Raw genomic sequence first — 72,089 nt, 5'->3', positions numbered from 1 at the left:
AGTACAAACTGAAGAAAAGAGCATCAATGATGTTCCCATTGCAAAAGAATTTCCCGATGTATTTCCGAAAGAATTACCGGGATTACCCCCACATCGATCCGTTGAATTTCAAATAGATCTTGTACCAGGAGCTGCACCAATAGCTCGTGCTCCTTACAGACTCGCACCCAGCGAGATGAAAGAACTGCAAAGCCAATTACAAGAACTTTTAGAGCGTGGTTTCATTCGACCAAGCACATCACCGTGGGGAGCTCCTGTTTTGTTTGTCAAGAAGAAAGATGGTACATTCAGGTTGTGTATCGACTACCGAGAGTTGAACAAACTTACCATCAAGAACCGCTACCCACTACCGAGAATCGATGACTTATTTGATCAACTACAAGGCTCGTCTGTTTATTCAAAGATTGACTTACGTTCCGGGTATCATCAAATGCGGGTGAAAGAAGATGATATTCCAAAGACTGCTTTCAGAACACGTTACGGTCATTACGAGTTTATGGTCATGCCGTTTGGTTTAACTAATGCACCAGCTGTGTTCATGGACCTTATGAACCGAGTGTGTGGACCATACCTTGACAAGTTTGTCATTGTTTTCATTGATGACATACTTATTTACTCAAAGAATGACCAAGAACACGGTGAACATTTGAGAAAGGTGTTAGAAGTATTGAGGAAGGAAGAATTGTACGCTAAGTTTTCAAAGTGTGCATTTTGGTTGGAAGAAGTTCAATTCCTCGGTCACATAGTGAACAAAGAAGGTATTAAGGTGGATCCGGCAAAGATAGAAACTGTTGAAAAGTGGGAAACCCCGAAAACTCCGAAACACATACGCCAGTTTTTAGGACTAGCTGGTTACTACAGAAGGTTCATCCAAGACTTTTCCAGAATAGCAAAACCCTTGACTGCATTAACGCATAAAGGGAAGAAATTTGAATGGAATGATGAACAAGAGAAAGCGTTTCAGTTATTGAAGAAAAAGCTAACTACGGCACCTATATTGTCATTGCTTGAAGGGAATGATGATTTTGTGATTTATTGTGATGCATCAAAGCAAGGTCTCGGTTGTGTATTAATGCAACGAACGAAGGTGATTGCTTATGCGTCTAGAGAATTGAAGATTCACGAACAAAATTATACGACGCATGATTTGGAATTAGGCGCGGTTGTTTTTGCATTAAAGACTTGGAGGCACTACTTATATGGGGTCAAAAGTATTATATATACCGACCACAAAAGTCTTCAACACATATTTAATCAGAAACAACTTAATATGAGGCAGCGTAGGTGGATTGAATTATTGAATGATTACGACTTTGAGATTCGTTACCACCCGGGGAAGGCAAATGTGGTAGCCGATGCCTTGAGCAGGAAGGACAGAGAACCCATTCGAGTAAAATCTATGAATATAATGATTCATAATAACATTACTACTCAAATAAAGGAGGCGCAACAAGGAGTTTTAAAAGAGGGAAATTTAAAGGATGAAATACCCAAAGGATCGGAGAAGCATCTTAATATTTGGGAAGACGGAACCCGGTATAGGGCTGAAAGGATTTGGGTACCAAAATTTGGAGATATGAGAGAAATGGTACTTAGAGAAGCTCATAAAACCAGATACTCAATACATCCTGGAACGGGGAAGATGTACAAGGATCTCAAGAAACATTTTTGGTGGCCGGGTATGAAAGCCGATGTTGCTAAATACGTAGGAGAATGTTTGACGTGTTCTAAGATCAAAGCTGAGCATCAGAAACCATCAGGTCTACTTCAACAACCCGAAATCCCGGAATGGAAATGGGAAAACATTACCATGGATTTCATCACTAAATTGCCAAGGACTGCAAGTGGTTTTGATACTATTTGGGTAATAGTTGATCGTCTCACCAAATCAGCACACTTCTTGCCAATAAGAGAAGATGACAAGATGGAGAAGTTAGCACGACTGTATTTGAAGGAAGTCATCTCCAGACATGGAATACCAATCTCTATTATCTCTGATAGGGATGGCAGATTTATTTCAAGATTCTGGCAGACATTACAGCAAGCATTAGGAACTCGTCTAGACATGAGTACTGCCTATCATCCACAAACTGATGGGCAGAGCGAAAGGACGATATAAACGCTTGAAGACATGCTACGAGCATGTGTTATTGATTTCGGAAACAGTTGGGATCGACATCTACCGTTAGCAGAATTTTCCTACAACAACAGCTACCATTCAAGCATTGAGATGGCGCCGTTTGAAGCACTTTATGGTAGAAAGTGCAGGTCTCCGATTTGTTGGAGTGAAGTGGGGGATAGACAGATTACGGGTCCGGAGATTATACAAGAAACTACAGAGAAGATCATCCAAATTCAACAACGGTTGAAAACCGCCCAAAGTCGACAAAAGAGCTACGCTGACATTAAAAGAAAAGATATAGAATTTGAAATTGGAGAGATGGTCATGCTTAAAGTTTCACCTTGGAAAGGCGTTGTTCGATTTGGTAAACGAGGGAAATTATATCCAAGGTATATTGGACCATTCAAGATTATTGATCGTGTCGGACCAGTAGCTTACCGACTAGAGTTACCTCAACAACTCGCGGCTGTACATAACACTTTCCACGTCTCGAATTTAAAGAAATGTTTTGCCAAAGAAGATCTCACTATTCCGTTAGATGAAATCCAAATCAACGAAAAACTTCAATTCATCGAAGAACCCGTCGAAATAATGGATCGTGAGGTTAAAAGACTTAAGCAAAACAAGATACCAATTGTTAAGGTTCGATGGAATGCTCGTAGAGGACCCGAGTTCACCTGGGAGCGTGAAGATCAGATGAAGAAGAAATACCCGCATCTATTTCCAGAAGATTCGTCAACACCTTCAACAGCTTAAAATTTCGGGACGAAATTTATTTAACGGGTAGGTACTGTAGTGACCCGAACTTTTCCATGTTTATATATATTAATTGAGATTGTTATTTACATGATTAAATGTTTCCAACATGTTAAGCAATCAAACTTTTTAAGACTTGATTAATTGAAATAGGTTTCATATAGACAATTGACCACCCAAGTTGACAGGTGATTCACGAACGTTAAAACTTGTAAAAACTATATGATGACATATATATGGTTATATATATAGTTAACATGATATTATGATAAGTAAACATATCATTAAGTATATTAACAATGAACTACATATGTAAAAACAAGACTACTAACTTAATGATTTTGAAACGAGACATATATGTAACGATTATCGTTGTAACGACATTTAATGTATATATATCATATTAAGAGATATTCGTACATCATAATATCATGATAATATAATAATTTAAAATCTCTTTTGATATTATAAACATTGGGTTAACAACATTTAACAAGATCGTTAACCTAAAGGTTTCAAAACAACATTTACATGTAACGACTAACGATGACTTAACGACTCAGTTAAAATGTATATACATGTAGTGTTTTAATATGTATTCATACACTTTTGAAAGACTTCAAGACACTTATCAAAATACTTCTACTTAACAAAAATGCTTACAATTACATCCTCGTTCAGTTTCATCAACAATTCTACTCTTATGCACCCGTATTCGTACTCGTACAATACACAGCTTTTAGATGTATGTACTATTGGTATATACACTCCAATGATCAGCTCTTAGCAGCCCATGTGAGTCACCTAACACATGTGGGAACCATCATTTGGCAACTAGCATGAAATATCTCATAAAATTACAAAAATATGAGTAATCATTCATGACTTATTTACATGAAAACAAAATTACATATCCTTTATATCTAATCCATACACCAACGACCAAAAACACCTACAAACACTTTCATTCTTCAATTTTCTTCATCTAATTGATCTCTTTCAAGTTCTATCTTCAAGTTCTAAGTGTTCTTCATAAATTCCAAAAGTTCTAGTTTCATAAAATCAAGAATACTTTCAAGTTTGCTAGCTCACTTCCAATCTTGTAAGGTGATCATCCAACCTCAAGAAATCTTTGTTTCTTACAGTAGGTTATCATTCTAATACAAGGTAATAATCATATTCAAACTTTGGTTCAATTTCTATAACTATAACAATCTTATTTCAAGTGATGATCTTACTTGAACTTGTTTTCGTGTCATGATTCTGGTTCAAGAACTTCGAGCCATCCAAGGATCCGTTGAAGCTAGATCCATTTTTCTATTTTCCAGTAGGTTTATCCAAGGAACTTAAGGTAGTAATGATGTTCATAACATCATTCGATTCATACATATAAAGCTATCTTATTCGAAGGTTTAAACTTGTAATCACTAGAACATAGTTTAGTTAATTCTAAACTTGTTCGCAAACAAAAGTTAATCCTTCTAACTTGACTTTTAAAATCAACTAAACACATGTTCTATATCTATATGATATGCTAACTTAATGATTTAAAACCTGGAAACACGAAAAATACCGTAAAACCGGATTTACGCCGTCGTAGTAACACCGCGGGCTGTTTTGGGTTAGTTAATTAAAAACTTGATAAACTTTGATTTAAAAGTTGTTATTCTGAGAAAATGATTTTTATTATGAACATGAAACTATATCCAAAAATTATGGTTAAACTCAAAGTGGAAGTATGTTTTCTAAAATGGTCATCTAGACGTCGTTCTTTCGACTGAAATGACTACCTTTACAAAAACGACTTGTAACTTATTTTTCCGACTATAAACCTATAATTTTTCTGTTTAGATTCATAAAATAGAGTTCAATATGAAACCATAGCAATTTGATTCACTCAAAACGGATTTAAAATGAAGAAGTTATGGGTAAAACAAGATTGGATAATTTTTCTCATTTTAGCTACGTGAAAATTGGTAACAAATCTATTCCAACCATAACTTAATCAACTTGTATTGTATATTATGTAATCTTGAGATACCATAGACACGTATACAATGTTTCGACCTATCATGTCGACACATCTATATATATTTCGGAACAACCATAGACACTCTATATGTGAATGTTGGAGTTAGCTATACAGGGTTGAGGTTGATTCCAAAATATATATAGTTTGAGTTGTGATCAATACTGAGATACGTATACACTGGGTCGTGGATTGATTCAAGATAATATTTATCGATTTATTTCTGTACATCTAACTGTGGACAACTAGTTGTAGGTTACTAACGAGGACAGCTGACTTAATAAACTTAAAACATCAAAATATATTAAAAGTGTTGTAAATATATTTTGAACATACTTTGATATATATGTATATATTGTTATAGGTTCGTGAATCAACCAGTGGCCAAGTCTTACTTCCCGACGAAGTAAAAATCTGTGAAAGTGAGTTATAGTCCCACTTTTAAAATCTAATATTTTTGGGATGAGAATACATGCAGGTTTTATAAACGATTTACAAAATAGACACAAGTACGTGAAACTACATTCTATGGTTGAATTATCGAAATCGAATATGTCCCTTTTTATTAAGTCTGGTAATCTATGAATTAGGGAACAGACACCCTAATTGACGCGAATCCTAAAGATAGATCTATTGGGCCTAACAAACCCCATCCAAAGTACCGGATGCTTTAGTACTTCGAAATTTATATCATATCCGAAGGGTGTCCCGGAATGATGGGGATATTCTTATATATGCATCTTGTTAATGTCGGTTACCAGGTGTTCACCATATGAATGATTTTTATCTCTATGTATGGGATGTGTATTGAAATATGAAATCTTGTGGTCTATTGTTACGATTTGATATATATAGGTTAAACCTATAACTCACCAACATTTTTGTTGACGTTTAAAGCATGTTTATTCTCAGGTGAATATTAAGAGCTTCCGCTGTTGCATACTAAAATAAGGACAAGATTTGGAGTCCATGTTTGTATGATATTGTGTAAAAACTGCATTCAAGAAACTGATTTCGATGTAACATATTTGTATTGTAAACCATTATGTAATGGTCGTGTGTAAACAGGATATTTTAGATTATCATTATTTGATAATCTACGTAAAGCTTTTTAAACCTTTATTTATGAAATAAAGGTTATGGTTTGTTTTAAAAAATGAATGCAGTCTTTGAAAAACGTCTCATATAGAGGTCAAAACCTCGCAACGAAATCAATTAATATGGAACGTTTTTAATCAATAAGAACGGGACATTTCACAAAGCTTCTCTTTTTCTGAGCTTTGCCAATATACTATCCTTTATCATCCAACTTTTTACTGTGAAGGTCGTTTACAGTTTTTGCTGCTTCATCAGCATTTTTCAAAATTTTGAGAACTGGTTCGCAGTTTAGGGTGTTTTTCAGAAATTTCTCATTCAAAGAATGTAAGTCTTGGAGGTAGACGTTGTGTGTATATGTAATTGTTGATGTAGACATGCTGCGACGTTTCAAAATACTGATTGCTGATTCTCAATAATTGGTATGGCAATTCTTGTTATAAGGTACGAATGAGTATATGATAGGGTTTCGATAATTATAATGATTTTTGTTTTTTTTTGGAAAGTCAAAGATCAGTGAAGTTGTTGGTAAGTTTATTGCTAATGTGGTGAATATAAACGATTCCACGGTAACGTTGGCGAAAGGGCAACGTATCTATCGAGGTTATAATAAGACTGTTTTGATTGAGAAGTCGAAGTTGACCTGCTGAAGCTGTGACAAAACTGTCTATTTTGAAACGGAATTGAAAAGTTATTTTAGCTAGTAAATGCCAAAGGGTCTAACACGGATACGTGTCAAACTATGACTTGGGTTTTGAGAGTTTTTCAGGTATATAACTGTGGGTAACATGTGGTTGAATCATCATCTCGATTGTTCCTTAGTTGAAGTGTCTTCAGGAATTTCGAAGGGTTTGAGCACATATTGTAATCGTTAATACATATGATGTTCTAACACAGTTTTGAAGTCAAAGTATAGCTTTAAAAGATATAGGAATCTAAGAGTGATGATACTGGTTATATTTTGAATTGAATTATGTGATTTCAAAATCAGAATACGTAATTGAATTTGAATGAGTATGATTGTTTTGATTTATATGAAAGAATGGATATTGTTGTGAAAGTAGGGAGTATAGTTGATGATTGCAGAATCAGTTTCGAAAAATGTAATATATTAATTGTGAATTTATATATCTCTCGGGTATTACCTGCCCGTTAAAAAAAATTTCACAATTAATATTTTGTACAAAAGAATTTTATTACAGTCTTTATGAAAATATATGTGTATATTTTCTTTTGATGTAATATAGATTTAATGAGTTAATATTAAATTAAACTCATTTGTTTTATGGTTGGAACTAGAATTGAGTAATCCCTAAAACTTTATAAATTGCATAAGTGTTTCTTCAATAATATTGAAATTATGAATCATTACTTTGTTATTTGTTGGTTTTCGTGAAATTCTTGTGAATTTCGCAAGTTACGAATGATGTTATTTGAAAAGTTTCGAGTACATCGATGATTAAAGTGTAAAATCAAACATATATTCGAATAATACACTTGATTTATTATGAATTGGATTTTTATTGAATTGAGACAGAGATTGTAATTAACGATGGTTAAGTTGCGGACGAAGGACGTACATCATTGCATATTTGTAATATGAATTAACTGAGTAGTTAAGATTCACACATAATAGCTTAGTACGGGAAGATTTATTATGGTTTAAAAATTTATACATATAAAATATACATATAAATCTTTCGATTGGAAATGAGTTAATACTTCATAACTCGTTGATACAATATATTTGTTGTTGATTCGTAATGATGTCCACAATGATTCTTGAACTGACAAAGTTTGTGATGTTACAGGTGCTGTTGATTCTGACGATACTGACAGCACTGACTGTGTTGATGATGCTACGGTCCTGTTGATGCTGTTGGTAAAACAATTCTAGCTTGTAAATCGTACACTATTTTCGATCAAAGTTTCTACTCTACCATCTCCGTTCACTCATCCGATTTACGGTCAGAATTAAATAATCTCTAAGATTTTGGAGATTACATAACTGCCGCAGAGATATCTCTTCAATGAAGTTTATGAATTAATACTTCATCATTTGTTGTTGTTGATATTCCTGGATATTTACAGGGCGTATGACGTTGATGTTTGAGATACAGATTGTGATGTTGCGGTGTGGGATGTGGATGTTGTTGTTGGTGGTGGTGATGGTACTGTTGGTGTTGCTGATGGTACTGTTGGTGTTGCTGATGGTGGTACTGTTTATGCTGCTGGTGCTGCTGCTGGTGTTTGTAACCTTTGCACCATATTCTCCAAAGCCACTACCCGAGCGCGAAGCTCGTTGACTTCTTCTATTACACCAGGGTGATTGTCGGTTCGGATGAGCGGATAAATAAAATCGAGAATTTGGTGTAGTATGTAATTGTGACGAGATACTCTATAAATAAGAGAGAAAATGGTGTTTCGGATAGGTTCGCCGGTAAGTGCTTCAGGTTCTTCGCCAAGAGGGAAATGTGGTGGATGAAAGGGATCACCTTCTTCTTGTCTCCAATGATTAAGGAGGCTACGAACCCATCCCCAATTCATCCAGAATAGATGATGACTAATTGGTTAATCCATTCCGGTCACACTGCTTTTGGAACTTGAATGGGATTCCATTTCGGAATCCGAGGGACTTGAACTAATGACGAATTCCATTTCGTACGATTGAATAAAGAATTTTTCGATATGAAATGATTTTCCGGCTATCGGGTGGTATTCTAATTATATAGAGCAAAAGGTTTCGTAGATTACAGAGGAATTTACGGAATATGTCAGGCAAAGTTTACAGTAACAGATACGCTAAGATATGAATTAGCAGATACGCTAAGATATGAATTTTGTCTATACACTATTCATGCAATCAATACAATAAGATGTGTCTAGACTAAGAATGATAAGCAGGTAATTTCCGACAAAAATGATGAGCAAAACTTGACATGCAGATACGGTCAAAGTCCAGACTCACTAATGCATCCTAACGACTATCAGTTAGACACACTAATGCAGACCTGGTTCGCTAAGACCATCGCTCTGATACCAACTGAAAGGACCCGTTCATATACATTATAAACGATTCACAATAGTTGATTACATCGCGAGGTATTTGACCTCTATATGATACATTTTACAAACATTGCATTTGTTTTTAAAAGACAAACTTTCTTGACAACGAAAGTTGACGGCATGCACACCATTTCATAATACATCCAACTATAATTGGCTTAATAATTATCTTGATGAACTCAATGACTCGAATGCAACGTCTTTCAAAATATGTCATGAATGACTCCAAGTAATATCCTTAAAATGAGCTAATGCACAGCGGAAGATTTCTTTAATACCTGAGAATAAACATGCTTTAATGTGTCAACCAAAAGGTTGGTGAGTTCATAGGTTTATCATAACAATCATTTCAATATATTAATAGACCACAAGATTTCGCAAGTGTATAAAAGTATTCTATAAGTTGTAGGCACCCGGTAACAAGCCTTAACATTCGTATTTTACCCTCTGAAGTACACCAGATTAGGTGTGTTTAAAATAACCTCGAAGTACTAAAGCATCCCATAGTCAGGATGGGGTTTGTCAGGCCCAATAGATCTATCTTTAGGATTCGCGCCTATCGTACATAGACAAGTAGTTTAATGTTACCAAGCTAAGGGTATATTTCTGGTTTAAACCCACATAGAATTAGTTTTAGTACTTGTGCCTATTTCGTAAAACATTTATAAAACAGCGCATGTATTCTCAGCCCAAAAATATATATAAAAAGGGAGTAATGAAACTCACAATACTATATTTCGTAGTAAAAATACATATAACGTCATTTAACAAGTGCAAGGTTGGCCTCGGATTCACGAACGTATCAATATTGAGATTCAATATTGCAGGAAAGTACGTAGACGCAACGGAGATGATAAACACTAGATTGATCTCACGAACATACCCATGAACCATACCCATCACCTCCATAGCTATAACCCATAATTTCCTTAGCTTCGACTCATTCAAAAAAACTATTTTGAAATCACTCGGACAGCACTCCGTCTTAATATTTTATGTATACTAATAATATCTTGAAATAATACAGAGCAAATATATATATATATATATATATATATATATATATATATATATATATATATATATATATATATATATATATATATATATATATATATATATATATATATATAAATCGATTGAGAGAGTTTAGAGAAATATATTTTCAAGTTTCTATGAAATAATGAAACCTATTGAATTCTATTTATAATAGATTTTTGAATTATTAAAGTGAATTATTAAAGTATGAATTATTAAAGTGAATTATTAAAGTATGAATTATTAAAGTATGAATTATTAAAGTGAATTATTAAAGTATGAATTATTAAAGTGAATTATTAAAGTATGAATTATTAAATTGAATTATTAAAGTATGAATTATTAAAGTGAATTATTAAAGTATGAATTATTAAAGTGAATTATTAAAGTATGAATTTTTAAAGTGAATTATTAAAGTATGAATTATTAAAGTGAATTATTAAAGTATGAATTATTAAAGTGAATTATTAAAGTTAAAGTAAAGTAAAGGTAAAGTTAAAGTATAGTAAAAGTATAAAAACTATGTATGTATAATACGCGTATAAATATATATAATATTAATTTAAATCGTTATATATATTTAATGAAATAAAATATAAGTATCGTAATATTTATTATACTGGTTAAGTAATGAGTTATCAAAAGTGATTCTAAATATTTATAAAAGTTATATACGTTTTAATAATAAAGTTCTTTTTAAACTGAAAACGTCTTTGTACGTTTGAAAATAGATGAATAGAATATTATGGAAACCAATTCTCCACTAACTTTTTTTCTAACTTTCGTAAATGACACTTTTTGTTTTTATTTATAAATAGCTTTACAAATTATTCTGAATGTCGTTAAGAGGAATAGATTTTCTCAAATCATAGTGGACCTCTCAACAGAGACTTGTAATCATAATTCAATGTTTCTGATAATTCAATCATTTAATATTTTTTTTTAATTTCGTCAAAAATCATATTGAAACAAATACGTTCGTGTAAAGTATTATACGTTTAATACTTTATTAATATTCTCAAGTTATAATATATACATACATATACATATCTATTTATATATAACGGTTCGTGAATCGTCGGAATTTGGTCGAGGTTATAATGAATGTACGAACACAGTTTAAAATTCTTGAGATTTAACTTAAATGTGGAAAGGAACAAATGGTGTCGGAACGAGTAATGGCGGAGCAAGTAGTGTCGGAGCAAGTTATTTCAATGTAGTTTGTTATAAATGTGGAAAACCGGGCCACATTATTAGAAATTGCCCGAACCAGGAGAACACGAATGGACAAGGCCGCTGAAGAGTTTTCAATATTAATGCGGCAGAGGCACAGGAAGACCCGGAGCTTGTTACGGGTACGTTTCTTATTGACAATAAATCTGCTTACGTTTTATTTAATTCAGGTGTGGATAGAAGCTATATGAGTAGAGATTTTTGTGCTAAATTAAGTTGTCCATTGACGCCGTTGGATAGGAAATTTTTACTCGAATTAGCAAACGGTAAATTAATTTCAGCAGATAATATATGCCGGAATCGAGAAATTAAACTGGGTAGCGAAATATTTAAGATTGATTTGATACCAGTAGAGTTAGGGAGTTTTGATGTAATAGTTGGCATGGACTGGCTGAAGAAGGTGAAAGCAGAGATCGTATGTTATAAAAATGCAATTCGCATTGTACGAGAAGAAGGAGAACCCTTAATGGTGTACGGAGAAAAGGGCAACATAAAGCTACATCTTATTAGTAATTTGAAGGCACAAAAACTAATAAGAAAAGGTTGCTATGCTGTTCTAGCACACGTCGAGAAAGTACAAACTGAAGAAAAGAGCATCAATGATGTTCCCGTCGCAAAAGAATTTCCCGATGTATTTTCGAAAGAATTACCGGGACTACCTCCACATTGATCTATTGAATTTCAAATAGATCTTGTACCAGGAGCTGCACCAATAGCTCGTGCTCCTTATAGACTCGCACCCAGCGAGATGAAAGAACTGCAAAGCCAACTCCAAGAACTATTAGAACGTGGTTTCATTTGACCAAGCACATCACCATGGGGAGCTCTTGTTTTGTTTGTCAAGAAGAAGGATGGTACATTTAGGTTGTGTATTGACTACTGAGAGTTGAACAAACTTACCATCAAAAACCGTTATCCACTGCCGAGAATTGACGACTTATTTGATCAACTACAAGGCTCGTCGGTTTATTCGAAGATCGATTTACGTTCTGGATATCATCAAATGCGAGTAAAGGAGGATGATATTCCAAAAACTGATTTTAGGACGCGTTATGGTCATTATGAGTTTATGGTTATGCCGTTTAGATTGACTAACGCACCAGCTGTGTTCATGGACCTTATGAACCGAGTGTGTGGGCCATATCTTGACAAGTTTGTCATTGTTTTCATGGATGACACACTTATTTACTCAAAGAATGATCAAGAGCACGAAGAACATTTGAGAAAAGTGCTAGAAGTATTGAGGAAAGAAAAACTGTACGCTAAGTTTTCAAAGTGTGCATTTTGGTTGGAAAAAGTTCAATTCCTCGGTCACATAGTGAACAAAGAAGGTATCCAGGTGGACCCGGCAAAGATCAAAACCGTTGAAAAGTGGGAAACCCCAAAAACTCCGAAGCATATACGTCAATTTTTAGGATTGGCTGGTTACTACAGAAGATTCATCCAAGATTTCTCCAAAATAGCATAACCATTGACTGTATTAACGCAGAAAGGGAAGAAATTTGAATGGAAGGATGAACAAGAGAAGGCGTTTTAATTATTGAAGAAAAAGCTAACTACGACACCTATATTGTCATTGCCTGAAGGGAATGATGATTTTGTGATTTATTGTGACGCATCAAAGCAAGGTCTCGGTTGTGTATTAATGCAACGGACAAAGGTGATTGCTTATGCGTCTAGACAATTGAAGATTCACGAGCAAAATTATACGACGCATGATTTGGAATTAGGCGCGGTTGTTTTTGCATTAAAGACTTGGAGGCACTACTTATATGGGGTCAAAAGTATTATATATACCGACCACAAAAGTCTTCGACACATATTTAATCAAAAACAACTGAATATGAGGCAGCGTAGGTGGATTGAATTGTTGAATGATTACGACTTTGAGATTCGTTACCACCCGGGGAAGGCAAATGTGGTAGCCGACGCCTTGAGCAGGAAGGACAGAGAACCCATTCGAGTAAAATCTATGAATATAATGATTCACACTAACCTTACTACTCAAATAAAGGAGGCGCAACAAGGAGTTTTAAAAGAGGGAAGTTTAAAGGATGAAATACCCAAAGGATCGGAGAAGCATCTTAATATTCGGGAAGACGGAACCCGGTATAGGGCTGAAAGAATTTGGGTACCAAAATTTGGAGATATAAGAGAAATGGTACTTAGAGAAGCTCATAAAACCAGATACTCAATACATCCTGGAACGGGGAAGATGTACAAGGATCTTAAGAAACATTTTTGGTGGCCAGGTATGAAAGCCGATATTGCTAAATATGTAGGAGAATGTTTGACGTGTTCTAAGGTTAAAACTGAACATCAGAAACCATCAGGTCTACTACAACAACCTGAAATCCCGGAATGGAAATGGGAAAACATTACCATGGATTTCATTACTAAATTGCCAAGGACTGCAAGTGGTTATGATACTATTTGGGTAATAGTTGATCGTCTCACCAAGTCAGCACACTTCCTGCCAATAAGAGAAGATGACAAGATGGAAAAGTTAGCACGACTGTATTTGAAGGAAGTCGTCTCCAGACATGGAATACCAATCTCTATTATCTCTGATAGGGATGGCAGATTTATTTCAAGATTCTGGCAGACATTACAGCAAGCATTGGGAACTCGTCTAGACATGAGTACTGTCTATCATCCACAAACTGATGGGCAGAGCAAAAGGACGATACAAACGCTTGAAGACATGCTACGAGCTTGTGTTATTGATTTCGGAAATAGTTGGGATCGACATCTACCGTTAGCAGAATTTTCCTACAACAATAGCTACCATTCAAGCATTGAGATGGCGCCGTTTGAAGCACTTTATGGTAGAAAGTGCAGGTCTCCGATTTGTTAGAGTGAAGTGGAGGATAGACAGATTACGGGTCCGGAGATAATACAAGAAACTACCGAGAAAATCATCCAAATTCAACAAAGATTGAAAACTGCCCAGAGTCGACAAAAGAACTACGCGGACAGTAAAAGAAAAGATATAGAGTTTGAAATTGGAGAAATGGTCATGCTTAAGGTTTCACCTTGGAAAGGCGTTGTTCGATTTGGTAAACGGGGGAAACTAAATCCAAGGTACATTGGACCATTCAAGATTATAGATCGTGTCGGACCAGTAGCTTACCAACTGGAGCTACCTCAACAACTCGCGGCTGTACATAACACTTTCTACGTCTCAAATTTGAAGAAATGTTTTGCTAAAGAAGATCTCACTATTCCGTTGGACAAAATCCAAATCAATGAAAAACTTTAATTCATTGAAGAACCCGTCGAAATAATGGATCGTGAGATTAAGAGACTTAAACAAAACAAGATACCGATTGTTAAAGTTCGATGGAATGCTCGTAGAGGACCCGAGTTCGCCTGGGAGCGTGAAGATTAGATGAAGAATAAATACCCGCATTTATTTCCAGAACATTTATTTCCAGAAGATACGTCAACACCTCCAACTGCTTAAAATTTCAGGACGAAATTTATTTAACGGGTAGGTACTGTAGTGACCCGAACTTTTCCATGTTTATATATATATTAAATGAAATTGTTATTTACATGATTAAGTGTTTCCAACATGTTAAGCAATCAAACTTGTTAAGACTTGACTAATTGAAATAGGTTTCATATAGACAATTGACCACCAAAGTTGACCGGTGATTCACGAACGTTAAAACTTGTAAAAACAATACGATGACATATATATGGTTATATATATAGTTAAAATGATTTTATTATAAGTATGTATCTCATTAGGTATTTTAACAATGAGTTATATACATAAAAATGAGACTATTAATTTAAGAAACTCGAAAACGATATATATAACGATTATCGTTATAACAACGTCTTACTAGGTACATATGAATCATATTAAGATATTGATACACTTGGTTAATTATGTTAAATGATAAGTAAATATATTATTAAGTGTATTAACAATGAAATACATATGTAAAAATAAGACTACTAACTTAATGATTTCGAAACGAGACATATATATAACGATTATCGTTGTAACCACATTTAACTGTATATATATCATACTAAGATATATTATATATCATAATATCATGATAATATAACAATTTAACATCTCATTTTTTATAATAAACAATGGGTTAACAATATTCAACAAGATCGTTAACCTAAAGGTTTCAAAACAACATTTACATGTAACGACTAACGATGACTTAACGACTCAGTTAAAATGTATATACATGTAGTGTTTTAATATGTATTCATACACTTTTGAAAGACTTCAAGGCACTTATCAAAATAATTCTACTTAACAAAAATGCTTACAATTACATCCTCGTTCAGTTTCATCAACAATTCTACTCGTATGCACCCGTATTCGTACTTGTACAATACACAGCTTTTAGATGTATGTACTATTGGTATATACATTCCAATGATCAGATCTTAGTAGTCCATGTGAGTCACCTAACACATGTGGGAACCATCATTTGGAAACTAGCATGAAATATCTCATAAAATTACAAAAATATGAGTAATCATTCATGACTTATTTACATGAAAACAAAATTACATATCCTTTATATCTAATCCATACACCAACGACCAAAAACACCTACAAACACTTTCATTCTTCAATTTTCTTCATCTAATTGATCTCTCTCAAGTTCTATCTTCAAGTTCTAAGTGTTCTTCATAAATTCCAAAAGTTCTAGTTTCATAAAATCAAGAATACTTCCAAGATTGCAAGTTTACTCCCAAGTTTTCTAAATCCATTACAAGTAATCATTCAAGATCAAGAAACCTTTGTTACTTACAGTAGTTTATCTTTCTAATACAAGGTAATAATCATATTCAAACTTTAATTCAATTTCTATAACTATAACAATCTTATTTCGAGTGGAAATCTTACTTGAAATTGTTTCGTGTCATGATTCCGCTTCAAGAAGTTTCAAGCCATCCAAGGATCCTTTGAAGCTAGATCTATTTTTCTCATTTCCAGTAGGTTTATCCAGGGGACTTGAGGTAGTAATGATGTTCATAACATCATTCGATTCATACATATAAAGCTATCTTATTCGAAGGTTTAAACTTGTAATCACTAGAACATAGTTTAGTTAATTCTAAACTTGTTCGCAAATAAAAGTTAATCCTTCTAACTTGACTTTTAAAATCAACTAAACACATGTTTTATATCTATATGATATGCTAACTTAATGATTTAAAACCTGGAAACACGAAAAACACCGTAAAACCGGATTTACGCCGTCGTAGTAACACCGCGGGCTGTTTTGGGTTAGTTAATTAAAAACTATGATAAATTTTGATTTAAAAGTTTTTATTCTGGGAAAATTATTTTTATTATGAACATTAAACTATATCCAAAAATTATGGTTAAACTCAAAGTGGAAGTATGTTTTCTAAAATGGTCATCTAGACGTCGTTCTTTCGACTGAAATGACTACCTTTACAAAAATGACTTGTAACTTATTTTTTTGACTATAAACCTATACTTTTTATGTTTAGATTCATAAAATAGAGTTCAATATGAAACCATAGCAATTTGATTCACTCAAAATGGATTTAAAATGAAGAAGTTATAGGTAAAACAAGATTGGATAATTTTTCTCATTTTAGCTACGTGAAAATTGGTAACAAATCTATTCTAACCATAACTTAATCAACTTGTATTGTATATTATGTAATCTTGAGATACCATAGACACGTATACAATGTTTCGACCTATCATGTCAACACATCTATATATATTTCGGAACAACCATAGACACTCTATATGTGAATGTTGGAGTTAGCTATACAGGGTTGAGGTTGATTCCAAAATATATATAGTTTGAGTTGTGATCAATACTGAGATACGTATACACTGGGTCGTGGATTGATTCAAGATAATATTTATCAATTTATTTCTGTACATCTAACTGTGGACAACTAGTTGTAGGTTACTAACGAGGACAGCTGACTTAATAAACTTAAAACATCAAAATATATTAAAAGTGTTGTAAATATATTTTGAACATACTTTGATATATATGTATATATTGTTATAGGTTCGTGAATCAACCAGTGGCGAAGTCTTACTTCCCGACGAAGTAAAAATCTGTGAAAGTCAGTTATAGTCCCACTTTTAAAATCTAATATTTTTGGGATGAGAATACATGCAGGTTTTATAAATGATTTACAAAATAGACACAAGTACGTGAAACTACATTCTAGGGTTGAATTATCGAAATCAAAAATGCCCCTTTTTATTAAGTCTGGTAATCTAAGAATTAGGGAACAGACACCCTAATTGACGCGAATCCTAAAGATAGATCTATTGGGCCTAACAAACCCCATCCAAAGTACCGGATGCTTTAGTACTTCGAAATTTATATCATATCCGAAGGGTGTCCCGGAATGATGGGGATATTCTTATATATGCATCTTGTTAATGTCAGTTACCAGGTGTTCACCATATGAATGATTTTTATCTCTATGTATGGGATGTGTATTGAAATATGAAATCTTGTGGTCTATTGTTACGATTTGATATATATAGGTTAAACCTATAACTCACCAACATTTTTGTTGACGTTTAAAGCATGTTTATTCTCAGGTGAATACTAAGAGCTTTCGCTGTTGCATACTAAAATAAGGACAAGATTTGGAGTCCATGTTTGTATGATATTGTGTAAAAACTGCATTCAAGAAACTGATTTCGATGTAACTTATTTGTATTGTAAACCATTATGTAATGGTCGTGTGTAAACAGGATATTTTAGATTATCATTTAATCTACGTAAAGCTTTTTAAACCTTTATTTATGAAATAAAGGTTATGGTTTATTTTAAAAATAAATGCAGTCTTTGAAAAACGTCTCATATAGAGGTCAAAACCTCGTAACGAAATCAATTAATATGGAACGTTTTTAATCAATAAGAACGGGACATTTCACCAGTAACTTCCCACAATGGTAATTTAAAATTCAAAGGCAAAGCAACAAACCACACGAATGGTACTGGTTCCAAGCCAAAAGCTGCCCATAAAGGAAAAGCTAAAACAGTAGAGTCAAATACTGATACATCTATCATTGAGATATTGACTGTGAAGCTCGACCAACTGCTACTGGCTGTTACTCAAAGCCAGCAGCAGGACCAGTCACCCAGTACATCTATTACCAACCAGCTACCGAGATTAAAAGTGAGAAAATGCTACAAATGTGGCAGCAAAGCTCACTTGTCCCATCAATGTACCCATGTTATGAACCCCAATGCTGCTACCCCTCAAACCAACCAAGCAGCAAGGAAGAAAGCATCAAAGATGACTCTTTCAGAACCCATCCTTGGATGGGTTCCCAAAAAGAACTAATATCTTAGCTACTGTGCAGGGCATTCAAAACAAGCAAATCTAGTATCTCTATAGTGGTTGTTCGAGACATATGACCGGAAGTAAGTCCCTGCTAATGGACTATCAAGAAAAGGATGGTCCAGTTGTTTCATATGGAGATAATTCATTGGGTTATACAAAGGGTTTTGGTACATTAACAAATGAGAATGTCACTTTTTCAAATGTGGCATATGTCGTTGGGCTTAAACATAATTTACTTAGCATAATCCAACTGACAAGCAAGAATAAGATAGTCCAATTCAGAAGGAAAATTGGTACTATTTTTGATAAGACATGGAAGCCTCTGCTGACAACAAAAAGACATGAGAACATGTATCAAATTGACATGAACACAGCAGTCACAACAACTGATACTTGTTTCTATTCAAAGGCAGCAGACAATCTCAAGTGGTTATGGCACAAGAGACTCGCACATCTCAACTTCAAAGATATTCACAAATTATCTAGTAAAAGTTTGGTGTCTGAGCTACCCACTATGTCTTATGTGAAGGACTGATTGTGTCCTAGTTGTGAAAAGGGAAAGCATCACCATGCTTCATTCAAATTAAAGCAGATTTCATCTGTTGAAAAGCCATTTCATTTACTTCATATGGATCTTTTTAGTCCTGTGAATGTGGCCAGCTGTAGTGGGAAGAAATATACACTGGTTATTGTTGATGAATATTCTAGATACACTTGGGTATTCTTTTTGAAGCAAAAGAGTGAAGCTGCTGATGAAATTATTAATTTTATCAAAAGAATGGAACTTTTGAATGGGCAACTAGTGAAGCAGCTAAGAAGTGATCATGGTACAGAATTTAGAAATGCTACACTAGAAGAATTTTGTGCTCACAAAGGTATTTCACATAACTTTTCTGCTGTGAGAACACCTCAACGGAATGGTGTGGCAGAAAGAAGAAACATAACTCTCATTGAAGCAGCAAGATCTATGTTGGCTGAGTCTGGGTTGAAAAATTCATATTGGACAGAAGCTGTGAATACTGCTTGTTTTACCCAGAATAGATCTTTAATTGTGAAAAGACATCAGTAAACTTCTTATGAAGTTCTTAAAGGTAGAAGACCCTCAATTTCATTTCTTCATGTATTTGGCACTCCCTATTACATTCTAAACAATAGGGATCAGCTGGGGAAGTTTGATGCTAAAGCTGATGAAGGTATATTTCTTGGATATTCCAACATGTCAAAGGCATATAGGGTCTACAATAAAAGAATGGGTTGTTTTGAAGAATGAATTAATGTTACATTTGATGAAACTGCCCCTACTTCATCTTCTGGTCAAGAAGATGAGGAGTTACTGTTTGAAGAGTCTGCTCAGCAAGCTCTAGATGATGAAGAAGAACCAGCAGCAAATCCCTCACCAATCCATATTTCTAGGTTGTCTGATGATAATATGGAACACTCTATTCCATCTGTGTCCAAACCAAGTAGACCTACTGGCTCTACTGAAGTTCTATAACTTGAGCATAGGTCTACTGGTTTTGAAAGATCACAAGTTGGTACTGGTTCCACTGATATTGAACAGCTGTCTCCTATAGCTGCTCACACTGCTGAACTAACTGATGATCGAGATGGTGTGTGTTCCATAACAAGCTCACCTGTTCATAACACTAGATTGACAAAGGAGCACCCAATTGAGCAGGTTATTGGTAATTTGGGTAGTGGTGTTAAAACAAGAAGACATGCAACCAGCAACTTTTGCATGCATGTGAACTTTGTGTCTACCATTGAACCTACATGTCTTGAATAAGCACTTAAAGATCCTAGCTGGGTAGGAGCAATGCAAGATGAACTTACTCAGTTTGATAGGAACAAAGTATGGAATTCGATACCTGAACCAGAGGATAAGACAAAGAAAATCATTGATACCAAGTGGGTGTTTAAGAATAAGATGGATGAAGATGGGATTGTGATCAGAAAGAAAGTTAGGTTGGTTGCTCAAGGGTTTAGACAGGAAGAAGGGTTAGACTATGGAGAAACTTATGAACCAGTGGCTAGGATGGAAGCTATCAGATTATTCTTTGCATATGCTGCTAAGATGAACTTTAGGGTAATCCAGATGGATGTTTAATTTGCATTTCTAAATGGAAAGCTGCAAGAAGAAGTCTTTGTCAAGCAGCCACCTGGTTTTGTAAGTAGTAAATATCTAGACCATGTCTACAAGTTAGACAAAGCTCTTTATGGCCTCAAACAGGCTTCAAGAGCATGGTGTGAGACACTTCATGTGTATCTCACTGGTTTAGGTTTTAAAGTTGGAACAATTGATACCACTCTGTTCTCAAAAGAGATAGATGGTGATCTCTTGTTGGTACAGATATATGTGGATGATATTATTTATGGTTCTAAAAATGAAACACATTGTCAAGATTTTTCTGAAATGTCCCGTTCATATTAATTATAAACGTTTCATATTAATTAATTTCGTTGCGAGGTTATGACCTCTATATGAGACGTTTTTCAAAGACTGCATTCGATTTTTAAAACAAACCATAACCTTTATTTTATCGATAAAGGTTTAAAAAATTACGAAGATTATCAAATAATGATAATCTAAAATATAGCGTTTTCACACGACCATTACATAATGATTTACAATAATATTACACAACAACTTAAGTCTTCGAATGCAGTTTTTAAACAATATTATACAAGCATGCAGACTCCAATCCTGTCTTTACTTAGCATGCAACAGCAGAAGCTCTTAATAATCACCTGAGAATAAACATGCTTTAAAAGTCAACACAACAAAAATGTTGGTGAGTTATAGGTTTAATCTATATATCAAATTGTAATAATAGACCACAAGATTTCATTTTTCATAAACATCCATCTCATATCAGGCATTTCGCAAACTGCATAGAGATAAAAATCATTCATATTATGAACACCTGGTAACCGACATTAACAAGATGCATATATAATATCCCCAAAACAGAATCCTCTCATCTGTATAACAATAAATCGAAGTACTAAAGCATCCGTACCTCGGATGGGGTTTGTTAGGCCCATAGATCTATCTTTAGGATTTGCGTCAATTAGGGGTACTGTTCCCTAATTCTTAGGCTACCAAGCTAAAAGGGGCATATTCGATTTAGATTATCCAACCATAGAATGTAATTTCGATTACTTGTGTCTATTTCGTAAAACATTTATTAAAACAGCGCATGTATTCTCATTCCAGAAATATTAGATTTTAAAAATGGGACTATAACTCACTTTCACAGATTTTTCCTTCGTCGAAAATAAGACTTGGCCACTAGTCAATTCACGAACCTATAACAATATGTACATATACATCAAAGTATGATCAAAATATATTCACAACATTTTTTATTACGTTTTAATTATTTAAGTTTATTAAGTCAGCTATCCTCGTTAGTAATCTACAACTAGTTGTCCACAGTTAGATGTACAGAAATAAATCAATATATATGATCTTGAATCAATCCACGACCCAGTGTATACACGTCTCAGGAAAGATCACAACTCAAAGTATATATATTTTTGGAATCAACCTCAACCCTGTATAGCTAACTCAAGCATTACTGCATATAGAGTGTCTATGGTTGTTCCAAATAATATATATACATGGGTCGATATGATATGTCAAAACATTGTATACGTGTCTATGGTATCCCAAGGTTACATAATATGTTAGAATATATGTATAATACCATATAAGTTAGCTAGGATATGATTAATATAGATTTGTTATCAATTTCACGTAGCTACAACAAGCAAAATTATCCAATCTTGTTTTACCCATAATTTCTTCGTTTTAAATCCGTTTTGAGTGATTCAAGTTGCTATGGTTTCATATTGAACTTAAGTTTATGAATCTAACAGAAAAAGTAGTAGTTTATTGTCGGAAATACAGGTTACAAGTCAATATTATAAGAGGTAGTCATTTTAGTCGAAAGAACGACGTCTTGATGACCATTTTGAAAAACATACTTCCACTTTGAGTTTAACCATGATTTTTGGATATATTTTCATGTTCATAAGAAAAATCATTTTCCCAGAAGGATAACCTTTAAATCAAAGTTTATCATAGTTTTTAATTATCTAACCCAAAACAGCCCGCGGTGTTACTACGACGGCGTATGTCCGGTTTTACGGTGTTCTTCGTGTTTCCTGGTTTTAAATCATTAAGTTAGCATATCATATAGATATAGAACATGTGTTTAGTTGATTTTAAAAGTTAAGTTAGAAAGATTAACTTTGTTTGCGAACAAGTTTAGAGTTAACTAAACTATGTTCTAGTGATTACATGTTATAATCTTTGAATAAGATAGTTTTATATGTATGAATCGAATGATGTTATGAACATCATTACTACCTCAAGTTTAGTAGGTAAACCTACTGGAAATGACAAAAATAATCTTGAGCTTGAATGGATCTTTGATGGCTTGGAAGTTCTTGAAGCAGAATCATGACACGAAAACAATTTCAAGTAAGATTATTACTCGAATTAAGATAATTTATAATTATAGAAATCAAATCAAAGTTTGGATATGAATATTACCTTGAACAAGAAATATAACCTACTGTAAATAACAAAGGTTTTTTGATCTTAGATGATTACTTGGAATGGATTTGAAAGCTTGGAAGTAATCTTGCAAACTTGGAAATATTCTTGATTTTATGAAACTAGAACTTATAGAATTTATGAAGAACACTTAGAACAATAAGAGAGGAATTGAGAGAGAGTAATTTGATGCATAAAAGTTGGAATGAAAATGTGTTTATGGTTGGTGAAGAAAAACGTGAATGAGCACTTGTGATATAGGCTCCATTAGTTTGTATTTTTGTTAGATATTTCATGCTAGATGTTAAATGTTAGTGGTATTGGTAGGCCTATGTTGATGGACAAAGTTACTTCAGAGAGATGTTTGAGTAAAAGTGGAAGACTAGGGTTTGCTAGAGTTTTGACTGAAGTCAATGCAAATGATGACCTTCCTAGCTTTGTTGAATTTTTCTATCCTGTGATTGGTTCTTTTACAGCCAAAGTGGGTAAACTTGAAGTGACATATCAATGGAAACCTCCTTCATGCACTCATTGCAAAGTGTTTGGCCACTCTTTTAATACTTGTAAAATTAGTCCTAAAACAGAAGATGAAGTATCTGCACAAGTGTTAAAAGACGCTTTGAAAATCAAAAATGATGGTGAAACAGTTGATTTAAATAATCAGTGTGTTGAGGACGGCTTTAAAGTTGTTGGTAAGAAAGGAAGGGTATTTCAGAAGTTGAATTTTGATAATAATAAAAGTCAAATGCATTCAACCGAAGCAAAAGGTATCAAGCAAAATGCAGTTAAGAATAATTATGATATTAAAGACAATATTGATGTGGAGGAAACAGATTAGAATGTGAAGTCCCAGAAAAGTCAAAATCATAATGTTTTGAGGAAAGGAGATAAAGGGAAGGGCATTGATGGTGAAGGTAATAATAAGACATTCCAAAGATAAATTGAAACAAACAATCCTTTTTATGTTTTAATAGATGATGAGGGTAATACTGATGGTAATACTGATGATATTATAATTGAAGAATCTATAAATGATAAATTTGATGACTGGTGGAACTTACGGAATTCAGAAAAAAAGAAACAAAAAAGTTATTTAGATAAACATAATCCTCCAAGAAAAGAAGTAATCGGTCAATGGCAACCACACGAGTTCAAGTATTTTAGGACTCAATGGATTACTGCTGGTTTTGGTGACTTTGATAAAGATGGCATGATTATTGGTGATTGATGTTAAGTTTGATAATAATGCTCCGAAATTAGGGTATTCATCTTGTTAGTTTCCTACTTTATGTCTAGTATAGGTCCTTAAATTTCACTCAAATTAGTGTTACTCGTATTGTAATCCTCTTTGTATCATTCCCTTATCAATAAAATTAGGTTGCTTTTCAAAAAAAAATGCTAGATGTTAAATGATGGTTCCCACATGTTTAGGTGACTCACCAAAGCTGCTAAGAGCTGATCATTGAAGTGTATATACCAATAGTATATACATTTAGAAGTTGTGTATTGTACGAGTACGAATACGGATTGAATACGAGTAAATAGTGTTTACTGTAGCAATAGTTTTACTGTAGCAAATAGTATTTTACTGTAGCAAAGCGATAATTTACTGTAGCAAATAGTGTTTTACTATAGCAAATAGTGTTTTACTGTAACAAATAGTGTTTTACTGTAGGAAATAGTATTTTACTGTAGCAAATAGTGTTTACTGTAGCAAATAGTGTTTTATTTGTACATCTTTGATTTAATTGTATATCTTCTTATATATATATATATATATATATATATATATATATATATATATATATATATATATATATATATATATATATAAAATAAAAACTTATATCATAAAAAAAATTAAAACGATTATATAATTATCACAAGTTATGACGTTCGTGAATCATCAGGAAAATGGGGTGGTTAATTGTCTACATAAACTCATTTCAATTTATCAAGTCTTAACAAGTTTGATTGCTTAATATGTTGGAAACATTTAATCATGCAAATATAGTTTTCATTTAATATATAATCATGGAAAAGTTAGGGTCACTACATTTTCAAAACTTATGTCAAGACATTTGAAATGAGTTTACAAAGGGATCTGCAATACTTTCTTGGATTGCAGATCAAACAACTTAATGATGGGATTTTTATAAGTCAAGATAAATATATCAAAGATATATTAAAGAAATTTGGTCTGACCTGTTTAAAATATATAGGGACTCCAATGGCAGCATCCATCAAAATAGATGCTGATCCCAATGGTGAACCAGCCAATATCACTGAATATACTATGATTGGGTCCCTACTTTATCTCACGGCCAGCAGACCAGATATTATGTTTGCCACATGTCTCTGTGCCAGATATCAAGCTGATCCTAAAGAATCACATTTGCTAGCAGAAAAAGGATATTTATGTATCTGAAAGGTACTGCTAAACGTGGTCTTTGGTATCCCAAAGACCAGGATTTTGAGCTAAGTGGATATTCAGATGTTGACTTTGCAGGATGTAAAACAGACAGGAAAAGTACTGCTGGTGGTGGCCAGTTACTGGGTGGTAGGCTAGTCAGCTGAACAGGCAAAAAGCAAAATACTGTGTCCACATCTACTGCTGAGGCAGAATATGTCTCTGCTGGTAGTTGTACTGCTCAAGTACTATGGATGCAGAGCCAGCTGAAGGACTATGGTGTTCATGTTACAAAAAATCTAATCTACTGTAACAACACTAGTGCAATTACTATCACCAACAATCCTGTGATGCATTCAAGGACAAAGCACATTGATGTTCGATATCATTTCATAAGGGATCATGTTCAAAAAGGAGATGTGGAGCTACATGTTATTTCAATAGACCAGTAGTTAGCAGATCTTTTCACAAAGCCCTTAGATGAGAAACGTTTTAACTATCTCATCTCTGAGCTGGGTATGCTTGAACTCTAAAATAAAAGACAATTTTGTTGGTGTGCTGGCTCTACAGTATGTAGGGCAAACCAGTAAGTCACAATTCTATACTTACTGCCTACATGTCACACAATCAGCACAACAAGGTCTTTTATAGTTATTCAACGTCTAAAATGAAATAATAAGTAGGTCACTATACTAAAATGATACCTTAAAACTGAAACTCATTTACTCCCAATGATTTAAATTAAATTCATCACATATTAAATGTGACAAAGATTTTTGTGTTTAATACAAACTTTATTTTGTGGTTATTAACTTCAAGTTTGAATTAAAACCTACTGCATCTAATGCTTAATGGGAGGTATGAGTGTTCAAACTGATTATACGTCATGTCAACAGTCTGTGTCCCCTTGAAAACATGCCAGTCTGTCAAATTTGCCCACGCACCTGCAGATAACAGTTGCCATTTTTCTCTCTCCTGCACTTTTTCACCAATCAGAATGGATAAAAGGGTGATTCATTTTCCATAATAACCTTCGGTTATTCAACTTTCAAAAATACTCACTTCTCTCAAAATCCCCAAATCTTCATATCTTCAAGCATTCATCTTTACAATCCATCAATGGCATATCAACAACAACCACAACCAGAGGTGAACCAACCTGAGGAATAACAACCACAGCAACCTCAACAGCAACAACCCGAACCCGAACAAGAGGAACTGAATGAGCGTGTATCATTATTTTTTCTTCATCCAAGCCTGGTCGAGGCTGATCCTGCTCCTGCTCATGAAGCAATTCACCTATCAAGAGGCAATGGTGCTCATTCTCTCTCGATTCCCAAATCAAAGGCCAACATGGGTTATGAAACCATGACTGCATATGTGAGGTAATCTCCTCTTGCAAGAGCAATTACCAGTGTTCCTTCTCGATTGTATCCAGCATGCGTAGGCCGATTCTGGTATACTGCCACCATGGCCACCACTCATCAGAATACTCCATGTATTCGTGGCATGGTTACTGAAACCCAAATCTGCTCTATCACCGTTGATGCTATTCGACGTGCTCTTCAATTACCAGGTGGACCATTTGTTGATTCACCAACAAGTGATGAATTTAGGAGGCAAGTGCTGGAGATTAATGGATATACTTGTCCAGTAGCTCATACGCCTTTAAGGAAGCTTATGCCACCCTTGTGGTATTACTTTTTCAGTTTACTGACCCAGTGTATCAGCCAAAAATCTTGGAGCTTTGATCAGTGTTCTGATTTTGAATTAAAAATTGGTCATGGGTTGCTATACAATCGTAACATAGACTATGCTGCTAAAATTTACTTGAGGCTAAGGGAAATGGTGCTGGCACCAAAAAGAACAAATTTGATCCCCTTTCCAAGATTCTTAAGCTTGGTATTAGAAAACAAGCTGGGTGATGCTTACCAGAATATTAATGATTAATCTCTTGACCTGCCTTTGAAACATGAGGGGATGGAAAAAGCAGCACCAACTGCTCCATATACTGGTCTGACGCCAGGAATGCTCGAGTATCTTGCTGCTCGGGGTGGAGCTACCCAATCGACTGCCTCTGGTAGTGCACCAGCTGAGTGGGAGGGAACTCAGCGAAAGCCAGCTGTTCGTAGGAAGAAGCCAGCTACCTCAACTAGAATAGCCACCATCTCAAATACTGGTAAAGCAATAGTTGTATTAGAATCTAGTGCTCTCTGATCATAAAGAACAGCCCTAGTCTTATATACTGACTACCCATATCTAGTGTTGGAATCAGTTGCTCATCTATTTCTTGGTAACGGGAAAATCCAAACGTGCTAAAGCTGGCTTCAAGCATGCCACAGGGGAGGTTACACCAGTCTCAACTGTTGCTCTTGAAAAGGATGCTGCTATGGAACCTGGTGCGTCTCTAGACCAAACAGCAGAAATCTCTAACTTAATTGAAACCATTTTAACTGCTGACTTGAAAATGAAAGTGGAGTTAAAGGTATAACCTTGGCTCCCAAGCTAACTGTTTTTAAAACTAGTGTTAAGAAGAGTAGCAATCCATAATCTTCTAACCAGGAAATTCCACATTTTTCAAAATTATACTTCATGAAATATCCTCTGCTAACAATACAGCCAGCAGAGAACTTTAATGACCCCCAATGTAGACTTAAGCTGGCTCCTCATCATGTTGAACCAGCTCAGGCTACTGCACAACCTGAATGTTACTTGGATCATGATAAGAGTCACACTCCTACATTATTACCAGCCAGAACTCTTACACAATCTGGGTCAACATGTGTTGCCAATGAGTCACCAGAGTCACAGCTGCACTTACAGACACCTTACTCTGTCTCAATCAAAGGGCTGACTAAATCATCGGTCCGTCCCTAGAGACCAACACCAGATGCAATTGTTGAGTCAAATTTATTTGGTTCTACAGTTGTTAACATAAAATGTTCTTTTGTTTCAGTTCTTAGAAGGGTAGATGAATAGGCAGAGGGGGAGCAAGAAAAGAATACTATTGTTTATACTGATGAGCTCTCTGCTTCTGCTACTGGTGTTGGTGCTACTGACTTTCCTACTAGTGGTGCTGATACTAGTGTTGTTTCTTCTACTGCTGCTGGTAATACTGGGGATCAAGTTAATGATGGTTCAACTGTTTCTACTGATCATGAGGAGATGGTTTCTGATGATACTGCTACTACTATTCCTCCTCCAATTCCCAGTATTGCTAACTCCACTACTGTTCCAGAAGTGGATGATGAGATGATTGTTGAACATCTTCCTGTTCTTGAAGAAGTGATTAATAAAATTGTTAAGGAGGTTCTCATTGATGATCTTGTCACTGAAACCAAGGGTGACATTGTGCTGACAACTGATACTACTGTTGATGCTACTGATTCTTCTAATATGGATTTTCAATCCATTCCTCCAAATGCAGCTAATGTTATTGTCATCTCTAGTTCAGATTCTGGTAAACAGGGTGTTATATTGGATGCTGGTACCTCTGCTGCTGCTACAACTGCAACTACTCAGGCTTCTGCTTCTGGTGAAAAGCCCAAGTATGTTTGCAAGGTACCAGATGACATGTCCCGTTCATATTGATTATAAACGTTCCATATTAATTGATTTCGTCGCGAGGTTTTGACCTCTATATGAGACGTTTTTCAAAGACTGCATTCATTTTTAAAACAACCATAACCTTTATTTTATCGATAAAGGTTTAAAAAGCATTACGTAGATTATCACATAATGATAATCTAAAATATACCGTTTACACACGACCATTACATAATGGTTTACAATAAGAATATATTACATCAAAAACAAGTTTCTTGAATGCAGTTTTTACATAATATCATACAAGCATGGACTCCAAATCTTGTCCTTATTTTAGTATGCAATAGCGAAAGCTCTTAATAATCACCTGAGAATAAACATGCTTAAAACGTCAACAAAAATGTTGGTGAGTTATATGTTTAACCTATATATTATAAAATCATAATAATAGACCACAAGATTTTATATTTCAATATACATCCCATACATAGAGATAAAATTCATTCATATGGTGAACACCTGGTAACCAACAGTAAAAAGATGCATATAAGAATATCCCCTATCATTCCGGGAAATTATTCGGACATGATAAAAACGAATTCGAAGTACTAAAGCATCCGGTACTTTGGATCGGGTTCGTTAGGCCCAATAGATCTATCTTTAGGATTCGCGTCAATTAGTAGATTGGTTTACTAATTCTTAGGTTACCAAGCAAAAGGGGCATATTCGGCTTCGATCATTCACTCATATAATGTAGTTTCAATTACATGTGTCTATTTCGTAAAACATTTATAAAACTGCACGTATTCTCATCCCAAAATATTATATTTTAAAAGTGGGACTATAACTCACTTTCACAGATTTTTACTTCATCGGGAAGTAAGACTTGGCCACTGGTAGATTCACAAACCTATAACAAATATGTACATATATCAAAGTATGTTCAAAATATATTTACAACATTTTTAATACATTTTAATGTTTTAAGTTTATTAAGTCAGCTGTCCTCGTTAGTAACTTACAACTAGTTGTCCACAATTAGATGTACAGAAATAAATTGATATATATTATCTTGAATCAATCCACGACCCAGTGTATACACGTCTCAGGCTAGATCACAATTCAAAGTATATATATTTTTGGAATCAAACATTACTGCATATAGAGTGTCTATGGTTGTTCCAAATAATATATATAGATGGGTCGATATGATATGTCAAAATATTTGCATACGTGTCTATGGTATCCCAAGATTACATAATATATTAGAATACATGTATAATACAATATAAGTTAGCTAGGATATGATTAATATAAATTTGTTACCAATTTTCACGTAGCTACAACAAGCAAAAATATCCAATCTTGTTTTACCCAGAACTTCTTCGTTTTAAATCCGTTTTGAGTGTTTCAAGTTGATATGGTTTCATATTGAACTTAAGTTTATGAATATAAATAGAAAAAGTATAAGTTTATAGTCAGAAATATAGGTTACAAGTCATTTTTGTAAAGGTAGTCATTTCAGTCGAAAGAACGACGTCTAGATGACCATTTTGGGAAACATACTTCCACTTTGAGTTTAACCATGATTTTTGGATATAGTTTCATATTCATAAGAAAAATCATTTTCCCAGAAGAACAACTTTTAAATCAAATTTTATCATAGTTTTTAATTAACTAACCCAAAACAGCCCGCGATGTTACTACGACGGCGTATATCCAGTTTTACGGTGTTTTTCGTGTTTTTCGGTTTTAAATCATTAAGTTAGCATATCATATAGATATAGAACATGTGTTTAGTTGATTTTAAAAGTCAAGTTAGAAGGATTAACTCTTGTTTGCGAACAAGTTTAGAATTAATTAAACTATGTTATAGTGATTTCAAGTTTAAACCTTCGAATAAGGTAGTTTTATATATATGAATCGAATGATGTTATGAACATCATTACTACCTCAGGTTTTGTGGATAAACCTACTAGAAATGAGAAAAATAGATCTATCTTTAAAGGATCCTTGGATGGCTTGAAAGTTCTCGAAGCAGGATCATGACACGAAAACAAGTTCAAGTAAGATTTCTACTCGAAATAAGATTGTTATAGTTATAGAAATTGAATCAAAGTTTGAATATGAGTATTACCTTGTATTAGAAAGATATCTTACTGTAAATAAGAAAGATTTCTTGAGGTTGGATGATCACTTTACAAGATTGGAAGTAAGCTAGCAAACTTGGAAGTATTCTTGATTTTATGAAACTAGAACTTATAGAATTTATGAAGAACACTTAGAACTTGAAGATAGAACTTGAGAGAGATCAATTAGATGAAGAAAATTGAAGAATGAAAGTATTTGTAGGTGTTTTTGGTCATTGGTATATGGATTAGATATAAAGAATGTTTAATTTTGTTTACTTGTAAATAAGTCATGAATGACTAATAATATTTTTGTAATTTTATGAGATATTTCATGCTAGTTGCCAAATGATGGTTCCCACATGTGTTAGGTGACTCACATGGTCTGCTAAGATCTGATCATTGGAGTATATATACGAATAGTACATACATCAAAAAGCTGTGTATTGTACGAGTACGAATACGGGTGCATACGAGTAGAATTGTTGATGAAACTGAACGAGGATGTAATTGTAAGCATTTTTGTTAAGTAGAAGTATTTTGATAAGTGTCTTGAAGTCTTTCAAAAGTGTATGAATACATATTAAAACACCACATGTATATACATTTTAACTGAGTCGTTAAGTCATCGTTAGTCGTTACATGTAAATGTTGATTTGAAACCTTTAAGTTAACGATCTTGTTAAATGTTGTTAACCCAATATTTATTATATCTAATGAGATGTTAAATTATTATATTTTCATGATATTATGATATATTAATATTTATTAATATGATATATATATATATATATATATATATATATATATATATATATATATATATATATATACATTTAAATGTCGTTACAACGATAATCGTTACATATTTGTCTTGTTTCGAAATCCTTAAGTTAATAGTCTTGTTTTTACATATGTAGTTCATTGTTAATATATATAATGACATGTTTACTTATCATTTATCATGATTAAACATAGTGTAACAATATCTTAATATGATTCATATGTAATTAGTAAGACGTTGTTATAACGATAATCGTTATATATATCGTTTCGAGTTTCTTAATTCAATAAACACAATTTTATGTATATAACTCAGTGTTAAAATACCTAATGAGATACTTACTTATCATAATATCATGTTAACTTATATATAATCATATATATGTCATCATATAGTTTTTACAAGTTTTAACGTTCGTGAATCACCGGTCAACTTGGGTGGTCAATTGTCTATATGAAACCTATTTCAATTAATTAAGTCTTATCAAGTTTGATTTCTTAACATGTTGGAAACACTTAATCATGTAAATATCAATTTCATTTAAAATATATAAACGTGGAAAAGTTCGGATCACTATAGTACCTACCCGTTAAATAAATTTCGTCCCGAAATTTTAAGGAGTTGGAGGTGTTGACGTATCTTCTGGAAATAAGTGCGGGTATTTCTTCTTCATCTGATCTTCTCATTCCCAGGTGAACTCGGGTCCTCTATGAGCATTCCATTAAACCTTAACAATTGGTATCTTGTTCTGTTTAAGTCTTTTAACCTCACGATCCATTATTTCGACGGGTTCTTCGATGAATTGAAGTTTTTCGTTGATTTGGATTTCGTCTAACGGAAGAGTGAGATCTTCTTTCACAAAACATTTCTTCAAATTTGAGATGTGGAAAGTGTTATGTACAGCCGCGAGTTGTTGAGGTAACTCAAGTCGGTAAGCTACTACTCCGACACGATTAATAATCTTGAATGGTCCAATATACCTTGGATTTAATTTCCCTCATTTACCAAATCGAACAACGCCTTTCCAAGGTGCAACCTTAAGCATGACCATCTCTCCAATTTCAAATTCTATATATTTTCTTTTAATGTCGGCGTAGCTCTTTTGTCGACTTTGGGCGGTTTTCAACCATTGTTGAATTTGGATGATCTTCTCGGTAGTTTCTAGTATTATCTCCGGACCCGTAATCTGTCTATCCCCCACTTCACTCCAACAAATCGGAGACCTGCACTTTCTACCATAAAGTGCTTCAAACGGCACCATCTCAATGCTTGAATGGTTGCTGTTGTTGTAGGAAAATTCTGCTAACGGTAGATGCCAATCCCAACTGTTTCTGAAATCAATAACACATGCTCGTAGCATGTCTTCAAGCATTTGTATCGTTCTTTCGCTCTGCCCATCAGTTTGTTTATGATAGGCAGTACTCATGTCTAGACGAGTTCCCAGTGATTGCTGTAATGTCTGCCAGAATCTTGAAATAAATCTGCCATCCCTATCAGAGATAATAGAGATTGGTATTCCATGTCTAGAGACGACTTCCTTCAAATACAGTCATGCTAACTTCTCCATCTTGTCATCTTCTCTTATTGGCAGGAAGTGTGCTGATTTGGTGAGACAATCAACTATTACCCAAATAGTATCAAAACCACTTGCAGTCCTTAGCAATTTAGTGATGAAATCCATGGTAATGTTTTCCCATTTCCATTTCGGGATTTCGGGTTGTTGAAGTAGACCTGATGGTTTCTGATGCTCTACTTTGACCTTAGAACACGTCAAACATTCCTATACGTATTTAACAACATCGGCTTTCATACCTGGCCACCAAAATTGTTTCTTGAGATCCTTGTACATCTTTCCCGTTCCAGGATGTATTGAGTATCTGGTTTTATGAGCTTCTCTAAGTACCATTTCTCTCATATCTCCAAATTTTGGTACCTAAATTCTTTCAGCCCTATACCGGGTTCCGTCTTCCCGAATATTAAGATGCTTCTCCGATCCTTTGAGTATTTCATCCTTTAAATTTCTCTCTTTTAAAACTCCTTGTTGCGCCTCCTTTATTTGAGTAGTAAGGTTAGTGTGAATCATTATATTCATAGCTTTTACTCGAATGGGTTCTCTTTCCTTTCTGCTCAAGGCGTCAGCTACCACATTTGCCTTCCCCGGGTGGTAACGAATCTCAAAGTCGTAATCATTCAACAATTCAATCCACCTACGCTGCCTCATATTCAGTTGTTTCTGATTAAATATGTGTTGAAGACTTTTGTGGTCGGTATATATAATACTTTTGACCCCATATAAGTAGTGCCTCCAAGTCTTTAATGCAAAAACAACCGCGCCTAATTCCAAATCATGTGTCGTATAATTCTGTTCGCGAATCTTCAATTGTCTAGGCGCATAAGCAATTACTTTCTTTCGTTACATTAATACACAACCGAGACCTTGCTTTGAGGCGTCACAATATATCACAAAATCATCATTTCCTTCAGGTAATTACAATATAGGTGCCGTAGTTAACTTTTTCTTTAACAATTGAAACGCTTTCTCTTATTCATCTTTCCATTCAAATTTCTTCCCTTTATGCGTTAATGCAGTCAAGGGTTTTACTATTCTGGAAAAGTCTTGGATGAACCTTCTGTAGTAACCAGCTAGTCCTAAAAACTGGCGTATGTGTTTCGGAGTTTTCGGGGTTTTCCACTTTTCAATGGTTTCAATCTTTGCTGGATCCACCTGAATACCTTCTTTGTTCACTATGTGACCGAGGAATTGAACTTCTTCCAACCAAAATGCACACTTTGAAAACTTAGCGTACAGTTTTTCTTTTCTCAGCAACTCTAGCACTTTTCACAAATGTTCTTCGTGCTCTTGATCATTCTTCGAGTAAATAAGTAAGCCATTGATGAAAACAATGACAAACTTGTCAAGATATGGCCCACACACTCAGTTCATGAGGTCCATGAACATAGCTGGTGCGTTAGTCAATCGAAATGGCATAACCATAAACTCGTAATGACCATAACGCGTCCTAAAAGCAGTCTTTGGAATATCATTCTCCTTCACCCGCATTTGATGATATCCAGAACGTAAATCGATCTTTGAATAAACAGACGAGCCTTGTAAGTGATCAAATAAGTCGTCGATTCTCGGTAGTGGGTAGCCGTTTTTGATGGTAAGTTTGTTCAACTCTCGGTAGTCGATAAACAACCTGAATGTACCATCTTTCTTCTTGACAAATAAAACAGGAGCTCCCCATGGTGATGTGCTTGGTCGAATGAAACCACGCTCTAAAAGTTCTTGTATCTAACTTTGTAATTCTTTCATTTCGCTGGGTGCGAGTCTTTATGGAGCACGAGCTATTGGTGCAGCTAATGGTACAAAGTCTATTTGAAATTCAACGGATCGATGTGGGGGTAATCCCAGTAATTCTTTCGAAAATACATCGGGAAATTCTTTTGCGACGGGAACATCACTGATGTTCTTTTCTTCAGGTTTAACTTCCTCGATGTGTGCTAGAATGACATAACAACCTTTTCTTATTAGTTTTTGTGCCTTCAAACTACTAATAAGATTTAATTTCGCGTTGTTCTTTTCTCCGTTCACCATTAAAGGTTTTCCTTTTTCACGCATAATGCGAATCACATTTTTGTAACAAACGATCTCTGCTCTCACCTTTTTCAACCAGTCCATGCCAATTATTACATCAAAACTCCCTAACTCGGCTGGTATTAAATCAATTTTAAACGTTTCATCCCCTAGTTTAATTTCTCTCTCCCGACATATATTATCTGCTGAAATTAATTACCGTTTGCTAATTCGAGTAAAAATTTACTATCCAAAGGCCTCAATGGACAACTTAATTTAGCACAAAATTCACTACTCATATAGCTTCTATCCGCACCCAAATCAAATAAAACATAAGCAGATTTATCGTCAATAAGAAACGTACCCGTAACAAGCTCTGGGTCTTTCTGTGCTTCTGCCGCATTAATATTGAAAACTCTTCCACGGCCCTGCCCATTAGTATTTCCCTAATTCGGGAAATTTCTAATAATGTGGCCCGGTTTTCCACATGTATAACAAACAGCGTTGGTATTACTTGCTCCGACACTATTCGTTTCGGCATTACTTGTTCCGACATTATTTGTTCCTTTAGTTCTGTTAAACTTTGATCCGTAGACCTCACACTTTGTTACGCTATGACCATTTCTTTATCACCTATTGCAAAATGTCGTGTAAAACCCCTGATGATTTTCTTCACACCTAAGACATGGCTGTTTTTGGTTTTTGTTGCCGTTGTTGTTATTGAGGTTGTTGTTGGGATTGTTATTGTTGTTGAAACAATTGTTGTAGTTGTGGTTATTGTTGGGATGTTTGTTGTAGTTATTGTTAGGATTGCGGTTATTGTTGCGATTGTTATTTCGGTTGTTGGGATAGTTGTTGCGATTGTGGTTGTAATTGTTGTTGTTGTTGTACTAGTGACTCTTGTCACCGTTTTCCTCCTACTTCCTCTTGAGTTGTTTCGTGTTGGCTTCTTCGGCCACCTGCTCTTTAATTATTCCCTCAATCTGATTTATGAGTTTATGAGCCATTCGACTTGCCTTCTGTATAGAAGTGGGCTCGTGTGAACTCACATCTTCTTGAATCCTTACTGGTAACCCTTTTACAAATGCGTCAATCTTCTCTTCTTCATCTTCGAATGCCCCCGGACATAATAGGCACAACTCTGTAAATCGTCGTTCATATGTGGTAACATCGAACCCTTGTGTTCGTAACTCTCTAAGTTCTGCCTTGAGTTTATTGACTTCGTTTCTAGGACGGTACTGCTCATTCATCAATTGCTTGAATTGTAGAGACCCGTCCTAATCCATCTGGATGAAGTCCATATCGATTATAAACGATTCACAAAAGTTGATTACATCGCGAGGTACTTGACCTCTATATGATACATTTTACAAACCTTGCATTCGTTTTTAAAAGACAAACTTTCATTACATCGACAGTTGACAGCATGCATACCATTTCATAATATATCCAATTATAAATGCCTAAATAATATTCTTGATGAACTCAACGACTCGAATGCAACGTCTTTTGAAATATGCCATGAATGACTCCCAGTAATATCTCTAAAATGAGCAAATGCACAGCGAAAGATTTCTTTCATACCTGAGAATAAACATGCTTTAAAGTGTTAACCAAAAGGTTGGTGAGTTCATTAGTTTATCATAATCGATCATTTTCATCATTTTAATAGACCACAAGAATTTCATTTCCAATTCTCATAAATATACGTCCCATGCATAGAGACAAAAATCATTCATATGGTTTGAACACCTGGTAACCGACATTAACAAGATGCATATAAGAATATCCCCTATCATTCCGGGAAATCCTTCGGACATGATAAAAATGAATTCAAAGTACTAAAGCATCCGGTACTTTGGATGGGGTTCGTTAGGCGCAATAGATCTATCTTTAGGATTCGTGTCAATTAGTAGACTGGTTTACTAATTCTTAGGTTACTAAGTAAAAAGGGGCATATTCGGCTTCGATCATTCAACCATATAATGTAGTTTTGATTACTTGTGTCTATTTCGTAAAATAGTTATAAAAGCAGCGCATGTATTCTCAGTCCCAAAAATATATATTGCAAAAGCATTTAAAAAGGGAGCAAATGAAACTCACCTAATGTATTTTGTAGTAAAAATACATATGACTATATTGAACAATGCAGGGTTGGCCTTGGATTCACGAACCTATATCATTTGTATAGCTATTAGAACATAATTGTAATCGAATAAACTTATATATATTTAGTTATGTATTAATATTAGTATTTATAGATATAATCTATTAATACTTATAGTATCCTATAATGTTTATTTGATATATAATTTAATTAATGTTTTATCAATATAAATGTTATTATATTAGTTAAAAGTAATATTATGTAATATCGGTATACTTATATATATTCTTGTTAACACCTATTTCCTTATGAGATAAGGCTTAGTATGTCAACAAGAGACCAGAAGTGATCTAGCTTTTAGGAGGGCGGAGTGTTGCCGATTGATTTTTACCCTCAGGAAATAATCCCTGCAGACCCGGTACACAAGTGTAAGAACTTGTGGGGTGGCTTAATCAATCTGTCGTCCGCAGAGCGTATAAGTGCTAGCCGGATGACTTCTAGTGAGAGAAAGTAGAGAGAGAAAGTGAGAAGTGAAGTCTCAGCTCTCAAAGTTGTCAGAATGTCTGAACTGTGTAAAATGATGACCCAAGGGTTCTATTTATAGTGTTAGATCCACCAAATTGCTCAGGGACACGTGTCAGATGATGATACGTTCTGTTAGTCACGGTCCGAAATTTATGCTGAAAGTGCCGTTCCCCGGAGAGGGCTTACACGCTAGGCGGCCTTCAGGGCTTACGCATGACGGAGCAGCCTGTACAGCGGAGAACGCTGGATGGATAACTCCACAAAACTGTTGTTTCCAGCCTTCCTGATGCTATTTTTATGCAACCATTATGCCTTTTATGTGTGTATACGATAGGATACACCATTAAATCCCCCCAGTTTAAGGACTTAAGCATTTGAAAAATGATTAAGTTGTTAAACTTTTGATAACGCATGCCAACCAAAATCTTCACATTTTACCTTTTCCTTTCGCATTGGTAATCATACCACAGGCATTAAATGATAGGTGAATTTTACTGACAACATGATGATTGCTAAAATATCGCACGCGCCTCTTAGCTGTAAAAGGACTCTTCGATGTACTCACCTTTTTATCTTGTCCTTACACGTGTGTGGTTGAAAACAAAACCTCCAATTCACCATTAACTACAGCTGTTATATCTTCTTACTTTTAACCATCATAAACCCTAGCCGATAATTCGCGTTTACAACTTCCTTCTACAGTATTCATCATCTTCCATTAATACCTTCTTTATTTTCTGTTTCATTAGAACATTAATGGCGGCCATAAAGGATGTTGCAGCTATTCCTAGTAGAGTAAATGAGAGATATTTAAGCGAGCTACTGCAACATTTCCCTAGATTAGCTGGTGTTGAACCAGTGATTCCTGCAATCAATGCCAGAGCCTGTTCACCGCCCCCTAAAGTCGCCATTTATGGCCATTCAATCTTCAGATTTTGCTTACGTTTACCATTTACACCCTTCTTCTTAGAAGTTTGCAGATTTTTCGGTGTTGCTGTTGGTCAATTCGAACCAGCATCAATTTGAAAGATCTTGATTTTTGAAATGTATTGTCACGCAAGGAAAATTGAGCCATCAATTCGAATATTTTGTCATCTGGTACGCATAGCACGCCATGAAAATGGTTGGTTTACATTCAATAAAGTTCATGGGTTTCTGAAACCTGCAGTTGATCATCCTGGCGATAACTGGTATGCTTCATTTATTTTCATAAATGAAGATGTAATTGATAAACAATACTCAGCTACTCGAGTATGGCGCAAATATTCGCATAACATTTCTGTTACCTTTCCAAAACTCGTCCCCAAAGAAAATCTTTTATTTAAGAAGATTAAAGCTAAACAAATTAATGATATTAAATATGGGGAACACATGCTTTCGCTGACATCCATGGGCCAAGATTGGGATATCTCTCAAGGTTATGCTTGTATTCTTGCTGGGAAAAAGAGTAAGCATTTAGTTTTACTATATATGCTTAAATAAAATGTTCTTCTGTATCTATCCATTTAATCACTGTGACGCTTTAACTTTTTGCAGAAATTACTCCGCTTACCGCTATGCGATCATCATGTTATTCACAGCTTACTTTTAGCACTGAGAAAATTATTGATGATACCTCCAAAATAGATGAAGTGAGGGAGGAGGAAGATGAAGAAGATGAAGAAGAAGAAGAAGAAGACATAGGTATGAATCGGATTACCTCTAGAGAACATCGTACCTCGGGTAATGAAAATGACAACACTGAATTATGCAAAATTCCATACCAAAACCTATACTTGTTTTCTTACATACCCAGTACTGGTGGATTTTATAATCCAAACCCTTCCTTATATTTTATGCCACCTTTGAAATTTTGTGAAGCATATTGGAACTCTTTTATAAGTAACAATTTTCCTTTATCTCCAACAGCTAGTACATCACATCAAGACACTATCTTAGTAACTCTTCCACTTTCCGCCAAGAGGAGAAGAACTGGTCAAATTCCTTCGTCATCTGCTCAACAGGGAGCTGGCCCTAGTTCTTCTCAACAACAAATTACGCTTCCCAATCTTGACACAAACATGCTCTCTTCTCTTTTAAAAGGACCACCACATTCGTATGAAGATTTCATGACTTTTCTGAATGCCATGGTGTGTCCTTCACTAGCGCAATTTTTTAGCAACTTATCTGATGCAGATGCCAAGAAAGTTAAGGCACAAAGCATTATTCTGAACATTGCTTCTGGTTTGAATGACCTTCAACGCCTATCTGATTTACAGAACAGTGAAGTCACTATAAATAAGGAGCTATCTGCTGAAAAAGATAAAGTAACCAAGGCTGAACGAATAGCCACAGAGATGAAGAGGGAATATGAGACAATGAAGAGGCATTATGAAAATTGCAACAGTCAGAGGGCGGAATATAAGGAGTAAGTTAAAGTACTATCCTTCGGAGAAACATGGCATCTGAGCAAAATTGATGAACTAGTGAGGAGAAAGAAAAATTAGTTGAGGAAAATAACATATTGAAGGAACAGCTTAAAGCCAAAGAGGAGAACGAAAAACGAATGATAACTGGCATTCCTGCACTTGTAGAGCGTGTCTTTAACTGTCAGGCACTATCTCACAGAATCCGTGAGTTTGTCCGCCTTGCAAAATCTGCTGAACGGTTAAAATTTTTTAACTTTATGAAGAAAAAAATACCAGAACTTCCTAATCCTCTTCCTGAGGTAATCACATCAAAAATTAATGAAAATGATATTTTAGAAGCTGATGAAGCCGGTGCCTCAATAGAAAATATAAAGTTTTCTGATCTTGAAAATCTGTGTAAAAGGCCGGACGTAACAATAGATGATGTATTGAATTACACTCCACAGAATGAATAAAACCTTATGTTTTTATACATCTGCTTTTACATAACGCTTAATATTGCATTTAGTTATGTATATTAGAAAGATATGATGTAACTTAGTAAGATCATTGTACTGAACAATGTTCCAGATACTGAGATTGTACGTTGCAATCATTATAGTTATGAATATTAAAAACATATTCTCCGCCATACGCCTTCCGTCATGAAATTCATGAGGAAAAGTTATGAATTATTTTTGCCTTTAGATATTTTGCTAGACACTATGATCCGTTTTCTGTTTTGTTTTGTATTTTGTGTATATGTGTCATGACATTTTTTGTAGATTCGTTTCATCGCTTCGATGTTTTAGTGAGTTCTACATGTCTCACTATCGATACAACCATTTTGAGTATGATTATACTTCTACCACCGAAAGGCTCTCTTTCTTTCTGTGGGTAGGGATGACACACAGCTATGTGACACCTGTGATGGAATTTAATGAGTTTCAAAACAACATGTTCATTTAGTTTACACAATTATAAAACCAATTTTAAGATAGTTAATACAAGCGGAAGCATTAATAGAACAAGTGTATTTGTAAAGCCATTTTGTTAAATTCCATATTAATATCAAGTCATGAATCATATGCTTACAAATATAACAAGATTAGAAGAGTGTTTATACCTCCTCTAAGATAGTAGAGGGCTGAATTTTGGACAGCAGAAATGTAGAAGGAGATGATGCAAAATGGAGCTCCAAAACAATGAAACCTCAAGAGATTATACCCCAAACTTGTGCACCAACACCCTAGCTTTTGGTTATGATTTGTTTGACACTTAAATGAGCTTCTAATAAACTCAAGAACCCCTATTCTTTGCTGCAAAATTCGGACAGAACTGGTGCAGAAAATGGGAGAGAGTTTTTCACTTGTTTTCTCAATCTTGAGTCAAAAAGAAAAATTTGTTTTTGAATGACCCATGCATATATGAACTTGTGCCAACACAAGTAACAAGAAAACAAGCATGGGAGGACCTTGGAGACCCCCCAAAACCGTCCACCATGTGGGGTGGTTTTTATTTTTTTTATAAAACTTGTATTATTGTTTTATAAAAGCTTGTTACAAAATGCCCAATATTTTGTAAGTTACTTGCATATTTCATAAACCATTTACAAAATATAACACAATATAATTATTTAAACCTATAAATAATTAAATTCATAATGTATATAAATTATCCAAATAATTTATCTCAAGTGATTATATTTTAGAAAACTGATTTTCTAAAGTTCAAGTGTCGCGTATTTATTTAACGAGCCAATCGTCAATATTAAATACGTTTAAGGTGTCGGAAAGTTTGTTATTGGGTATGACCCAACTTGGATCATAACATATTAGCCACATTGATTTAATATGTCTTTCGGGCATACGAAATACCTTCAATCTCCCACTTGCACGAGAAACATAAGAAATTAATGCAAGTGATGGATACCACCTAACGACCGTCCATCACCCCCAATATGTTATGACTTTGTGCCATTCAATAACATCATCCCTTTCGAGTTCCCATCTCGAATATGAATAGGTGAATCTTTCATCACATCCTTTTGTCCTAGATGTCATGTTAAATCCAAGAGACACAGAGTGATCACTCTCTTCTAGATTTAACTTTATCAGGCCTTAAACATCTGACTCTCAACGAATAAGAGGGACAAATTCTATCTTGACTACATGCGTCCTAAATATATACCTTGTATTATACCTGAGCTCTTCCTTATGAACTTCCATATTTCAGAATAGTGAAGGAAAGAATCAAGCCACAATACTCGGTAGATATCCGAACCCAACATGCATCTCCGGTCAGAGGATACAATGATATTCGCCTTTACTCAAGATTACATGTGATCAACCACAAAGGCTCCATTTAGTAAATCTTGAGGGCGGGTCTTCCAATATTTGCATCCCACAAATATCTATGAACCTTGGTAGCAACCTTGCCCCACATTCAGTCTGTGAATGTATACCAATCCAAGTTCATAATAGTCTAAACCTCACACTTGTTCCCACGAATGTGATCGACTACGGAATTTAGAATAATTACTTATTCATGGATAAATATGCAAAATAGGAACATGACTCAAAATAAATTAATACCATAATTATATTAATGAGTTCGAACAATTTCGTTCCATTACAATACTTAAAACAGATCATGACCAGTCACTAGAATATCGAAGCCCTAATGCACAAACATGTCCTGTATGTTTTGCTCCATGTAACAGCTTCGTGAGAGGATCCGCTATATTAAGATCTGTGTGAACTTTGCGAATACATATCTTTCCCTTTTCAACTTCATCCCTTATGTAGTTGAATCTCCGCTCAATGTGACGGGTCTTTTGGTGAGCACGGGGTTCTTTGATTTGAGCAATCGCACCCTCGTTGTCACAAAAGATCTCAAGAGGGTCCTGAATGGAAGGGACTACTCCTAAGTCGTCGATGAATTTCTTCATCCATGCAGCTTCCTGAGCTGCCAATGATGCGGTGATGTACTCCGACTCTGTAGTGGATAAAGCAACAACATCCTGTTTTGAACTCTTCCAAGAGACCGCACCTCCATTTAACGTGAAGACATAACCGGATTGTGATCGAGAATCATCTCGATCAGTTTGAAAACTCGCATCCACGTAACCTTTTACAGCGAGTTCCTCCTCACCAGACCCATATATTAGAAACATATCCTTAGTCCTCCTAAGGTATTTCAATATACTTTTGACAGCAATCCAATGACTGTTTCCTGGGTTATTCTGGTATCTACTTGTCAGGCTAAGAGCGCATGACACATCCGGTCTAGTGCATATCATTGCATACATGATAGACCCAATGGCAGAAGCATATGGGACTTTCTTCATTCTCTCCTGTTCATCTTTCGTGGTGGGGCACTGAGATGAACTGAGAAGTGTTCCCTTTTGAATAGGTACCTGTAGTGACCCGAACTTTTCCATGTTTATATATATTAGTTGAGATTGATGTTTACATGATTAAATGTTTCCAACATATTAAGCAATCAAACTTGTTAAGACTTGATTAATTGAAATAGGTTTCATATAGACAATTGACCACCCAAGTTGACCGGTGATTCACGAACGTTAAAACTTGTAAAAAAAAAACTATATGATGACATATATATGGTTATATATATAGTTAACATGATATTATGATAAGTAAACATATCATTAATTATATTAACAATGAACTACATATGTAAAAACAAGACAACTAACTTAATGATTTTGAAACGAGACATATATGTAACGTTTATCGTTGTAACGACATTTAATGTATATATATCATATTAAGAGATATTCGTACATCATAATATCATGATAATATAATAATTTAAAATCTCTTTTGATATTATAAACATTGGGTTAACAACATTTAACAAGATCGTTAACCTAAAGGTTTCAAAACAACACTTACATGTAACGACTAACGATGACTTAACGACTCAGTTAAAATGTATATACATGTAGTGTTTTAATATGTATTTATACACTTTTGAAAGACTTCAATACACTTATCAAAATACTTCTACTTAACAAAAATGCTTACAATTACATTCTCGTTCAGTTTCATCAACAATTCTACTCGTATGCACCCGTATTCGTACTCGTACAATACACAGCTTTTAGATGTATGTACTATTGGTATATACACTCTAATGATCAGCTCTTAGCAGCCCATGTGAGTCACCTAACACATGTGGGAACCATCATTTGGCAACTAGCATGAAATATCTCATAAAATTACAAAAATATGAGTAATCATTCATGACTTATTTACATGAAAACAAAATTACATATCCTTTATATCTAATCCATACACCAACGACCAAAAACACCTACAAACACTTTCATTCTTCAATTTTCTTCATCTAATTGATCTCTCTCAAGTTCTATCTTCAAGTTCTAAGTGTTCTTCATAAATTCCAAAAGTTCTAGTTTCATAAAATCAAGAATACTTTCAAGTTTGCTAGCTCACTTCCAATCTTGTAAGGTGATCATCCAACCTCAAGAAATCTTTGTTTCTTACAGTAGGTTATCATTCTAATACAAGGTAATAATCATATTCAAACTTTGGTTCAATTTCTATAACTATAACAATCTTATTTCAAGTGATGATCTTACTTGAACTTGTTTTCGTGTCATGATTTTGCTTCAAGAACTTTGAGCCATCCAAGGATCCATTGAAGCTAGATCCATTTTTCTCTTTTCCAGTAGGTTCATCCAAGGAACTTAAGGTAGTAATGATGTTCATAACATCATTCGATTCATACATATAAAGCTATCTTATTCGAAGGTTTAAACTTGTAATCACTAGAACATAGTTTAGTTAATTCTAAACTTGTTCGCAAACAAAAGTTAATCCTTCTAACTTGACTTTTAAAATCAACTAAACACATGTTCTATATCTATATGATATGCTAACTTAATGATTTAAAACCTGGAAACACGAAAAACACCGTAAAACCGGATTTACGCCGTCGTAGTAACACCGCGGGCTGTTTTGGGTTAGTTAATTAAAAACTATGATAAACTTTGATTTAAAAGTTGTTATTCTGAGAAAATGATTTTTATTATGAACATGAAACTATATCCAAAAATTATGGTTAAACTCAAAGTGGAAGTATGTTTTCTAAAATGGTCATCTAGACGTCGTTCTTTCGACTGAAATGACTACCTTTACAAAAACGACTTGTAACTTATTTTTCCGACTAGAAACCTATACTTTTTTTGTTTAGATTCATAAAATAGAGTTCAATATGAAACCATAGCAATTTGATTCACTCAAAACGGATTTAAAATGAAGAAGTTATGGGTAAAACAAGATTGGATAATTTTTCTCATTTTAGCTACGTGAAAATTGGTAACAAATCTATTCCAACCATAACTTAATCAACTTGTATTATATATTATGTAATCTTGAGATACCATAGACACGTATACAATGTTTCGACCTATCATGTCGACACATCTATATATATTTCGGAACAACCATAGACACTCTATATGTGAATGTTGGAGTTACCTATACAGGGTTGAGGTTGATTCCAAAATATATATAGTTTGAGTTGTGATAAATACTGAGATACGTATACACTGGGTCGTGGATTGATTCAAGATAATATTTATCGATTTATTTCTGTACATCTAACTGTGGACAACTAGTTGTAGGTTACTAACGAGGACAGCTGACTTAATAAACTTAAAACATCAAAATATATTAAAAGTGTTGTAAATATATTTTGAACATACTTTGATATATATGTATATATTGTTATAGGTTCGTGAATCAACCAGTGGCCAAGTCTTACTTCCCGACGAAGTAAAAATCTGTGAAAGTGAGTTATAGTCCCACTTTTAAAATCTAATATTTTTGGGATGAGAATACATGCAGGTTTTATAAATGATTTACAAAATAGACACAAGTACGTGAAACTACATTCTATGGTTGAATTATCGAAATCGAATATGCCCCTTTTTATTAAGTCTGGTAATCTAAGAATTAGGGAACAGACACCCTAATTGACGCGAATCCTAAAGATAGATCTATTGGGCCTAACAAACCCCATCCAAAGTACCGGATGCTTTAGTACTTCGAAATTTATATCATATCCGAAGGGTGTCCCGGAATGATGGGGATATTCTTATATATGCATCTTGTTATTGTCGGTTACCAGGTGTTCACCATATGAATGATTTTTATCTCTATGTATGGGATGTGTATTGAAATATGAAATCTTGTGGTCTATTGTTACGATTTGATATATATAGGTTAAACCTATAACTCACCAACATTTTTGTTGACGTTTAAAGCATGTTTATTCTCAGGTGAATATTAAGAGCTTCCGCTGTTGCATACTAAAATAAGGACAAGATTTGGAGTCCATGTTTGTATGATATTGTGTAAAAACTGCATTCAAGAAACTGATTTCGATGTAACATATTTGTATTGTAAACCATTATGTAATGGTCGTGTGTAAACAGGATATTTTAGATTATCATTATTTGATAATCTACGTAAAGCTTTTTAAACCTTTATTTATGAAATAAAGGTTATGGTTTGTTTTAAAAATGAATGCAGTCTTTGAAAAACGTCTCATATAGAGGTCAAAACCTCGCAACGAAATCAATTAATATGGAACGTTTTTAATCAATAAGAACGGGACATTTCAGTTGGTATCCGAGCGTTGGTCTTAGAGAACCAGAAAATTTGCATTAGTGTGTCTTATCGAGTTTGTTAGGATGCATTAGTGAGTCTGGACTTCGACCGTGTTTTCTTTAAAAATGATTGCTTAACATTTTTGTTGGAAACTATATATTTTTAACATATGAATATTATGTGATATATTAATCTCTTAACGTGTTTGATATTATGTGATAGATGTCTACCTCTAGAACAAGTCCCATTGACTCACCTAATAATAATGAAGAGTCAAATGTAAATTGGAATGATTTGTGGACTGATTCACAAGTTCCCGAAGAGGAACCGGAAGAAGAGTCGGAACCGGAAGAAGAATCGGAACCGGAAGAAGAATCGGAACCGGATGAAGAAATAGAACCGGTGGGGGAAATAATAAAACGGTTAAGTAAAAGAAAATCCTGAACCAACCGACCAAAGTTAATTATGGTCAATGGTGTTTCCGCCAAGGAAGCAAAATATTGGGAGGATTACCAATTCTCCGATGAATCGGATTCCGACGAGAATTCCGATGATGTTATAGAAATTACCCCAACTGAATTTAAAAAGGCAAAAGAAAATAATAAGGGAAAGGGCATAAAAATAGAGAAATCTAATTCCAACCCCGATGAACTTTATATGTATCGTCAACCCCCGAAGTCCTTAAGTTGTAACAATGACCCGGGAACCTCTAAACCACCAGGTTTTTCTAAACCAATGTGGACAACGACGGCTCGTATTAGGGGAACATCATATATCCCTAGAAACTTGGCAAAACGAACCAAAACCGAAGAAGAAGAAACGAGCGAGTCGGAATAAGATAGTTGTATTCGTGTGGTGTAATATATGTAATATAGTGTTCTTATGCTTTATGATATATGTAAAAATTGCTTGTATTAATAAGTATTTTTTTTTATGAATCTAACTCTTGTCTATTTTACAGTTTAAAAACACAAAATGGATAGACAACCCAATATTTTAAGAGACCTACCCGGAGACATGATTGATGAAATCTTGTCTAGAGTCGGCCAGAATTCTTCGGCACAACTATTTAAGGCGAGATCAGTTTGTAAGACATTCGAAGAACGTTCCAAGAATGTCTTGGTTTATAAGAGACTTTCGTTTGAAAGATGGGGGATATCACATTGGGAAACCCATAAGTTACGATGTGTTTACTTTGACGCATATATTGCGGGGAACCCAAATGCTATTTTACGCAATGGGTTAAGAAATTATTTTGACTCAATATATCCGAATATTGGACTTCGTGATTTAGAAAAAGCGGCTAACATGCAACATAAAGAAGCATGTTATGCTTACGGATTAGTAATGTTCGCTTCTCACCAAAGTGAGAACAAGAACATCGGGCTACAACTATTAAACAAAACATTTCCACAAGTGACGGAGTCGGTAATTGGGGTAAGAAATGAGGTTTTTAGATTATTACGGGACTGTTGGACATTACGTAACCCTCGTCCCTTTGATGACGTTACAACACGCTGTCTTATCAACGGCCATAACGGTTATGTTGCACAAGACCAAGGATGGGAATTAGTCCTAGTAAAACCAGAATGCATGACTTGTTTCTGGACGTATGAATTACGTGTCTTTATTGCCTTTGCTGAACGACTTGTGTACTAGCTAGAATTGTCTTCACAACTATCTTGTATCAAAGTTATTGTGTGCTATATTTCATGCTTTATGTAAAATAAGCGGTATTGTAAGTTTGTAAAATATTGTATAAAAGTTTGAACGCGAAATATTATTATAATCAGTTTTTCATATAGAATTGTAGTAGTTGAATTGTATATTAGCTACTAAGTATGAACTTAACGGGTAGGTACTACCCGAATTTAAACTTATAAAACGCTAATATGAAGAAAAAGCTTTTATAAATGAGTTCATATTATGCTACGAAATACTATTAACTACTCTTAATATTCTGTATGATTAACTTGTTCCATTTAACTATTTTGAAGGAAATGGCACCGACTACTCGACACACCGTGAATATGAATGAAGAGGAATTCCGTACTTTTCTAGCTTCAAACATAGCCGCAGTACAGGCTGCACTACATACCAACAATAACCTTGGATCTAGCAGTACAGGAAATCGTGTAGGATGCACCTACAAAGAATTCACTGCCTGCAAACCTTTGGAATTTGATGGAACCGAAGGACCGATCGGATTGAAACGGTGGACCGAGAAGGTTGAATCGGTGTTTGCCATAAGTAAGTGTACTGAAGAGGACAAAGTGAAGTACGCTACGCATACCTTCACAGGTTCTGCGTTAACATGGTGGAATACCTATCTAGAGCAAGTGGGACAAGATGATGCGTACGCACTACCGTGGTCAGCATTCAAGCACTTGATGAACGAGAAGTACCGTCCCAGAACCGAGGTCAATAAGCTCAAGACAGAACTTAGAGGGTTACGAACCCAAGGATTTGATATTACCACGTACGAAAGACGATTCACAGAATTGTGCCTATTGTGTCCGGGAGCATTCGAAGATGAGGAAGAGAAGATCGACGCGTTTGTGAAAGGATTACCGGAAAGAATCCAAGAAGATATAAGTTCACACGAGCCCGCCTCCATACAACAGGCATGTAGAATGGCTCACAAACTAGTGAACCAGATTGAAGAAAGAATTAAAGAACAGACTGCTGAAGAGGCCAATGTGAAGCAAGTCAAAAGAAAGTGGGAGGAAAACGGTGATAAGAATCACCAATACAACAACAACAGCAATTACAACAATAATCGCAACAATTATCCCAACAATCGCAACATCAATCGCAACTACAACAAACGGCCCAACAACAACAACAACAACAACAACAACAACAGCAACTACAACAATCATCCCAACAACAATAATAACCGCAACAACAACAACAATCAGAAGCAGCTATGCCAAAGGTGTGAAAAGAATCACTCGGGGTTCTGCACCAAATTTTGCAACAAGTGTAAAAGAAATGGTCATAACGCGGCGAAGTGTGAGGTCTACGGACCAGGGGTTAATAGAACGAAAGGAACAAATGGTGTCGGAACGAGTAATGGCGGAGCAAGTAGTGTCGGAGCAAGTTATGCCAATGTAGTTTGTTATAAATGTGGAAAACCAGGCCACATTATTAGAAATTGCCCGAACCAGGAGAACACGAATGGACAAGGTCGTGGAAGAGTTTTCAATATTAATGCGGTAGAGGCACAGGAAGACCCGGAGCTTGTTACGGGTACGTTTCTTATTGACAATAAATCTGCTTACGTTTTATTTGATTCGGGTGCGGATAGAAGCTATATGAGTAGAGATTTTTGTGCTAAATTAAGTTGTCCATTGACGCCTTTGGATAGTAAATTTTTACTCGAATTAGCAAATGGTAAATTAATTTCAGCAGATAATATATGTCGGAATCGAGAAATTAAACTGGTTAGCGAAACATTTAAGATTGATTTGATACCAGTAGAGTTAGGGAGTTTTGATGTGATAATCGGTATGGACTGGTTGAAAGAAGTGAAAGCGGAGATCGTTTGTTACAAAAATGCAATTCGCATTATACGAGAAAAAGGAAAACCCTTAATGGTGTACGGAGAAAAGGGCAACATGAAGCTACATCTTATTAGTAATTTGAAGGCACAAAAACTAATAAGAAAAGGTTGCTATGCTGTTCTAGCACACGTCGAGAAAGTACAAACTGAAGAAAAGAGCATCAATGATGTTCCCATTGCAAAAGAATTTCCCGATGTATTTCCGAAAGAATTACCGGGATTACCCCCACATCGATCCGTTGAATTTCAAATAGATCTTGTACCAGGAGCTGCACCAATAGCTCGTGCTCCTTACAGACTCGCACCCAGCGAGATGAAAGAACTGCAAAGCCAATTACAAGAACTTTTAGAGCGTGGTTTCATTCGACCAAGCACATCACCGTGGGGAGCTCCTGTTTTGTTTGTCAAGAAGAAAGATGGTACATTCAGGTTGTGTATCGACTACCGAGAGTTGAACAAACTTACCATCAAGAACCGCTACCCACTACCGAGAATCGACGACTTATTTGATCAACTACAAGGCTCGTCTGTTTATTCAAAGATTGACTTACGTTCCGGGTATCATCAAATGCGGGTGAAAGAAGATGATATTCCAAAGACTGCTTTCAGAACACGTTACGGTCATTACGAGTTTATGGTCATGCCGTTTGGTTTAACTAATGCACCAGCTGTGTTCATGGACCTTATGAACCGAGTGTGTGGACCATACCTTGACAAGTTTGTCATTGTTTTCATTGATGACATACTTATTTACTCAAAGAATGACCAAGAACACGGTGAACATTTGAGAAAGGTGTTAGAAGTATTGAGGAAGGAAGAATTGTACGCTAAGTTTTCAAAGTGTGCATTTTGGTTGGAAGAAGTTCAATTCCTCGGTCACATAGTGAACAAAGAAGGTATTAAGGTGGATCCGGCAAAGATAGAAACTGTTGAAAAGTGGGAAACCCCGAAAACTCCGAAACACATACGCCAGTTTTTAGGACTAGCTGGTTACTACAGAAGGTTCATCCAAGACTTTTCCAGAATAGCAAAACCCTTGACTGCATTAACGCATAAAGGGAAGAAATTTGAATGGAATGATGAACAAGAGAAAGCGTTTCAGTTATTGAAGAAAAAGCTAACTACGGCACCTATATTGTCATTGCCTGAAGGGAATGATGATTTTGTGATTTATTGTGACGCATCAAAGCAAGGTCTCGGTTGTGTATTAATGCAACGAACGAAGGTGATTGCTTATGCGTCTAGACAATTGAAGATTCACGAACAAAATTATACGACGCATGATTTGGAATTAGGCGCAGTTGTTTTTGCATTAAAGACTTGGAGGCACTACTTATATGGGGTCAAAAGTATTATATATACCGACCACAAAAGTCTTCAACACATATTTAATCAGAAACAACTGAATATGAGGCAGCGTAGGTGGATTGAATTATTGAATGATTACGACTTTGAGATTCGTTACCACCCAGGGAAGGCAAATGTGGTAGCCGATGCCTTGAGCAGGAAGGACAGAGAACTCATTCGAGTAAAATCTATGAATATAATGATTCATAATAACATTACTACTCAAATAAAGGAGGCGCAACAAGGAGTTTTAAAAGAGGGAAATTTAAAGGATGAAATACCCAAAGGATCGGAGAAGCATCTTAATATTCGGGAAGACGGAACCCGGTATAGGGCTGAAAGGATTTGGGTACCAAAATTTGGAGATATGAGAGAAATGGTACTTAGAGAAGCTCATAAAACCAGATACTCAATACATCCTGGAACGGGGAAGATGTACAAGGATCTCAAGAAACATTTTTGGTGGCCGGGTATGAAAGCCGATGTTGCTAAATACGTAGGAGAATGTTTGACGTGTTCTAAGGTCAAAGCTGAGCATCAAAAACCATCAGGTCTACTTCAACAACCCGAAATCCCGGAATGGAAATGGGAAAACATTACCATGGATTTCATCACTAAATTGCCAAGGACTGCAAGTGGTTTTGATACTATTTGGGTAATAGTTGATCGTCTCACCAAATCAGCACACTTCCTACCAATAAGAGAAGATGACAAGATGGAGAAGTTAGCACGACTGTATTTGAAGGAAGTCGTCTCCAGACATGGAATACCAATCTCTATTATCTCTGATAGGGATGGCAGATTTATTTCAAGATTCTGGCAGACATTACAGCAAGCATTAGGAACTCGTCTAGACATGAGTACTGCCTATCATCCACAAACTGATGGGCAGAGCGAAAGGACGATACAAACGCTTGAAGACATGCTACGAGCATGTGTTATTGATTTCGGAAACAGTTGGGATCGACATCTACCGTTAGCAGAATTTTCCTACAACAACAGCTACCATTCAAGCATTGAGATGGCGCCGTTTGAAGCACTTTATGGTAGAAAGTGCAGGTCTCCGATTTGTTGGAGTGAGGTGGGGGATAGACAGATTACGGGTCCGGAGATTATACAAGAAACTACCGAGAAGATCATCCAAATTCAACAACGGTTGAAAACCGCCCAAAGTCGACAAAAGAGCTACGCTGACATTAAAAGAAAAGATATAGAATTTGAAATTGGAGAGATGGTCATGCTTAAAGTTTCACCTTGGAAAGGCGTTGTTCGATTTGGTAAACGAGGGAAATTAAATCCAAGGTATATTGGACCATTCAAGATTATTGATCGTGTCGGACCAGTAGCTTACCGACTTGAGTTACCTCAACAACTCGCGGCTGTACATAACACTTTCCACGTCTCGAATTTGAAGAAATGTTTTGCTAAAGAAGATCTCACTATTCCATTAGATGAAATCCAAATCAACGAAAAACTCCAATTCATCGAAGAACCCGTCGAAATAATGGATCGTGAGGTTAAAAGACTTAAGCAAAACAAGATACCAATTGTTAAGGTTCGATGGAATGCTCGTAGAGGACCCGAGTTCACCTGGGAGCGTGAAGATCAGATGAAGAAGAAATACCCGCATCTATTTCCAGAAGATTCGTCAACACCTTCAACAGCTTAAAATTTCGGGACGAAATTTATTTAACGGGTAGGTACTGTAGTGACCCGAACTTTTCCATGTTTATATATATTAGTTGAGATTGATGTTTACATGATTAAATGTTTCCAACATGTTAAGCAATCAAACTTGTTAAGACTTGATTAATTGAAATAGGTTTCATATAGACAATTGACCACCCAAGTTGACCGGTGATTCACGAACGTTAAAACTTATAAAAAAAAACTATATGATGACATATATATGGTTATATATATAGTTAACATGATATTATGATAAGTAAACATATCATTAATTATATTAACTGTAGCGACCCCGACAAATCGTCAAGTGACGGCGTCGGCTACGTGGGTCCCATTACCTGATTATAAGTCTTTAAGATAACGTTTGACCAAAATATGTCGTCTTCATTTCAAAATAAAGATTGTTTCAAAGTTTACAAGAATTGTTCAACCAAAAGTTAAGTTACAAGGTTATAAGTACAAATGAAATCTAGGCGACACGGTTTAAAGTAAAGTCAAAAGACGCTCCCTGAAAAACATGTATACTCGACATCCAATACAAGTATCAAATAATGAGCGGAAGCATGTATCACATATCGTGCAAGACCTGAGAAAAACATAGAAATCTGTCAACGAAAACGTTGGTGAAATCATAGGTTTAGCAAGTAAATTGTATTGAACCACAAGGTTCTTTAAGAATTGTTCAACCAGAATCGTTCACATTCCAAAATAGTATTTGTATCACGAGCACCCAATTATCAAGGCTTAACCGAATCTTCCCTCTGAATTTTGAATTTAGTGTTAGAACTTACACTATACATTGTTGAAATTATATTTCATTCACTAACGGTAGCGAACCGTCTGAATGAGGGTTTGTTAAACCCGTATGGCCACACAACATAATTACACGCTTACACTTACACCCTGCAAGTGGAACTAATGATAATTGGATTGAGGACTTTTGTTCAAATTCGTATGCATCTTTGTATTCGTATTATGTAAAAGCATGAAAAGTAAATAAGTATGAAATGTATGTGTTTCTCAGCCCACGATGTAAAGAATAAAAGTGATTGAAAAAGTGGGACTATGATCTCACCTTGAGTGCAAGAGTTAATAAAGTACTTCGACAAGTAAACGCGTGCAAAGACAAAGCTAGTCTTGACCTAAACATATAGGTTATATCAATAACGGTAAACACAAAACGGTCAAAGATGTTCAATTAGTCCTATGGCTCGTTAAGACTCGATCATAATAGCATGTGAATCAAATTGTCATGTTTCATGCAAGGTACAAGTATAAAAACATGTTAGAACGATTACACAATTATTTGGTTAAGTTTGATTAAAAGTCAACTTGGTCGGGTCAAAGTCAACCGAAAAGTCAACGGGGTCGGGTTGGGTATCCGACAATTTTTCTAAGTTATATAATCATATATGAGCATGTTGGCCAAGTTTCATGTTAATCGGAGGTCCGTAGCATAGCAAACATTTTTATGTCAAATGACCAAAGTAAACAGCCCGTTTTAGTACAATGGGACGGCGTCCCAATTGGCTAGACGGCGTCCCGGTTTTAAGATTGGGACGGCGTCCCGAGAAGCTAGACGGCGTCCCAGTTTTAAGTTCGGGACGGCGTCCCGAGGAGCTAGACGGCGTCCAGATCGTTTTCGAGGCCCTGTTTGCTGTATTTCCTAGGTGCACGAACCAAAACACAAACCAACACATTTCATGACCCGTAGACAATCAAGATATGTATCTTATATCATCGGAAAGCTCTTTCGACAAGGAACGCAACTAAGCACTTTTCATCAAGCAAAAACATCATATACTATAACCAAAATCCCGACAAGTGATCAATAGAGGTTTATTTTCAAGTTTCAAGTTTATCAATTGCAATTTAAGTTTCGGGAATCCAATTTATACATATGATATGCCGTTTTGAAGGTAATGAAACATGTAATACAACTAAACACTTATCAATAACATTAACAAGCATTCAACGCATCAAAAGTTCGTTTTAAGAGTTGTCAACCCTAACCAAAAGTTCACAAAATCAATAATCGCGTTTATGAAGTTTCTTTAATCGATCTATACATCAAAATGAAGCTAATGATACTAGTAACACTTTTAAAACATGCACATTAACAATCTAATAACATTTGATCATCCAAAATCAAGGATTTAGCAAGTAATTTTCATAATGAACTAGTTACACCAAAAACAACAAATCGAGCATACAAATTACATACACGACATCACAATGAGCCATAGACACTAATTAACATACTTTTAAGTCAAGAACACAAATTTAAAGAAAACTAGTGTTTTAGAAATGTTACCCAAATGAGATGAGGTTGGTACCAAAATGAAGAGGATGAAGAGAGGATCACGAATATGTAATTTGTTTTGTTGTAAGCCTCCTAGATCGAATTTAGATGATGAATGATTGAATTGGGTGTTTGTGTGTGTGTTCTTGCTAGAGAGAAAGAGAGAGAGAGGGAGATGGTTGAATGGTGGTGATTGGGGTGGACTAGGTGACCTAGTCAACTAGTTTGCCCCGTGTCAATTTTAGTCCCTCGAGTTTGTAGTCGGGTGCGGAAAATACCTAAACGGAATATTTTAAAACGCGTATTAAAATCCGATAACGAGAATATTTAGAATGTTAGCTAACGGAGGTTACGAATCTAGATACGAGGAATATTATCTAAAAAGAAAAAAAGACGGCGTTAAAAATAATTTAACGGAAAAATGCGGGATGTTACATTATCCACACCTCAAAAGAAATTTCGTCCCGAAATTTAGTTGGAAGTAGTAGTCGATATCTCTTACTCGAGACTTAGAGTAGTAACTCTACGAATGAGTGAAGGTACTTTCTTGGACATTCCACGAATCCGGATAGTCGGGGTGTTACGTTGTATTGAAGTTCGATTTCACGATCCATGATTTCAACCAGTTTTCCCATGAAGAGGAGTTTGTCATCAATAGTTGGTGCATCTAAAAGGATTGCACATTCCTGTTCCGCATGACACGTTTCTAAGCTTGTTACACGAAATGTAGGGTAAACGGAAACTTAATTGAGTCGGAAGTTCTAAACGGTAGGAAGCGGTTCCAATACGCCCCAAGGTTTCAAAAGGTTCGATATTGCGGATATAGTCTTTCTCGATTTCCCAAAATGGATTACACCTTTCCAAGGTGTGGTTTCTCAATATTATGCGGTTACACACTGGGATTTGTGAGGTTTTCATCTAAGTTTGGTATAACTCTTCTGGCGACTACGGGTCATCTCGAGCCCTTCTCGGACTTGAACGATCTCAATTGTTGTTTCCTGATGTAGTTCAGATTTCGGTGTTTGTTTGCCACATGCGTTGGTCCAACGAATAGGGGTATGACATTTGCGGTCATATAGGGTTTCGGAAGTGCGGCGTTAGTACAAGAACGGTAACTATCGTAGTATGAGGGATCAACTAAAAGCGACCATGCAAGTTTGAAACATGTCTTTCGAAGACGTAAATCGTTCGTTTGTTCGGTTCGTCTGTTTGTGGGAGATACACGGTACATGTGTCTAAGCGGGTTCCCAAGGTCTCTTGTAACGCTAGAAGTGAAACGAGTATTTCGATACAGGATAAATGACGAAGATACACCGTGTTGGAATAGAATCTCTTAAGATATGTTTGAACAAGTCAGTTAGGGTTCGAAAAATGTTCGTTAGGACTATCCACCCTCGTGGCGAATACTAATGTAATATGAGGAGTTTATCTATCCATGGAGAAATGTTACAAGGAGTTTCCTTAAACGGAAATGCGAGCGATGAGGATAAGAGTGAAATGAGGACTTTGAATAGGATGAGCTTACATCTCGAGGTTGCCATAACGTGCCTCTAGTTGTTAAAAGTTGAAGTCTGAAAGAGAAACGAGGTAGTACACGTAGTTGTATAGTTCGGGGTTGAATAATAGTTGACCGATTATCAGAAACACAAGGGCGTTAAGTCAAAGAAGAGTGAAGTATCGTTGGATTGTGTGTTATCTTAAATTCCAGTAATATCAGACGGTAATGGTGAAATATCAGAGGTATGTAGTGTGGTACGTGATGACGAGAAAATTGATCGGATCCACAATTTAGTATTCGACTTCTTCGTGCAAAATAACGAATTTAACTAGAAATGTTGGTGTGAAGAATCACGCTCAAGATTCGGGCACATAGAGGTTTATAGTTTTTCTTTAGTGAGTTAACGAGTTTAAAAGTCGTGTAACACGAGAAAAGTCAGAAATGAATCTTCGGTAATAACAGACGAGATCTAAGATTTTACGAATACAAGTCTGAGTGGGGAGAGTTTCCTGATTACATGTGGCTTGATTTCGAGATTGATTGTAATGCCTTGACCATTAACATTATGGTCTATAAAATTGGACTTCGTTCAACAGAAATTCTCACTCGGAGAATTTGGTATAAAGTTGCTCTTTTCTCAAAAGTTCGAGCGTAAGATGGTGATGTTGTTCGTTTTCCTTCTTTACTTAAATAAGTTAAGACGTCATCTATAAATACGATAACAGATTTGTCTAGATAAGTTGCATACGTGATTTAGGAGGTTCATGAATACGGACGGAGTCCTAAATAAATCAAACGGTACTAAGAGAGATTTACAACTAACGTTGCGAGTTCGGAAATGGCTTAGGAGACATCGTCTCACTTAACCCCCAATTGATGATAACCGGAACGGAGGTCGTTTTGGAATACACACGGGATTCATGCAAGAAATCATGAGGTCATGGATGCGAGGGAGAGGGTATCGGTTTTCCAACCGAAAATTACTCAGTTCACAATAATCTATACAAGATGATGGGGAAACAAATTTTTTTTTTTTTTTTTTTTTTTTTTTTTTTTTTAACGAATAGGTTTCGAGCTCCCTAGTTCTATAGGTGTCAAGTCAAAAGTCTTAACGTATATCCTCCAATAAAATTTATAGGCACACAATATTTTCCGTTGGTCACTTAAATCGTCTAAGTAGTATCTAGGGGAAAAAGTGGAATGTAAAGAGCACGAGTCAAAGACTTGTTTATAAAATGTCTAACGGTAACCGAATCGAATAAACATGAAACGTGAGAATTTCGAGAAGAAACATACCCGTGACTAGTCCATCGTCGTCTCGGGCATCCTAGGCGTTGATGTTGAAAGTTTAACGGCGTGCGTTGGGGTTGATTTTCTTATTTGGGCACGCACTCCTAAAATGACCCGGTTGGCCACATTCAAAACAAACACCCGTCTTGGGTGCATTGTGCTCCTTTTGGGCGACGGGAGCGGTATTCCTACAATCGTGGGCTACATGGCCACTTCTTTGACACTTCAAGCAAAATGGTTTGCCACATTCGCCTAAATGATGTTTGTAGCACTCGTTACAATACGGTAGGTGTCCGGTATAACCTTTCTTGCCGTTGGGGATGAAGGGCTTCTTGGCGAGGTTGTTGTAATTGCTTGATTGGGGGGCTTCCCATTTTCTTTTGCTGTCACCCGACTTATCCTCGGCTTTAGGTGCCGGCACTTCAATCTCTTCCACTGTTTCAATCAACTGACGGGCCATATTCAAAGCCTCTTGGTGGTTAGCGGGTTTGGATGACATTACTCCCTGTTTGATGCTCTTGGGGAGACCATCCATGTAAAGTTCAACCCTTAAAGATTCGGGGTTCACAAGATTTGGGCACATCAAAGCAAGTTCGGAGAATCGTTGATTATAGGCCTTAAGGTCGTTCCCGACCGCTTTCAGAGCTCTTAGTTCTTGTTCGAGCCTTCGGGTTTCTTCGCGAGGAAAATATTCGGTGATCATCTTTCCTCTTAAGTCGGCCCAAGAGAGAGCGTGGGCTTCGTGGATACCCACCGATTGTACATACGAATTCCACCATGTGAGAGCGATACCGGCGAAGGTGTGAGTGGAATATCTAACCTTGTCTTGGTCTCGACAACTACTTATGCTAAAGACGGCTTCCGTTTGCTCAAACCATCGGGTGAGCACAACCGGTCCCCCGGTTCCATCGAAAGTGTGAGGTTTGCACCCCATGAAATTCTTATAGGAGCATCCTTCGTTGGAATTTCTGGCTCCATTGTTGTTGTTGTGATGATTGTTGTTATTGTTGTTGTTGGAGGAGTGACCGGCCATGGCCGCATCCACGGCAGTGGCTATCATACGTTGGAGGGCTTGTTCGGGAGTTTCGGGAGGAGCGCGTCGACGAGCCATTGTTCCTTCATGACACAAGAATATCGTTGGTTAGTATTCTAAATAATACTAACCGCGATATGGAATAAAGATAAAGAGAAAATTATCCTTGACTCGCCTTAAATTCTTTATGTCATAATGTCGGAACGTCCATGTGAATCACCGTAATATAATCCCGGAAATTATATTACCCTGATTCTCATGTGCATTTAACATTACTTCATAAAGTCAAGGTGGCGCGTCAACAAAATTTATTAACGTAAGATCAAGATCGAATACGAGTTAGATATGATAGAAGAGTTCGAGTATAAATGCACAAATAGTCAAGTAATTCCTACTTCAGTCTATATGCCGGTTGTAGTCTAGATTCACCTATGTACCCTATGACTCGGGGTGGACACAAATGAACTCTAAATCCCTACAACCAAGGCTCTGATACCACTTGTAGCGACCCCGACAAATCGTCAAGTGACGGCGTCGGCTACGTGGGTCCCATTACCTGATTATAAGTCTTTAAGATAACGTTTGACCAAAATATGTCGCCTTCATTTCAAAATAAAGATTGTTTCAAAGTTTACAAGAATTGTTCAACCAAAAGTTAAGTTACAAGGTTATAAGTACAAATGAAATCTAGGCGACACGGTTTAAAGTAAAGTCAAAAGACGCTCCCTGAAAAACATGTATACTCGACATCCAATGCAAGTATCAAATAATGAGCGGAAGCATGTATCACATATCGTGCAAGACCTGAGAAAAACATAGAAATCTGTCAACGAAAACGTTGGTGAAATCATAGGTTTAGCAAGTAAATTGTATTGAACCACAAGGTTCTTTAAGAATTGTTCAACCAGAATCGTTCACATTCCAAAATAGTATTTGTATCACGAGCACCCAATTATCAAGGCTTAACCGAATCTTCCCTCTGAATTTTGAATTTAGTGTTAGAACTTACACTATACATTGTTGAAATTATATTTCATTCACTAACGGTAGCGAACCGTCTGAATGAGGGTTTGTTAAACCCGTATGGCCACACAACATAATTACACGCTTACACTTACACCCTGCAAGTGGAACTAATGATAATTGGATTGAGGACTTTTGTTCAAACTCGTATGCATCTTTGTATTCGTATTTGTTCACAATGTAAAAGCATGAAAAGTAAATAAGTATGAAATGTATGTGTTTCTCAGCCCACGATGTAAAGAATAAAAGTGATTGAAAAAGTGGGACTATGATCTCACCTTGAGTGCAAGAGTTAATAAAGTACTTCGACAAGTAAACGCGTGCAAAGACAAAGCTAGTCTTGACCTAAACATATAGGTTATATCAATAACGGTAAACACAAAACGGTCAAAGATGTTCAATTAGTCCTATGGCTCGTTAAGACTCGATCATAATAGCATGTGAATCAAATTGTCATGTTTCATGCAAGGTACAAGTATAAAAACATGTTAGAACGATTACACAATTATTTGGTTAAGTTTGATTAAAAGTCAACTTGGTCGGGTCAAAGTCAACCGAAAAGTCAACGGGGTCGGGTTGGGTATCCGACAATTTTTCTAAGTTATATAATCATATATGAGCATGTTGGCCAAGTTTCATGTTAATCGGAGGTCCGTAGCATAGCAAACATTTTTATGTCAAATGACCAAAGTAAACAGCCCGTTTTAGTACAATGGGACGGCGTCCCAATTGGCTAGACGGCGTCCCGGTTTTAAGATTGGGACGGCGTCCCGAGAAGCTAGACGGCGTCCCAGTTTTAAGTTTGGGACGGCGTCCCGAGGAGCTAGACGGCGTCCAGATCGTTTTCGAGGCCCTGTTTGCTGTATTTCCTAAGTGCACGAACCAAAACACAAACCAACACATTTCATGACCCGTAGACAATCAAGATATGTATCTTATATCATCGGAAAGCTCTTTCGACAAGGAACGCAACTAAGCAATTTTCATCAAGCAAAAACATCATATACTATAACCGAAATCCCGACAAGTGATCAATAGAGGTTTATTTTCAAGTTTCAAGTTTATCAATTGCAATTTAAGTTTCGGGAATCCAATTTATACATATGATATGCCGTTTTGAAGGTAATGAAACATGTAATACAACTAAACACTTATCAATAACATTAACAAGCATTCAACGCATCAAAAGTTCGTTTTAAGAGTTGTCAACCCTAACCAAAAGTTCACAAAATCAATAATCGCGTTTATGAAGTTTCTTTAATCGATCTATACATCAAAATGAAGCTAATGATACTAGTAACACTTTTAAAACATGCACATTAACAATCTAATAACATTTGATCATCCAAAATCAAGGATTTAGCAAGTAATTTTCATAATGAACTAGTTACACCAAAAACAACAAATCGAGCATACAAATTACATACACGACATCACAATGAGCCATAGACACTAATTAACATACTTTTAAGTCAAGAACACAAATTTAAAGAAAACTAGTGTTTTAGAAATGTTACCCAAACGAGATGAGGTTGGTACCAAAATGAAGAGGATGAAGAGAGGATCACGAATATGTAATTTGTTTTGTTGTAAGCCTCCTAGATCGAATTTAGATGATGAATGATTGAATTGGGTGTTTGTGTGTGTGTTCTTGCTAGAGAGAAAGAGAGAGAGAGAGGGAGATGGTTGAATGGTGGTGATTGGGGTGGACTAGGTGACCTAGTCAACTAGTTTGCCCCGTGTCAATTTTAGTCCCTCGAGTTTGTAGTCGGGTGCGGAAAATACCTAAACGGAATATTTTAAAACGCGTATTAAAATCCGATAACGAGAATATTTAGAATGTTAGCTAACGGAGGTTACGAATCTAGATACGAGGAATATTATCTAAAAAGAAAAAAAGACGGCGTTAAAAATAATTTAACGGAAAAATGCGGGATGTTACATTAACAATGAACTACATATGTAAAAACAAGACAACTAACTTAATGATTTTGAAACGAGACATATATGTAACGTTTATCGTTGTAACGACATTTAATGTATATATATCATATTAAGAGATATTCGTACATCATAATATCATGATAATATAATAATTTAAAATCTCTTTTGATATTATAAACATTGGGTTAACAACATTTAACAAGATCGTTAACCTAAAGGTTTCAAAACAACACTTACATGTAACGACTAACGATGACTTAACGACTCAGTTAAAATGTATATACATGTAGTGTTTTAATATGTATTTATACACTTTTGAAAGACTTCAATACACTTATCAAAATACTTCTACTTAACAAAAATGCTTACAATTACATTCTCGTTCAGTTTCATCAACAATTCTACTCGTATGCACCCGTATTCGTACTCGTACAATACACAGCTTTTAGATGTATGTACTATTGGTATATACACTCTAATGATCAGCTCTTAGCAGCCCATGTGAGTCACCTAACACATGTGGGAACCATCATTTGGCAACTAGCATGAAATATCTCATAAAATTACAAAAATATGAGTAATCATTCATGACTTATTTACATGAAAACAAAATTACATATCCTTTATATCTAATCCATACACCAACGACCAAAAACACCTACAAACACTTTCATTCTTCAATTTTCTTCATCTAATTGATCTCTCTCAAGTTCTATCTTCAAGTTCTAAGTGTTCTTCATAAATTCCAAAAGTTCTAGTTTCATAAAATCAAGAATACTTTCAAGTTTGCTAGCTCACTTCCAATCTTGTAAGGTGATCATCCAACCTCAAGAAATCTTTGTTTCTTACAGTAGGTTATCATTCTAATACAAGGTAATAATCATATTCAAACTTTGGTTCAATTTCTATAACTATAACAATCTTATTTCAAGTGATGATCTTACTTGAACTTGTTTTCGTGTCATGATTTTGCTTCAAGAACTTTGAGCCATCCAAGGATCCATTGAAGCTAGATCCATTTTTCTCTTTTCCAGTAGGTTCATCCAAGGAACTTAAGGTAGTAATGATGTTCATAACATCATTCGATTCATACATATAAAGCTATCTTATTCGAAGGTTTAAACTTGTAATCACTAGAACATAGTTTAGTTAATTCTAAACTTGTTCGCAAACAAAAGTTAATCCTTCTAACTTGACTTTTAAAATCAACTAAACACATGTTCTATATCTATATGATATGCTAACTTAATGATTTAAAACCTGGAAACACGAAAAACACCGTAAAACCGGATTTACGCCGTCGTAGTAACACCGCGGGCTGTTTTGGGTTAGTTAATTAAAAACTATGATAAACTTTGATTTAAAAGTTGTTATTCTGAGAAAATGATTTTTATTATGAACATGAAACTATATCCAAAAATTATGGTTAAACTCAAAGTGGAAGTATGTTTTCTAAAATGGTCATCTAGACGTCGTTCTTTCGACTGAAATGACTACCTTTACAAAAACGACTTGTAACTTATTTTTACGACTAGAAACCTATACTTTTTTTGTTTAGATTCATAAAATAGAGTTCAATATGAAACCATAGCAATTTGATTCACTCAAAACGGATTTAAAATGAAGAAGTTATGGGTAAAACAAGATTGGATAATTTTTCTCATTTTAGCTACGTGAAAATTGGTAACAAATCTATTCCAACCATAACTTAATCAACTTGTATTATATATTATGTAATCTTGAGATACCATAGACACGTATACAATGTTTCGACCTATCATGTCGACACATCTATATATATTTCGGAACAACCATAGACACTCTATATGTGAATGTTGGAGTTAGCTATACAGGGTTGAGGTTGATTCCAAAATATATATAGTTTGAGTTGTGATCAATACTGAGATACGTATACACTGGGTCGTGGATTGATTCAAGATAATATTTATCGATTTATTTCTGTACATCTAACTGTGGACAACTAGTTGTAGGTTACTAACGAGGACAGCTGACTTAATAAACTTAAAACATCAAAATATATTAAAAGTGTTGTAAATATATTTTGAACATACTTTGATATATATGTATATATTGTTATAGGTTCGTGAATCAACCAGTGGCCAAGTCTTACTTCCCGACGAAGTAAAAATCTGTGAAAGTGAGTTATAGTCCCACTTTTAAAATCTAATATTTTTGGGATGAGAATACATGCAGGTTTTATAAATGATTTACAAAATAGACACAAGTACGTGAAACTACATTCTATGGTTGAATTATCGAAATCGAATATGCCCCTTTTTATTAAGTCTGGTAATCTAAGAATTAGGGAACAGACACCCTAATTGACGCGAATCCTAAAGATAGATCTATTGGGCCTAACAAACCCCATCCAAAGTACCGGATGCTTTAGTACTTCGAAATTTATATCATATCCGAAGGGTGTCCCGGAATGATGGGGATATTCTTATATATGCATCTTGTTATTGTCGGTTACCAGGTGTTCACCATATGAATGATTTTTATCTCTATGTATGGGATGTGTATTGAAATATGAAATCTTGTGGTCTATTGTTACGATTTGATATATATAGGTTAAACTTATAACTCACCAACATTTTTGTTGACGTTTAAAGCATGTTTATTCTCAGGTGAATATTAAGAGCTTCCGCTGTTGCATACTAAAATAAGGACAAGATTTGGAGTCCATGTTTGTATGATATTGTGTAAAAACTGCATTCAAGAAACTGATTTCGATGTAACATATTTGTATTGTAAACCATTATGTAATGGTCGTGTGTAAACAGGATATTTTAGATTATCATTATTTGATAATCTACGTAAAGCTTTTTAAACCTTTATTTATGAAATAAAGGTTATGGTTTGTTTTAAAAATGAATGCAGTCTTTGAAAAACGTCTCATATAGAGGTCAAAACCTCGCAACGAAATCAATTAATATGGAACGTTTTTAATCAATAAGAACGGGACATTTCAGTACCAAACCTTTCTTAGAGTTCTCCATCTTGAACCTTTTCAAGATCTTTTCAATGTATGCACTTTGATTTAAACCTATCAGTTTCTTGGATCTATCCCTGTAGATCCCAATCCCCAAAACGTATTGTGCTTCTCCAAGATCCTTAATGGAGAAGCATTTGCTTAACCAAGTTTTAACACCTTGCATTGCCGGAATATCATTTCCAAATAACAATATATCATCCACATATAGTACAAGGAACATGATAGTGCTCCCACTAGCTTTCTTGTATACACAAGCTTCATCACCATTTTTAATGAAGCCAAATTTCTTGGCCTCCTCATTAAAACGATGATTCCACATTCTAGATGCTTGTTTCAATCCGTAGATTGACTTCTTTAACTTGCATACCTTTTTAGGATATTTCGGATCAACAAAACCCTCAGGCTGAACCATATAGACATCTTCCTCAAGATGTCCGTTTAGGAAGGCGGTCTTGACATCCATCTGCCATATTTCATAATCATAATGAGCAGCAATGGCAAGTAATATCCTAATAGACTTTAGCATCGCCACAGGCGAAAAAGTTTCATCATAGTCAACCCTTTGAGTTTGAGTGAAACCTTTTGCTACAAGTCTAGCTTTATATGTATCCAAGTTTCCATGTATGTCGGTTTTCATTTTGAACAGCCATTTACAATCAACTAGCCTAGAGCCAGGAGGTTGCACAACAAGTTCCCAAACTTGGTTGTCATACATGGATTGCATCTCAGCGTTCATGGCTTCCTGCCATTTATCTTTATCAATCCTTGATAAAGCATCTTGGTAGTTTATTGGTTCATCCAAATCAACCACATAGCAACCATCCATGAGAAACCCATATCTCTCAGGAGGATTACTAATCCTACCAGATCTGCGAACGTCTTGTGTATTTTGATCATCCATCTGATCACTCTCAACATTTTCATGTTGAGTGCTAGTGTCAGCCAATTGTGTATCATCTACTTGATCTTGAACCTCTTCAAGATCTATCTTCCTTTCACTATTTCCTTCCATTAGGAACTTAGTTTCAAGGAATTCCGCCTTTCGAGCAACAAATACATTTTGCTCGGTTGGATCATAGAAATAGTATCCCATATCATCCTTGGGATATCCTATGAAGATACACTTCGTGGATCGAGCATTCAACTTATTAGGGACGTAACGCTTAGGATAAGCTTCACATCCCCATACCTTTAAGTATGATATAGATGGAGGTTTTCCAAACCACACCTCATGAGGTGTTCGTTCCACTTTCTTGGTTGGGGCCATATTTAAAATACGAGCCGCGGAGCATAGACAATAACCCCAAAATGATAGAGGTAACGAGCTTCTAGCCATCATAGATCGAACCATATCCATTAGGGTTCGGTTCCTCCTTTCGGAAACTCCATTAAGTTGTGGTGTCCCGGGTGGAGTAAGTTGCGAGATAATCCCACAACTTCTAAGATGATCTTGGAAAGCATCGCTCAGGTATTCACCTCCTCTATCGGTACGAAGTACCTTGATTGTCTTATTGAGTTGATTTTGTACTTCGCTTTGATATTCTTTGAATGCTTCAAAAGTTTCGTCCTTATGTCTTAACAAGTAGACATATCCAAAACGACTGAAGTCATCAATAAAAGTAACGAAGTATCTTTCACCATTCCTAGCTATGGGCTTAAAGGGTCCACATACATCCGAATGTATTAATCCCAATAAGTCCTTAGCCCTTTCATAGGTCCCTTTGAAAGGTGCTTTAGTCATTTTGCCTTGTAAACAAGATTCACATACATCAAACGAGTCCATCTCATTTGATTTCAAGAGTCCATTCTTTTGAAGTGTATGCATTCGGTTCTTGTTTATGTGACCAAGGCGACAATGCCATAAGTAGGAATCACTCAAATCCCTTTTGAGTTTCTTGGTGCTAGTATGGTATATTGAGCTACTAGATGATGTATCATCATGAACCAATTCATAAATTCCATTTGAAGGTGAAGCCTTAAAATAGAATACATTATCTAAATAAACATGGATATCATTATTAACAAAATTAAGATAAAAACCACATTGTTTTAAACGGGAAACTGAAATAATGTTTCGACATAAATCCGGTGCATACAAAACATTGTTCAAAATAAGTTCCAAACCACTTGGAAGCTTTAATACAAAGTCTCCTTGAGCCTTCACTTGCACTTTGGCTCCATTACCCATAAAGAGACTTGATGTTCCCGTTTGCTTGCTACTTCTTTTGAACCCCTGCAAAGAATTGCAAATGTGAGTTCCACATCCAGTGTCTAATACCCATGTATTAGAAGAAGTAATACTAAGCTCTATATATACCATATATATGTTACCTGAGGATTGCCCCGCATCCCTCTTTTCCTTCAACTCCTTAAGGTAGACCGGGCAATTGCGTTTCCAGTGACCCATTTCACCGCAACCGAAGCACGGGTCTTCCTTAGGGTTTGCTTGTCGGGCAACCTTTTGCTTCTTGTTCTTGTTTTTGGTTGGGGTAACCATCCTCCCCTTTCCCTTTCCTTGATGGGCGGGTCCTTTCCTTTTAGCCGCCTTTGGCTTAGAGGTGTTGTTACCTTTGGACCCACCATCATTGATCATTAGCACGGGTGAAGCCTTCTTACCCATGCTAGTTTCCGCCGTCCTGAGCATGCCATGAAGTTCGCCAATGGTCTTATCCATCCCATTCATATTGTAATTAATTACAAATTGGTCAAACCTCTTTGACAAGGAGTTTAGGATAAGATCGGTGGCTAACTCATTAGATATGTTGAGGTTAAGACAGTTTGCGCGATCAATGAGGCTTTTCATTTTGAGGACATAAGAGGATACGGATTGGGTGTCATCCATACGACATGCATGTAGTGCTCGAACCGTTTCGAAGCGCTCGACACGTGCTTGTTGAAGGAACATCTCCTTCAATTGCGTAATCATGTCATATGCACTATGATGTTCGAAATCCTTTTGGAGTTCGGGTATCATAGTCCCAAGCATTAGGCAAGCGACTTGCACCGAATCGGCGCAATACTTATCCCAATAAGCCATGCCTTCCGTATCATCCTCGTCGGGTTGATCGGGAATGGGGTCTTCCAACACATACACCTTATCCTCAAGTTTGAGGACAATTCTAAGATTACGGAACCAATCCATAAAGTTCGTATGGTTGAGTTTGTCTTTCTCGAGGAGAGACCTTAATGATAGGTTGTTTAGGTTAAGTGGTGCATTTTGCATGTTGTTGTTATTTGCGGCCATCTACAAAATTAACAAAGTTCATTTAAGTATCGATTTTAAATTTAATAAATAATACCCTTTTATATATAATTGTTTTATTAAATATTAGAATCCAACGGTAAATCAAATTTCGGTTAGGTGACCTTTATCCCGTTATTTGATTTAGCTAGGTAGTCATTTATATGACAATTGCAATCCTTTTGCAACTTCTATATTATGGGATCATGCAATCCTTTTGCACGGCATATTTATCCCATCAACGCCTATTTGTTCCTCATGCTTCGGTGACCCTAAGTTCATGATTCCCAAATCAAGTCGTCCTACCTGTGTAAACATGTAAAATTAACATACAAGTGGTTAGGTGACCTTTATCCCACAAGCATGCGAATTTTACTTTAACCATATTAGTTAGCTCATAACGGTTAGGTGACCTTTATCCCATTATGAGTTCCCTACTATGTTTAAGTGTCCCACAAAAGGATGGCGTTAAACTTGTTTACCTTGTCGATTAAGGGATTTTAAGTTTTCGTTAATTCTAGTTTAAGAAAACATTTATGCCATACACCAACATGCATTTAGTGTATGGTTCATTTGAAATCCATTTTCAAGTCTTGTAATTCGCCAATTACTTGATATAAACCATTTTATATATATGTGATCCTTTTCTTGTTCTTAATAACCATTTATTTAGGTCTTTAGTTGCTTTTAATTTAACCAATTAAATTGTCGTCTTGCATGTTATTAATACGTCTAATTTAACCAATTAAATTGTCGTTATGCTTGTTGTTATCTTGTGATCAATTGTATCAACCAAACATACAATACAATAAACAAACAAACAACCACACATGCAAAACAAGTATGTTCACAATCTAGCCATTTTGGTGGACATTTGTTTAGCCGAAAACAAATGTCACCGGGTTAAGGGGTAATAATACAAAGTAGGAGATTTCAAATCTCCCACTTAACCTTGCATCCATATGTTCCATGTGTTCTTCAAGTCTTCATCATCATGTATCTTCATTTTACAAAATATGTATCCTAATACATTTTTATCTAGAAAATGAAAATACAACCTATTCTATTTTACATACCAAATATAAAATAAATTACATAACCAAATGAATTATTACATGCCAAATGAATAATTATTATTACAAACCAATTGAATAAATATTAATCAACCATGCATGCAACCAAACACAAGGTCAAGGCCTAGATTGTGAACATTTACATTCAACCAAAATTAGACCAAATGGAAGAACCCAAAAACCCATTTTGGGTCTCCTTAAAATCGGCCTAAATTCCAAACCCACCCAAACCCGACAATTTTTTGCATTTCATTCTCATGCATGTACTTGAAATGCAAATATAGTGGGTTTAAAGAACATATAAGAAGCATAATCCATAGACCTCGGCTCTAGATACCGTTGATGGAATTTAATGAGTTTCAAAACAACATGTTCATTTAGTTTACACAATTATAAAACCAATTTTAAGATAGTTAATACAAGCGGAAGCATTAATAGAACAAGTGTATTTGTAAAGCCATTTTGTTAAATTCCATATTAATATCAAGTCATGAATCATATGCTTACAAATATAACAAGATTAGAAGAGTGTTTATACCTCCTCTAAGATAGTAGAGGGCTGAATTTTGGACAGCAGAAATGTAGAAGGAGATGATGCAAAATGGAGCTCCAAAACAATGAAACCTCAAGAGATTATACCCCAAACTTGTGCACCAACACCCTAGCTTTTGGTTAGGATTTGTTTGACACTTAAATGAGCTTCTAATAAACTCAAGAACCCCTATTCTTTGCTGAAAAATTCGGACAGAACTGGTGCAGAAAATGGGAGAGAGTTTTTCACTTGTTTTCTCAATCTTGAGTCAAAAAGAAAAATTTGTTTTTGAATGACCCATGCATATATGAACTTGTGCCAACACAAGTAACAAGAAAACAAGCATGGGATGACCTTGGAGACCCCCCAAAACCGTCCACCATGTGGGGTGGTTTTTATTTTTTTTATAAAACTTGTATTATTGTTTTATAAAAGCTTGTTACAAAATGCCCAATATTTTGTAAGTTACTTGCATATTTCATAAACCATTTACAAAATATAACACAATATAATTATTTAAACCTATAAATAATTAAATTCATAATGTATATAAATTATCCAAATAATTTATCTCAAGTGATTATATTTTAGAACACTGATTTTCTAAAGTTCAAGTGTCGCGTATTTATTTAACGAGCCAATCGTCAATATTAAATACGTTTAAGGTGTCGGAAAGTTTGTTATTGGGTATGACCCAACTTGGATCATAACATATTAGCCACATTGATTTAATATGTCTTTCAGGCATACGAAATACCTTCAACCTGGGCTAAAAAATCCTTGGCCGGATAAAATTTGAAAAGTATTGCCATAAGAATAATTGCTATTATTCATATTTTTTAAAGAAATTTTTACATTTATGACTATATCTCATGCATTTGACAGTTGATCAAGCTGTCCATGCATATAGTGCTACGCATAAAATTTCTTTAAATTCATTGCATTCCAAGCTCTTTCATATTGCTCGTCGGAAGGCACAGCAAGCATGTAGGATCCGTTCTGATTTACTTTCGTGACCTTATAAGGTCCTTCCCATTTTGGGGCTAGCTTTCCAAATTTGATTTGCCTGCTTGCTTCATTATCACGTGGTACTAAATCACCTACTTCAAATTGCACATGCTGCACTTTCTTGTTATAATATTTTGCCATTTTATGTTTG

Source organism: Rutidosis leptorrhynchoides, chromosome 5 (assembly GCF_046630445.1).
Source record: "Rutidosis leptorrhynchoides isolate AG116_Rl617_1_P2 chromosome 5, CSIRO_AGI_Rlap_v1, whole genome shotgun sequence".
Taxonomy (NCBI): Eukaryota; Viridiplantae; Streptophyta; class Magnoliopsida; order Asterales; family Asteraceae; genus Rutidosis; species Rutidosis leptorrhynchoides.
Note: the sequence above shows the minus strand (reverse complement) of the source record.